We start from the raw sequence: 72,089 nt of genomic DNA, 5'->3' as shown, positions 1-72,089 counted from the left end.
TACTTATAAGGCCGGCCCGTCACATAGCATCCAAACCCACGCACACCATCTCACATGTCCTGACATCTGCGTGAGCGAGGGTGAGGCCTTCCAGGCCCAATTCGCAGATGTGTTCCAGAAGTACCGCTTACCGAAAGTAACCAACAATGCCATCGTTCAGACCTGGAATGCCAACCCTATGCAGTTTGTGCAGAACCAGCTGAACTTTGCAGTCTGGTGCACAACTACGCCACCGACCCCGTAATGAAGGTCCTGTTCTCATTACACGTCTAGTACCAGGTCTGGATCGTGGAACCCTACCCTTCGACAACGCTTGGGCCTATGAAAAACGGCGAGTTCTACGTCTTCCCACGTACGGACTGGAGGCGGGATGGCGTAAATCACGGTCTCGGGGTAGCTTATTATTACTTGACCAACATCAGAATACCACCCTGTTGGCGACGGAACCTTTGATCCGAGCAAGATGTCGTTTCTTAGAAAATACGGCGTTCTGCACGTAGACTACATAGAAAAGGACGGTGTGGACGCCTGGGCATCGTTCATTCTCGACACATTCTTGGTGTTCACTCAGCCGGGCGTAGAACGCCTAAACGATTACATCCGGACATACGTCTGGGCTATTTTAGCCCATTCGCAAACAAGGACGCGAATTCTTGGGACAGGGACGGCGTTCGACGCACAGAAGCAGTTTCTTGCCAACATCGAAGATGTTATTTCCACCCCGGTCGACCTACCGTCCGCTGTTAAACGCTACCAGGCCTTGCAACAGTACGCCGGTAGTGCCGTCGGCATAAACCTGTATAACAGCGACATGCTTCTGCGGGTCGGTCAGATGGCCAACGACAACAAAATCGTCGTGACCACGGCCGGTCAGAAGCTAGGCGGCAATGAGGGTGTGAACATCGAAGTGCCACCTTCTATGGCGGAAAACGCAGGATTGTAAAGCCGCAAGAAGCTGTCCCCCCGCCCAACGTGCCCACAGCACAAACACAACAGCTTAAAGGCCCGCTAGACGACTCATTCCCGTTAGCGCCGTACAACCACGATGCGGAGAAGACAACTCTCGTGGTAGCGGGGGTACTATTGGATTACTGCTTTTGTGGTCCCTACATTAGCCAGCCTTGTATGGCGACGAGAAACGGGCCAAACAGAGCCCAAACCAGAGCCCAAACATTCTCGGCTAGCCATCCAGCTGTTTTGCCGAGAAGGTTCAGCAGCCATGACAGAACACTGCCGATAATGCCAGGCAGCGCTGCAGCCCCTTTCCCAGCCAGCTTGCCAACGGCGCGCCCAAAGCCTGGAGATGCTTTTTCATCCACTCTTTGAGGCCGCCCTTGTCGGTTGGCTTAGGAGGTGGCGTTGGAGAAGGCCCACAGCCCCCGATGGGTCAAATTCTTCCCCAATGGCCTTCCTCTTCTTACCCCTCTTCTTGCGTGGTGGTGGTGTGTGTGTGTGTGTTTTGGTGGGGGGGGGGACATATATTACTATGAACGTCGAAGCGCGCCTGTGTACATAAGTTTTTGTAGCAATTAGTTATGCACGTCGGAGCCAGCGCTGCTCCAAAACACCCGTCATATATACTACTTATTTGACAGGGCAAAATCCTCCTATTCTGGGTGAAACAGGTATTGGTTTTTTTTTTATTTACCACGGGTCGGATTTTTGCAATGGTCAGGATTTCTTCTCGTAAAAAACAGAAAAAGTCTGCGTAAATCCAGCTATTGACAAACAGTGGTATGGGTGGCTGTTTATTTCTTGATATTATAGCAATTTCAGAATTTCCCTAAATTCAGACATTCCAAAGAATTTGTCTACCTCCCTAACTCAACCTACCCTCACCCCTCTACCCGTCCACAAATAAACAAATAAATATCTAAACAGAAAAAGAAAGTCAAATTATTAAAGAAACCAGACCGCTAGTACAATTATATACTTTTCATTAACTACCGTTCAAAATCATCATAAGGTTCCTAAATTTTATAATGCTTTATAACTCTAGAAACTGTAGAACTCTCAAACTCTGAAATCATTTTAACAGTATGAATAATAGAGGTACAAGTTTGATATTTTCCGAGAGGCAATAATTTGAGATATTCTTGGTAAATAGGAAAAGTCTAACATGATGAGCAAATATGGATCTTCGGCATTGCCTCATAAACTAAAATGGGTTGAATTCAAGGCTCACAAAGCATTGATACTTTGTCATAAGTCTCATTTATTGCATATCCTCATTTTATATAATGTTATACGTCATGTGGCTAGATTTACACATTATGTAGAACATTTATTTATATGGTTGATTGTTATTTAAAATTTAAAGGAAATCAATGTAAACTACCAGGGATGAATTCTTAATTTATCATGTCTAAAACGTAACTTATCATAGTCATACCTGTCGCGCCGGGGACACTGACAGCCAGACACATGGCCGCGATCAACAATCGTCTTGAGAAACGATCCATTCTTCTAGCAATGGAGGTCAGATCAGCAGCTTTAATTTAAGATCATTTACTTCTTTACGTAAGATTCTATCATAATTCACAATTATCGATTCTAATGCAGGGTAACAATTAATACAACCTGGCCTATATCTTTACTCAAACAAAAGTATGTTTCCAAATAAAAGGAAAAGGACAACTAGAATTCGGACTCTGTCTCAAAGTGTTATCTGTCCTCCACAGTGACTTCATTTGCGCACACATTTCGGTAGAAATACGGGTTTTAAGCTTGCCAAGAGGGAACTTTAGCAGGCCGCAAGAATACATACGTGAAAGTTTGAGTAAAAATATTTTTCTGTTTCTTCATACAATAAATTAAAAAGACAACACCTCGTTTCAACAAAAATAAAATGGCGTTTTTGATGGAAAGAGCATTTTGAGAATGTTATTAATCATCATTAATCATCTTTTTTATGACCACATAACTTTTATTGGCGTTTCGGTCAAGCTTTATACTTATGATTAGGAAATTTGCAGAATTGTGCTTGAAGTTTCAAATTTTCACTTTCTTTTCGGACCTCTCTAGGCCCGATTCTCTATCTTAACGTGCCAGGCCCTTTTTCAACTGTGGAATTTAATAACATACGGAAAATATACAATCTTCATAGAATAGAAAAAGACCTTCAAAGATGGAAAATCAGTAATGTATCAACATTAGGGAAAACACCAGTTATAAAATCCTTTGCTTTTTCAAAATTAATTGTTTTGTTTCTTTCCCTCCCAAACCCTCCAGTTACAGTGTAATACACTGAAAGAAATTTTTTCTTTCAATGGCACTTAAAAGCTGAGAGTTGGGCATGATGCTAGAAAACTGATGCTAGTATCGGCATCGAAACGTCGTGTGCTTAATAAACAAGAAGTTGTTATTCATAAGGAATCTATTTTGTCCTAGCACAACCTTTGTACATGACTTTTGAGGAGCCGCATAAGGCTCGTAAAAAAAAGTAAAGCTCACCTTAATAATAAACACAGCTTCTTTGGCGTCCAAATAGACTAATGGTGAAATATCGTAATGAGAGGAATTTTATACTTCACCTGATGTAATTAGAACTCAGTCTGTGTAATTCGAACTTTATTTAATAGTGACTATTTGCGGCAAGCTGGGGATATACCTCGAAGTCAGTCACCCAATTAGGTGAATACGGGTGATCGCGGTTAGCTTGTGTGATTCCATATGTTTTGGGTTTCCACACAGGTGTACATTGTTGAGACTAACACCCCTACCAACCATACAAGCCTCCTCCTCCCTCGCCCGCCTAATCACCATGTTATACGGTGTCTCACACAGCTGTGCATTGTTGTAGCAATCTCGATGTCATGTTTTACCGTACCACAGAGGTATAGGCTCTTGTGCCTATTCCCCATCCCCATGTTTTACGGTCTCACAGAGGTGTAATATACTTCATTTTAGTGATTTCTTCGCTACTGAGCATTTTCCTGCAATAGCCCATATCAACCCTCCATCGCCGTATCAGTCCTCGACCATCATGTCAGTCGCTAGTCCTTCGACCCTGTGACTGATGTGAGGGATGATATGAAACTGTCCATATTTGAACCGTTGTTATCGTATGTTTTTCACTGATATGCAATTTTCCGAAATCTTAATGAGATATAATTTTTAATATAATTTTTTCTGCTTTTCCCATCATTATTGAAAACTGTCTCTCTTTGCATGGCTCCGTCTTAATTTAGTACTGTATATACTAGTACTTTCTTAGTTTTTGGGCGGTTTGTATTAAAACGTTAGTTTAAAAGTAATTTTTTGTCTTGTGAATAAATAACCGCCCAAGATACCGGCTAATAAAGTCGGACATCATATGAACTTTATCAACCGCCATTATGAATACCGTGACTGTGTTACTGGACCTGGCTGCTGATTGTAGATTTCCTTGCCTCACGTTGCACGAGGTGATACTGTTTTCCAACTATGTCGAGAGCAGTCGACTCGATCAGATAATGGCAGCTAGAGAAGTTCGGATGCTTTCGATGTGCCAGTTACATTCTGATTAATTGTGGTGTTATGGTCTTCATTATTCACAATTATCTCGGTGATATCAAGTCAAAATGACCTCAGGATTAAAGGAAATTGTTTTTGCACTTGTAGCATACAGCTTTGACAAACTTGAGGACAGCAGGTTAAAAAAAAAGCCGTGACTCATTTTTGGAAGCGTAAACCATGAAACAGGAGCAGCATTCCAGTGATTATGCTAGAAGAGCAGCTTTCCAGTGCTTATACTAGCAGTAGCTAACGGAAAATTCACTTTGCTCTGTTGGTAGATCGCTGGACTTCGGCTGCAGAGACCCGAGCTTGAATCCATATGTGACCCACGTTGTGAAATCCTTTAACCTTTACGTGCACACATATCCGTAAAAGCTAATCGACTTGTCGGTGTCAGTTAAAGTACATACTGCCCTGATGTGTTTACGTAGTATCCCAGAGCAAATGCCTTAAAAAGATTTGTTTTGTGTTTACGTAGTATCCCAGATACGATAAGTAATACGATAAGATAGGATAAGTGCTTCAAAAGGTTTTGTCTCGGACACAATGGGGAGCTATGAACCGTGCATGCACAGAAATAACGCTATACTCAGATCATAACCGTACATGTATATGCAAGTTTACCACAGGCATCCATAATGGGACTATGTACTCCCAATGTCTTGTGCAAGAATAAAATAATGAGGTTCTACCAGAATTTTTTTTGACAATATAACATATTCGCTAGTCAAATCAATTGTTTCTGTATTTACCAAATATAGCTCAAAATTATTATTTATCTACTATTTATAGCATTAAAATGATCCTAAAGTAGAAAAATATTATTCGGTCTCGTATGTTTTGCATTTTAACCTATTAAATCAACAGAGTTTTCTCTGAATGGTGATAAATGTTAAACGTGTAGGTGGGAGGGTTGATGTAGAGTCGTACCTGCCTAATATAAGTGCCAAATGGCTACCAGTGAATGACAGGAATATGCGAAATAAAGATCAACCACCATCGTCTAAACTTAATCCATCGAAGAAGTCATGGATTAAAATTCAGACTTGAATGAAAAAATCTCTAGTGGTACATTTGCCGCTCTAGGGGTACATTTGCTCGTGGCTGCTGGGTAAGCTCATAGGACGTCATATTTCTTAAACTAAAAGTCTACATTTCCCTTCGTGACATTTACCTGATAATTTACCTGCAATTAAAATTGTCTTGTGGCTGAGCACACCGTAAACCGAGTCAACAAAGTCATACGTCTGAATTCATATTATCCTGACATTTTGAATATCAACGTTCCAAGTTATGCTGTCCAATAATTGGAATATGTCATTTGTAGTCAGGTGTGTACAACTTTTGCCGAAAATGAAGAATGTCTACAAAAACTTTATTTATAAATTTCTGCCCTTCTTAGTTTTGTAACTGAATACAGGAGAATCTTTCGCCCAGTTCCAAAACAATTGTTATGCAGCGTTCGTTGCATCATTTGAATAAAGTGAAATTACAGCTGACACACACGAGCACAAATATGCCTAATGTTATTGTGTGTATGTATGCGTGTGTGTATGTTTGGCATTAGGCTTGCGTACACAGGTATGTGGCAGGGCGAGTCCATGCCGTCAAGCTTCTGCCGCCACTGAAGTATATCCAATATCTGTCCGGCGACATGATGTTAACTGTAACCATCTAGGATTTCCCAAAGTTCGTGTTAGAATTAAATAAAATTAGAACTTGTGACGTAAATCCTCAACCATACATAAACATTTACCATGTTCACAGAGATAAATTTTAACTGAATGAAATTGAACATGCCTTACTTTATATATTAGCATTGTGAACTACCACAGTGGTGTTACGCCAAACAAAACATAGAAATATACAGTCACTGGGTATTGGTACTATTGTGATTATGTATATACAAAATTTAATTAATGGATGTTTTAACCTTATATGTTTGCTAGAAAGACTTGAGTGCACCGGCTGAAAAAAAAATCCAGGATATCATGGAATGACCCAAAATTGTCAAAAATGTGTTCGCAAATATACAACGTATATTTATTTGTTTGATTGGTGGTTTACGCCGAACACAAGAATATTTCATTTATACGACGGTGGCTAGCATTATGGTGGTAGAAAACTGGACAAAGACCGAGACACACCCACAACTGAAATATATATTCACTACTGATATTTTTTGACAATGTTCCGTATGGTGGGGTTATCAATAGTACTAATTAAGCATTTTGCACATATGGATGTGTAATAAATGCATGTGTACAAAATAAATTAGCATTTCAACATAAAAAAATAACTGTATCGCTTTTCCCGTTTTCCCGCGCTATAACATCTCAGGTTAGAGGCAGACTGGCCATTGCTTTATTGTTTTGTTTCTGATGGTTACACATGAATACTACTCAAACAAAAATAATCTGCTAAATTTGACTAAATCTGCTAAGTCTATTCTTTGAGTAATGGTAGAATATATTCTGTTATTCCAACTGATTATTTTGTTAAATGTAGCATATAGTTGTCTTCTTAATTCAACATGAAGACTGTGCTAGACTAACATGCTACAGAAAACAGAATACATACTAGCATCACTTGGACAACAGACTTTCTGTTAAGATTAACAGATTATTGTTTTGAGTGTACTTGACCAGTTTTTCAGCAAATAATCATCGCTGAAGTATTTCAATCCATTCAATATATAATGAAGCACATGCAGGCTGTCACCAATGTATCTTCCCTTTGCAAAACCTTTTTTGTGCTCGCTTATTTATTCAGTATGTGTGAATACGCCGTGCAATACAAAGAAACTGAGTGTAAGGCTTGGTTAGTTTGGATCAATCTCCAAATACCACGAACTCAATATCAGCATTCCCTGAGTATCGTTAGACAAAGTATGTCTTTTCGCTTCCAGGCCCTATTGATTTATTGACAGACCTTTTTTCTCTTTTTTTTAAAAGTGCACAAAAATACTTACTTGCTTTTCATCTGCACTAGATCAAACGATGACCTCTTTGAATTTTTTTGCTTTTAATGTTTTCTAATTTGCTCTGCAACCGGCCTGTTCAAATTCTTCGCTGTTCCGGTCTCTATTTCTCTGGCCCTGTTCTGCTTTCAATAAAAGTTTCTTTCATCTTGATGATTATTTATCATATCGCTTGTGAGGAGTGTAATTGTGAGTTTGTATTAATTTATTAATAGTTTCAGTGGTGAGTGAGTGAGTGCTTGCATGGGGTTTAACTTAACAATATTTCAGTTATATGACGACGAAGGAGTCCTTAGAGTGCATGTACGTGTAACAGTCTCCTTGTTGCTGGATAGATTTCTACCTTTCTGTGCTGCCTCACTGAGACGACTTACCGACGGCAAGTAAGCAGCCCCACCTGAGCCATTATACCGATACGAGTCAAAATACTTTTACATTTTTTGTGATATGTTCAAGAGTGTTAGTTGCTAGAAATTTAAGCTCAAAAGAACTTATATTTTATTGTTTGATCGATCCGACTTTCAATAAGATTTATTCTACCCTCTCCTGTTGCACAAAGCGACATGTGCATTCCTTAGTTAATGACCAGATCAGTTAGATATCCGCATAAGCCAAAGACTGCACACATGCATATAATCAGAAGCTCTCGATCTGTGAAAGCCCAGACATGTCCATTGCATTAAACTTTGTACCGAGTAGAAGTCACAAGGGATAGAGGTTTTGGACGGGGTTTAACAGCCAGTAGTCTCACTCTGAACACTGAATGAATCACTCGACACTCAAACATAAATTATATCGTTTTCCATACAATTTATATTTACGAGAAATAACCTCGTTTGTACAGCGCATTTTTCTTCACGTAAAACTTCTATGTGGCAGATAGGAACAACCGAACAGGTATGCGGCGCCTGAGTTTGCATGCACTTAGAAGAATACCGCGGCACATTAACACATGACTAACCATGATAAAAAAAATCTCACAGATGTTGCATTTCCTTTCTTTGAGGTACAGGAATTTAGGCTCCTTGCCTAAAGTCCATTTTGGTTGACGCCTGGTATACAAATGTTTTTTCGACTCGTACATTTATGATAGGTGAATTTTCCAATTTGATGCCTAATGAGAGGTTAATAAACACATTTTACCACGATTCCTACTAATCAAATAAAGGTTTATACCCGACTGTTATACCAAACAAACCGGAACAGAATTAAGCTCACGATTTCACCAGCATCGCGAAATCTCCAACCACCGGCACCATCGGCTCGTGGTTCCCTAACATAACCGATTACAAACGTCGTAGAAAAATGTAGTCTAAAAAATCTCTGCATCTCCCTAAGGGCCCAGACCAACCCAAACCAGCCTAGGCCGACAAAACACGTAAAACCTAAGCCAATTTAGAATTGCCCCCAAGCACAAGGAGAAATCTCCTGCACGTCTACCGTCATCATGTCCTCAAATGACAAATTTATTCAGTGGAATTTTCTAGGTATTCATGCTAATTTCATCGAAATAATACAGGAACAATATTCCAGTCTCTAAATCCATGTGCCTTTTGTGTTCTCTAGACTCTCCAGATGGGACATTTTGTCTGTTTCTCTATTTATGCAAGACCAAAACGGTTTCCTGTCTCTCATACTTCACGACCAGAGGGATAGTTTCAATTTTGACATTGCAGATAATCTTTACTCGAACAGCAATATACCGAAGGGTCCTGCATAAGACCTGTAGATATCTCGCCCTACAGGATTTAATGTAACCTGTGTGTCGTGTGACGATTTCAGCCGATGTCATAAGATATTATTGCAAACACTTTCTCAAGATTATTCCATCAAAAATATTTGATATAATTCTCATTTAAGTAAACATGAACAGAGCGCCCGGAATCTCTCGTATTCCACTTCATATAGTTTTGTCTAATTTCGCTTAATACCGGGATAGGGATACATATTTTGAGTATCGACAATTTGTACACGAGCATTGTATAGTACTAAATTTGGATACTGAATTCGTTCATTTTGACTAGAATGACCATTCCTCGCGTTTTTCCATCATTATTGAAAACTGTCTCTCTTTCATGATTTCGTCTTAATTTTGTACTTTATATACTTTCTTAGTTTTGGGGTGGTTTGTGTTAAACGTCGTTTTAAGAATTATTCTTGAAGATTGTCAACCCGAAACATCTATTTTGGTTGACGGCGTGTAAACGAATGTCCTGTTTCAACGCATAGATACATGAAACTGAGCTGAAGACATCTGGCAAAAACTTTAAAAAATCTTTAACACTTTACAGTACGTATTCTAAAGATGGCTCTGCTGTCTTCATCTGTAATAATGTTTTCCATAATCCCGTTGCTGTGGATCGAGTAGGGGCTTCAGGCTGTATAACCATTCGTGTTTCACTCTATAAAACAGGCATTCAATGTTTGATTAATATTCCCCAAACATGGAACTATTTGTTAAATATAATTAAAGACGTACAGCATACAGGGGAAAACCAGAGCAACGACGATAGTGTGATAGACATACAGCACAGAGAGTAAAACCAGAGCAGCGACGAGAGTGTGACAGGTGGCAAATGGTCACACCTAACCGGTGAAATACAGCCTCTTGTCAGTTTACCTCAGTTGGAGGTAAATGTTACTACAGCACAGCAATGGAGTAATTCTAGACGTCTAATAAATAAAAAAATAACAGCGCTGTATTTTCTAACCTAACTCTGGTTAATCTGATAAACCGCCAAAGTGTGTACTCGTTAAGTGCTTACATGAACAGGTAGATTTAATACCCTTACATGAAGGAGAAGAAAACAATAGTAAAAACCTTGCTTTGCTTGTACATCAACCATTCTAATTCGGTTCATTTACAATCTGGAACTTGGACATTTCGACTGCGCTGTCCTTCACGCGTTAAATTTGAGCAATACGAAAACTAATTTCCTTTAGTTTAGGAGTAATTTTTTTGTCTTAACTGCCCAAGATACCGGCAAATAAAGCCGGACATCATATTAACTTTATCAACCGCCATTATGAATAACCGTGACAGTGTTACTGGACCTGGCTGCTGATTCCAAGCTAAAAGCGTTTTTTTTTTCTGTCATTGTGGGAAACCGGGCAGAGCCAGGGGAAACCCACGACCATCCTCAGGTTGCTGACAGACCTTCCTACTTACGACCGGAGAGGAAGCCAGCATGAGACAAAGTTTAGGACAGCTCGTTAAAAAAAACTGAGACTCAGTTTTGTTATTGGAGGAGTATACGTGTAACGGGATTAGCATTCCAGTGCTTATACTAGCGGGAATTTCCGTTTAGCTCAATTGGTAGAGCGCTGGACTTCAGCTCAAATCCCTGTGACCCACGTTGTGAAATCGTTCAACCTTTACATGCACACATATCTGTAAAAGCTAATCCTGGAACGGTGAAATAGATCTCAGGTCGTGTCATTCGTGTGCACTGCACCATAAACGGACTGAAGAGAAATATACACCATCTTGTTAACAACAAAACAAAGCCGAACCCAAAAATCATGACAAACCTTACAACTGTTAGGTCTTGTTTGTGACAATTAAAGTGCATACTACCCTGTTGTGTTTACGTAGTATCCCAGATACGAAGGATAAGTGCCTCAGTGGGGAGCTATGAATCGTGCATTCACAGAGATAACACGATACTCAGGTCGTAACCGTATATATATATGCAAGTTTACCACAGGCAACAAGAATAAAAATAATGGGGCTATATCGAAAATTTTTTATCAGTGATACATATTCGCTAGTCAAATCAATTGTTTCTGTATTCACCAAATATAGCTCTAAATTATTTAGCGCCTTTCAGTAAATATCAGACTCATACCTCTACTATTTATAGCGTTAAAATCACTCTAAAGTAGGAAAAATATTCTTCGGTCTCGTATGTTTGGCATTTTAACCTATTAAATCAACAGAGTTTTCTCTGAATGGTGATAAATGTTAAACGTGTAGGTGGAAGGGTTGATGTAGAGTCGTACCTGCCTAATATAAATGCCAAATGGCTACCAGTGAATGACAGGAATATGCGAAATAAAGATCAACCACCATCGTCTAAACTTAATCCATGGAAGAAGTCATGGATTAAAATTCAGACTTGAATGAAATAATCTCTAGTGGTACATTTGCCGCTCTAAGGGTACATTTGCTCGTCGCAGCTGGGTAAGCTCATAGGACGTCATATTTCTTAAACTAAAAATCTACATTTCCCTTCGTGACATTTACCTGATAATTTACCTGCAATTAAAATTGTCTTGTGACTGAGCACACCGTAAACCGAGTCAACAAAGTCATACGTCTGAATTCATATTATCCTGACATTTTGAATGTCAACATTGCCAGCTATGCTGTCCAATAATTGGAATATGTCATTTGTAGTCAGGTGTGTACAATTTTTACCGAGAATGAGGAATGTCTACAAAAACTTTATTTATAAATTTCACAAACTTGGATTCTGACCTTCTTGGATTCTTGCGTACACAGGTATGTGGCAGGGCGAGTCCATGCCGTCAAGCTTCTGCCGCCACTGAAGTATATCCAATATCTGTCCGGCGACATGATGTTAACTGTAACCATCTAGGATTTCCCAAAGTTCGTGTTAGAATTAAATAAAATTAGAACTTGTGACGTAAATCCTCAACCATACATAAACATTTACCATGTTCACAGAGATAAATTTTAACTGAATGAAACTGAACATGCCTTACTTTATATATTAGCATTGTGAACCAGTAGAAAACTGGACAAAGACCGAGACACACCCACAACTGAAATATATATTCACTACTGATATTTTTTGACAATGTTCCGTATGGTGGGGTTATCAATAGTACTAATTAAGCATTTTGCACATATGGATGTGTAATAAATGCATGTGTACAAAATAAATTAGCATTTCAACTTAAAAAAATAACTGTATCGCTCTTCCCCTTTTCCCACGCTATACCATCTCAGGTTAGAGGCAGACTGGCCATTGCTTTATTGTTTTGTTTCTGATGGTTACACATGAATACTACTCAAAAAAAAAATGCTTTTAATGTTTTTTATTTGCTCTGCAACCGGCCTGTTCAAATTCTTCGTTGTTCCGGTCTCTATTTCTCTGACCCTGTTCTGCTTTCAATAAAAGTTTTTTTCGTCTTGATGATTTTTTATCATATCGCTTGTGAGGAGTGTAATTGTGAGTTTGTATTAATTTATTAATAGTTTCAGTGGTGAGTGAGTGAGTGCTTGCATGGGGTTTAACTTAACAATATTTCAGTTATATGACGACGAAGGAGTCCTTAGAGTGCATGTACGTGTAACAGTCTCCTTGTTGCTGGATAGATTTCTACCTTTCTGTGCTGCCTCACTGAGACGACTTACCGACGGCAAGTAAGCAGCCCCACCTGAGCCATTATACCGATACGAGTCAAAATACTTTTACATTTTTTGTGATATGTTCAAGGGTTTTAGTTGCTAGAAATTTAAGCTCAAAAGAACTTATATTTTATTGTTTGACCCGATCCAATTTTGAACAAGATTTATTCTACCCTCTCCTGTTGCACAAAGCGACATGTGCATTCCTTACTTAATGACCAGATCAGTTAGATATCCGCACAAGCCAAAGACTGCACACATGCATATAGTCAGAAGCTCTCGATCTGTGAAAGCCCAGACATGTCCATTGCATTAAACTTTGTACCGAGTAGAAGTCACAAGGGATAGAGGTTTTGGACGGGGTTTAACAGCCAGCAGTCTCACTTTGAACACTGACTGAATCACTCGACAATCAAACATAAATTATATCGTTTTCCAATACAATTTATATTTACGAGAAATAACCTCGTTTGTACAGCGTATTTTTTTTTTTGTTAATGTAGGCAATCTTTGGGGTGAAAACTTCTATCTGGCAGATGGGAACAACTGAACAGGTATGCTGCGAATTATAATGGTTGCACGCACATTGAAGTATACTGCACCATATTAACAAATGACTAACCATGAAGCGTCCGCAGGGTTGATTCTGGGTCTAGTCACACCTAAGACCTTAAAAGAGGAAGTTGCGGCTTGCTCACTTGGCGTTCAGCATGAAAGGGGGTAGTTCAACGACTGGTTGACCCGTATCAGTATAATGGCTTGGGCGGGACGCCTTACTTGCCTTCGGTAAGTCGTCTCAGTGAAGCAGCACTAGATAAAAGGGCGGTGGTAATCCGTCCTGTAACAAGTAGGCACATTACATGCACTTTAAGGATTCCTTCGTCGTCATATGACTGAAAAATTGCTAAGTACGACATTAGACCCCAAGCAATCACTAACACACTAACCATGATATAAAAAAAATCTCACAGATATTGGATTTCCTTTGAGGTACAGGAATTTAGGCTCCTTGCGATTAATGACCCGGAAAGCCCATTTTGGTTGACGCCTGGTATTCAAATCTCTCATACATTTATGACAGGCGGTATTGTAAGTGAACTTTCCAATTTGATGCCTAATGAGAAATCAATAAACACATTTTATCACGATTCCTACTGTAGCGGTTCAATTATTGTATTTGTCTTATGTGCTTTCATTTCTTTGAACGTCTTCTTCTCGAGCATACAGGTATCTATGAGTGCGACACGATTGACTCACTTTAACCCTGTTCGATATTTAACGTGCCCAGCGAAGCTTGTTAAATGAATAAACCAATCAGGATTCCCTCCCCTGAACTCGGAGACGCCGCTACTATTTGGATCCGATTTCATAACATCTCCTAAACTCGGGTTGTTATCCAGTATGACTTGTATATGAGATTCGGGATGCTTATACGAAATGAAAGTCTTCCAGCAACAGATTGTCGGTGAATCAGATAATGAATATTCATTATGACGAGGGAGGACCCAGCAGTTGACACAAGTACCAAACAGTTGAGTGTCATATGGGACAGAGTCCCAAATAAACACAATACATGGCACAGAAAGTCCCTTGTCTCAAATTATGGTACAAATTTCAGGTAATTTATTCTGGTATATAGTCTCTGTGGTCCACTTTTGATATTTCAGATAAGTTCTACTTGTACGAGACTGGAGCTGGATTCTCAGGTTTCGTGAGACTGGAGAGTCCCAGAATTTTGGGACTGGGAAAGATTTCCAGATTTTTTACAATGTATTCCCGGCTTCCTGGGACTGGTTCCCACCAAGTGTCAACTGTCTCTGAGTTCTTAAACTGGATCACAAATCACTATTCCAGACACTAGGACTGTTTCCCAATTCGCCGTACAAGAACTTTCCAGCTCTTAATAAAATATCTACTTACCCAGAATGCTTACCAACAATATGGTGTCTACTCCTGACAGATTCCAAGGCCATCTACAAACGCTGAAAAATCAACCTATTTATAGATTTTCACATGGTGTGAGCGCAGCAATGAACCAAATTAGGAGACTCTGGTTTGTCAGAAGGGTAATTTTTGACAGTTTGTAAACGCAGATGACACGATGAGGTCAATATTTGCCTGCATAGCGTTTATTTATTCTCGCATGAAAGTGTATAACATAATTTGTGAATGTGAAAAAGTATATCGGAGAAAGGGGTACACTTTTACCGTCCAGAATATAAGAACATCAGAAAGCTATTCAAATAGAGCATGCAACACTATCTGTTTGAACGTGCTTTAAGAGGTACAGTATTGCTCCATCCTAATAATATATCAAGCACAGATGTGGGCCGGAACATCCGCATAGGTAGATGTTCACATCATACGCCGATCACAATGCCGATCACACGGCCAAGATGAGTGCACTATCCGCGAATGATGGGCGTAGGATCCGACCAATATCCGCGTAGGTTTTAGGACATACACTAGCATAAACTTATCTAATTGACGACTAATGCCGCGGTGTTCGTCACTGACCTTGTTTGTACTTGCATTCGTGCAGTGTACTATATTAAATATATCGATTTCTGTGGATATCTTGTCCATTGTTTGCGATATGATTATGTGTTATTAGTTATTCCTGGTCTCCACAGAAGTCGCCCTCTGTTGTCATAATCTGATATTCGGACATTATGACAGTCCAGAACCAAAAGTATAAAGAAGGAATCAGTCTGGAATATACTACCAAGCATGTATCACATGGGGGAGAGGGACTTGGTCTTGTGGTTAGAGGGGCTTGCCTTTGAATCGTCAGAGTACACAAGGTGAGGGTTTACACCCGATTTTGCATGCGGAATTCGAGAAGTCCCTCCGCTCTCACTGACTGTGGAACCTTCGTTAGAAACGGTAGAGAGATCGCTCATGTGGGTGTTTGGGCTTTATAAAATTCTTGGAAGACAACTAGCCTTCTACAAATTCGATTTTTTTCCTGGAAAAAAGGGTATTTAAAAATATTTTATGTATGGTGGGTATTTGGGACCACCTTTTGGTATTTATCGTCGTTGCATAATAATGTTCTAAATTAGGAAGTGATGCATGTCTGATAAATAAATTAGAATGTAAATTTGTTGTTTATATCCAAACATATGCATTTAACCTGAATTAGGAAAATATTTATGAATGTATTAAATATATAAACAGGATCAAAATTCAGGTTTAACAAATTTGTTACCTGAAAAGACCAAATGGGGGCCCCAAATAAAAACCATACAAAAAATATTTTCTTGTGTCCTTTTCTCTTTAAATAAAAATCGGAACAAATATCGAAGACCACATTTGCAAATAACTTTTCGCACTCTTTCATCTGAACTTTATGTAATTTTTACGTTTTCTTCACCTTTAAACGTGACTCGGCGTTCTCTTACGTCTTTTATAACATTGGAAAGGGCAGTAACATGAAAAGTAACACACGAAAAGTAAGTGATTCGTTTATAAACATCTTTCTGTTACAGTTTACCTTCATAAAAACTACGTGAAGTGTATTTATTAATTTAAACATGTTGAATGTTGACAAATACTGGAAAGTTTCAGTTAACACAAAGAGTCCAGCAATCAAGGCGTTGTGTTATTAAATGTAAAAATTCGACAAACATGTAAAAGTGTTTATTATACTAAACATGTGACATGTAAATATGTGACATTTACTGTGTAATCATGTCACATGTCTACTATTATAAACACATCTTCCTGATCGCTAAACATAATATGTGGGAATAAACACCAGGCCCCGTCTATAAATGATACACTTAATTTTAGTGTGTACCGTACACATATGCATCCCTGTTGGTTTTGCGCTCTTTCCAAGACCACGTGCGGTCAGGACAGTGTGTGAAGCAATGATTTGCTTAACCTCCTGGAAAGTATACTTGATTTCTTTTATTAGTACCAGGTTCTTGTTGAAGAGCTTAATATCACTACAACAACTGCAGAAACAACAACGTATTCTAGAACAACCATTACTCTGGAGAAACATTTATAAAGCATCAATTCTTTCTCAAACAGAGAAGTATATCCGTACCTTCCCGACACATCGATGTACCCCAACTTTAATGGATTCTAAAAATGCATCAATCTCCATACAAAGCTCGCTTTATTGCAGAATTGCTGTACCACCAAACTTAACGTATTCTACTCTCTTAACGAAGATATTACAAAAAGTACAGTCATCATGAAAAAAAGTACTGTTTTGCGGTTGAAACAAATTCTGTCGTTAACAGTACACAGTACCGGGTGGTCAAGTCATAAGTGATTTACATGACGACCAATGCATATGACCAATGCATATATATGTTGGCAAATTGCTATAACACAGAGCAGCACTGCATCCCCAAACAGTGTTCGCATGCTGACAGCATAGTACTATGTTGTTGTTGCGCCGCTTACATGCACCACATGCGTCACTTCTGTTTAAGGGTTAATTAATTAATCGCTTATATTAAGACTGATTTTAGTTGGCGCTGGTGTTATCTTTATGAAAAAGCATCTAGAAACAACTGAAATCCAGTCGCAATTCATCAGTCTTGTCTTTTAATATAGAAGCCGACAGAAAACCAAACAAAGCACAGGCAACACAGGCAACACAGGCAACACAGGCAACCAAACGTTCAAACCCATTTCTTCAGTCCTCTCTATACTAGCACTATATGCCATAAGAAAATAAGCTGATGTGTTGGTTTACTCTTGTTAACTGTAATGGCATACATGTAGCCGTTTAGACATAACGTAACTTTTTAGACAATCATTTTATGTCTTTGCTAGTTCAAAGAACTCAAACCCTGTATAGTGTTCGTTTTGAATAGTTTGGTGTCAAGTATTTTCTGTCATTTATGTAGTCGATTATTTTTGTCCAGATTAATTGACCATGTAATATTCAACAAATTACAAAAATTTTGGCGATATTGCAGCCATATTGTGGCAAGACACCAAATCTATAGGTGTCAATAGTATATTGGGGTTCAAAACATGTACAATTGTGGAGTAGGAGGGAGGAGGAATCCCCTAGGTATACTATACTATACTATATTATTCTATTAGAGCGCGGACTGAACGACACATGGGCTGGTGAATGGGTGAAACAGGTCGGCTTGCAGATTGTGAGGTGACTGTTCAACGAGGAAGATACGTGATAGAGGGCATTATTTGTAGTGAATGTTCTATGCACCATACCGGCATAAAATTTTTTTATCAATATCTGCAAGCACCAATATTCCAACGGCTACCGACCTATACATATAGGTTTCTTTGCCCGTTCGGCAAAACCATTAGCTCTTTATTCTTCACAAGGGATACACAAAGATGACGATAGAGTGTTTATCACAACAAGGGAAAAGGAATCCGTTTAAGACAATGAACTCTCCGTACGAACAAAATGCCTTGGCAAATGAGTACAAAGAACCTGGTTGGGTGAGGCGGGGATCGGTCGAAGTGCAAGAAACAGCGCACCTCAAGCAGCGAAACTGAAGAGAGTTGTGACTGACAGCTGCTGACACTTCCATAAGGCCACTTCATTTCCCAGTTCTGTTTTACTCCTCTTTTCCGTGTTAGCGATGTATGCACGTTGGTCATAAAGTCGACATGGATAGCATTCTCCACTCACATTGAAATATCTTTGTTTGTATTAGACACTGCCTGACTGAGGTGTGTTTCCCCCCGGCACTGCCTGGTTTCCTAATACCATAGTGCTGACCGCCGTCGTTTCAGTGAAATATACTTGTGTACGACGTAAAACACCAACAAGATAAATAAACATATTACACATACATGTAGCATGGCAAGTTAATGATACACGACCACATATATCCTTAAGCAGGATTCATGTATAATTTGGCTACAGTTGCGACATGTCTCTTAGTAGTTTATCTTTACAATTATCGATTCTAATGCATAGTTCTACTTAATTAATAGAGCTTGGCCTATATCTTTATTCATACAAAAGTATGTTTTCAAATAAAAGGAAGCGGACTACTATAATTCAAACTCTTTCTCAAAGTGGTACCTGTCCTCCACAGTGACTTTGTTACCGCACACATTTCGGCAGAAATACGAATTTTAAACTTTGGCAGAGCGCAGAAATACATACGTGAAAGTTTCAGTAAAAATATTTTTCTGTTTTTCGTCGATCTTCATACAATAAATTAAAAATACAACACATCGTTTGAACAAAAATAAAATGGCGTTTTTGATCGAAAGAGTGTTTTTGTAGGGTTATTACTATTATATTACCGTTGACCTCCCATGTCTTAAAACATAACTTTCGCACAAGACTTCTAAGGAGGCAAAAAAGGCTCGTTAAAAAAATAAAGCTCACCTTAATATTCAACACTCCGCTTCTTTGGCGTCCAGATAGAGTAATAGTGAAATATCAGGACAGAGTCCGTTAGGCAGAGTGGGTCCAAACAGAAAGTAATGAAACTACAGAATTCCACGAAACCTCTATTTCGTGTTAGAGGAAAACCCTACTTCAACGATTGGTCTATATGTATCCCCCCCACCCCCCAACCCCCCACCCCGTGTGCCAACATCATGACAACCTTGAGTTTCTGTACAGGTGTATCGTGACAACACGAACAATCATTTAAAAGTAGATCAATAGCTCAACGCATTTTCCAACACTTTGTTCTCCATATAAGGCAAGATTTTGACATCAGCTGATAGAACAGGTGATGCAGGTCTACAATTTTCGGTTTGTGAACACAAGAGTGTGATCCTAATTGTTTGTTACGAGTGTACGGTTTATCATATACGATCCAGGCGCTAAGATAGCTGTACAAACCAAACATCGCATGCAAATGGGATTTCAAACCTGCCTAAGGCGATATTTGGTTACTCATTTCGTTGGCGTTTCTCGGGCTACTTATGTGTACATGTAATTTATGTGTACGATAACGAAGTGAGGTTTGTGGATTTGGAAAACTGAACGAACACAATCCCCGCGTCCTTTTCTTTCTGAATAAACACTATCTAAATGGCACAGGCATTCAATAGTTTCCCTGTAGTCAAATGTTTTAATATGTGTATATTTACCGAGGTGATTATTTAGTTTACCGTCAGGACTGTCTTTGAACTGTTAAACTGCTGCCCCTCTTCATATTATTTTTATAATTCTACCGATGTGGTATAATATGCATATAGATTTGCATATTATTAACATTGTTTATGACTTCAATAAACAAATACCATTTCATGAGACTACAAGCATGAAAATCCATTGCGGAAAAGATAGCACCAAGAGAGTGTGCGTGTATGATAAATAGGGAACCTGCTTCACCTGAAGAATCTGAGCCTGCGCAATTCGATCCTTATTTGGTAATGACCATTTGCGGCAAACTGGGGACGTATTTCAAAGTCAACGTCACCCCGTTAGGTGTAAGTTTAAGGCGGGCGATCGCTGTAAGCTTGTGTGATTGATGTATTTTCCAATGTTCAATATGTTTCGGGTTGCCTTATACGTGTACACTGTTGAGACGACTTACGATAGTCGGCTGTATGACACTTAGCCGACTAACAGACCTTACACGGCAGAAGAAATGTGTCAAACGGGCCCTTGCTCATCATCTATGTATGACTAACAAATTGTAATTTATTTATTGATTTGATTGGTGTTTTACGTCGTACTCAAGAATATTTCACTTATTGGACGACGGTCAGCATCATGGTGGGAGGAAACCGGGGAGAGCCTGGGGGAAACCCCACGACCGTTCGCAGTTAGCCGACAAACTTTCCCAGGTACAACAAATTGTTAAGTACGACGTTAATCCGTAAAGGAATACAGTACAATTAATTACAGGGGGATTAAATAGTAGGCATACCTAGTGTATGGTCAATCCTATTAGGTTTAACCGGCATCACTGGACGGGGATAATTATCTGCCTTGAGAACACCTTACACAATTCAGCCTGTGTAAACATCTCATGGCTGTTGTGCGAGTGTTTCTGATTTCTCTATATCTGAACTGAGCAAACATCTACTCGTACGCAGAAGAAATAAAACAGGAAAAGACCCGTGTCGCTGTGTCCATGGTTACGCAGGAGTAGTACATTGGCCTACAAATCAATAACAAGGTTGTAGAGCGATGCGTTTGTCGCTTCGTATGAACTTATTAATAAATGAAAACCACTTGTACAATAATGTTTCACGGCTGAAATGTGTCTATAAATAACTCAAAAGGTTAGCTGAATAGAGCCATCCGCAATGTTTACTATTGGTATTCGATATTTTTGCCTCGGTAATCTCTTTTTCAGTATTGCATCGTAAATAAACTATAACTTTTACTCCTTATTACGAAACAGACAGTGAAAACTGTTTTTCACGTGGCGGTCGAAGAAACACACTCGGACACTAAATTAACTGTTCTGTCCAACACACGTAAGACAAATGGGTCAAAATTTCAACTTCCATTACCAAAAACTAGACACTGTGACAAAAATGTTGACTTTAGTCAGGAAGGTATTTGTAGGAATCTGCTCCTGTTGATTCTCCATCCTGGTAAGCAGCTGACAAGTCGATATATGCCTGTTGTCGTCGTTAGGTGCTTGTGACGGCCTACACAAAGAGAACGAGTAGAGGACTTTAACGCATGAAATGTCAAGGTTTATGGAAAAGTACACTTCGAATATTTAAATTAAAACACTCCCATTGGACAAAAGTTTGCATGTCCTGTTGATTTTACATCAGAATCGCCCGTTTTCTTGAGTATTCCGAAGTGTGTAGCAATTAAACTTGGTGGTTCTGGAAGGGGTTTTCTGAAATATGACATTTCGCTGCAAAAATCAAAGCTTTATTCCTTAATTATTAATTTCATTACCAGTTTTAAACACCATTTGTTGTTTTTCCTTCCACCCATGATTTCAGGAACTTTATTGAAATTACTTCGCCTTTCCATTTTCTCCACAGCAGGACCCTCTAACATGTCATTTGAGGGAAACAAAACGTTCAAATACGGAAAGTTACTTCTGACTGGTCATGATCAGTCAGAAGACCGAAGGCCCGAGGACTAACATGATGGTCGAGGACTGACATGGTGGTCGAGGCTGATATGTTGGTCGAAAACTGACATGATGGTCGAGGGCTGATATGGTGGTCGAGAACTGACATGGTTATTGGTATGAAAATTACCATTTTACAACATATAAGTCACGTTTGTCTTAATGACTGTGGTGCTTTTACAGGACTACATATCTTGCTGTTATTGTTGTAATAGCCAAGTATTTATAATCTGCTCGCTGAACTTTAATACACTATTATGTTTTTGAAGTGATGACAAAAATAGATAATGTTAATGCAACCCTATGCTGTGTATAGCACCGATACTCCATTGTTATTTTTCTATTTTTTTTGATTGGAGTTTTACGCCGTACTCAAGAATATTTCTCTTAGCAGAACCAGGCGGAAACCCACGACCATCAGCCGGTAGCTGGCAGACCTTCCCACGTACGGCCGCAGAGGAAGCCAGCATGAGCGGGACTTGAACTCACAGCGATCGCATTGATACGATACTCCACAGTACAAACAAAAGTATTCTGTTGCAATAACAAAGTCCACAATGTGTAGCATAACGGATGTATAACATATTCTATTCCGCGAACACTCAGAACACAAGTTTACAGAGTAGCTTCCCGTGAGTTATTCCCGGTTCCCGTCTACCATAAAGCTGGCCGCCGTCGTATAAATCAAGTATGTCTTAAGTACACCAATCAAATAAATAAATAAATAAATAAATAAATAAATGAAACACTATTTCTCGAAAGTTATCACATTATCGTTTGAATGACACTACAACCTCAGTGAGAAATAAGTGACATTATCGGTAAAAACTTACTACATAATCGGTAAAACCTTACTATTTTATGTGCTTTCTACATTATCTGTAAAAAAGATAAAATTCTCTGTAAGAAAAAGTTAAAAAATTGTCGTGCATTGATCCATGAAATTAACTGCTTTTGGAAGATGTATCCATGATAGGTAAAGTCTCCACAAAAAAACCTTTCTAATACAAGGCGAGGTAACGAGTTCGATACCGCGCTGCCTCGCGTCGCTACTTCGCTACCCTGACCTTTGCACACACTCTGTGTGCAAGTTTCGTTTTTGAAACACCTGGTCGGATGTGATGCCGGTTGAAATCAACATTGTCTAATTGCTTATTAATCTATAGTTCCAGCTTGGTCAGTACTTCTGTTTAGCTCAAATATGAAGGAAAGCTATGGGATTTTGGTTGCAAAAGGGTGCTGGGGTTAATTTATTAATATTAATTACGCCGTGAGGTTCCACAAACCGCGGTAGTAGTGATAGTGGTATAGTCACAATAGTTTACACCAGTTTACACCAGTGTGACATCGTGAAAACATGGCGATGGGGAAGAATCACAACAGTTTACACCAGTGTGACATCGTGAAAACATGGCGATGGGGGAGAGTCACAACAATTTACACCAGTCTGACATCGTGAAAACGTGGCGATGGGAGATGGTGACAACAATTTACACCAGTGTGACATCGTGAAAACATGGCAATGGGGGAGACTCACAACAGTCTACACCAGTGTGACATCGTGAAAACATGGCGATGAGGGAGAGTCACAAGAATTTACACCAGTGTGACATCGTGAAAACATGGCGATATGGAAGAATCAGAACAATTTACACCAGTGTGACATCGTGAAAACATGGCGATGGGGAAGAGTCACAACAATTTACACCAGTGTGACATCATGAAAACATGGCGATGGGAGATAGTCACCACAATTTACATCTGTGTGACATCGTGAAAACATGGCGATGAGGAATAGTCACAACAATTTACACCAGTCTGACATCGTGAAAACATGGCGATGAGGGAGAGTCACAACAGTTTACACAAGTGTGACATCATGAAAGCATGGCGATGGGGGATAGTGACGACAATTTACACCTGAGTGACATCGTGAAAATATGGCGATGGGGAAGAGTCACAACAGTCTACACCAGTGTGACATCGTGAAAACATGGCAATGGGGAATAGTCACAACAGTTTACACCAGTGTGACATCGTGAAAACATGGCGATGGGGAAGAGTCACAACAATTTACATTTGTGTGACATCTTGAAAACATGGCGATGGGGAAGAGTCACAACAGTTTACACCAGTGTGACATCATGAAAACATGGCGATGGGAGATAGTCACAAGAATTTACACCAGTGTGACATCATGAAAACATGGCAATGGGGGATAGTCACCACAATTTATACCTGAGTGACATCGTGAAAACATGGCGATGAGGAATAGTCGCAACAATTTACACCTGTGTGACACCATATAGCATGGGCAAAATAGTCTTAACATTGCAGGGGGGTAGTCTTAATAGTTTACACCTGTGTGTCACGATAAAAAATGGCAGTGGGATAGTCCTAACAGATTACGGCAGTGGACCACGTTAAAACATGGCAAAGGACAGTCACAAAAGTTTACTGCGACACAGTAAAACATGACGATAGGATGATAGTCACAAGAGTTTACACCTATGTAATACGGTTTAAGATAGCTGGGGGGGCAATCGTCACAGTTTACACCTGTGTGACATGGTAAAAAATTTTAGGGGAATAGTCTTCACAGTTTACACCCGTGTATCACGGTAAAACATAACAAGGGGCACTCACAGCAGTTTACACCTATGTAACACCGTAAAACATGGAGATGGGAAAAGGGGTAGTCACAACAGCGTACACCTGCATACGAGAACTTTATAAAGTATATCAATCACACAACCTTACGTGATCACCCTCCTGGCTGAGCGAAGCAGGGGGAAAATAGCCACTTCAACTTACACCTAACGAGGCAACGTTCTTTGGGGTACGTCCCCAGTTTCCCGCTGATGGTCATTACAAAGGCAGGGTCTGAATTACTTCAGGCTCAACAGGTTTCGTATTTGTCATTTTGCTGCACGCACACTCTCTTAATGCTATCTTTTCCGCAATGGATTTTCATGCTTGCAGTCTCATGAAATGGTGTTTCATTTTTCATTTAAGTAAAAAAGAATGTTAAACCACCAAATCTATATGTATATTATACCACATCGGTAGAATTATAATAATAATAATATGAAGTGGAGCAACAGTTTAACAGTTCAAAGACAGTCCTGGCGATAAATTAAATAATCATCTCGGTAAATATACACATATTAAAACATTTGACTACAGGGAAACTATTGAATGCCTGTGCCATTTAGATAGTGTTTATTCAGAAAGAAAAGGACGCGGGGATTGTGTTCGTTCACTTTTGCCTATCACTTTGTTATCGTACGCAAAAATTACATGTACACGTAAGTAGCCCAAGAAACGCCAACGAAATGAGTAACCAAAAACCTCGCCTTAGGCAGATTTGAAATCCCATTTGCATGCGATGTTTGGTTTGCACAGGTATCTTAGCGCCTGGATCGTATATGATGAACCGTACACTCGTAACGAACAGTTAGGATCACACTCTTGTGTTCACAAACCGAAAATGGTAGACGTACATCACCTGTTCTATCGGCTCATGTCAAAATCTTGCCATATATGGAGAACAAAATGTTGGAAAAAGCGTTGAGCTATTGATCTAGTTTTGGGTATTGCCACGATACACCTGCACAGTAACACAAGTTTGCCACGATGTTTGCACACGGAGGTCCGTATATTGTGAAAGAAACATGTCCTTTTAAGGACAACACGTGAATAAGATCCGTCTAACTACGTATCGGGGGGGTATTTGCACCCACATTTGCCTACCACACTCTCTCCTGATATATCGTTATTAGTCTATCTGGACGACACAGCAGCTGAGTTGAATATTAAGGTGAGCATTATTTTTAATGAGCCTTACTTACCTCCTGCAAAGTCATATACAAAGGTTATGTTTCAGGACATGGCGTATCAACAAGCGTTCCTGTGCAGGAAACTAAGGGGACAGTCCACTGAAAATCCACCATCATCTTTAATTGTATTATATTCCTGCAGAAACAGGGGTTCTGCTGGTGGACTATGCATCCCTGAGGCTTGGTCCATGTGCATTATTCTAATGTTATTGTATATATTAAATGTGATGACAACTCTAAGCACCACACTAAATGTTGGAATAACTCTTTTTACCTATGACTAAAAGAATACTGAAATAATGTTCCCTAAAATTACTTCCTTTTGATCAACATCAGAAAAAAAGATGATGCGAGTTCCTAGATACCGTCAGTATGGACCATAAAGCCTACCATAGTATCCAAATATTTCAATGCCTTTCAACACTCTTTAAACAATCTGAAAAGAAAAATGATAGTATTTTTGAGTTTTCAGTTGTCTGTATGATCAACCTTACTTCATATTTTAGCTTTCTTTTGCTTTGATTACATTGTTTATGGTGGATTTTTGTACTCAAGAATATTTCACTTATACGACGGCGGCCACAATTATGGTAGGAGGAAACCGGGCAGAGCCCGGGGGAAACCCACGACCATCCGCAGGTTTATAAAATAAAGCATTTATTTCTTTCAGTGTACTATTTGGCGGGTTTTGGATGAAATCCATTGGTTTTATAACTGCATAAGATTTAATAACTGCTATTTCTCCTAATGATGATAAATTTCTGATTTTCCCTCTTTGAGAGTCTTTCTTCAAGACTTCTTTTCTGGCAAGATTATATATTTTCCGTACATAATTAAATTCCACACTTGAAATAGGACCTGATATATGCGATAAGGCTGGGAAATGACCCCTGATATGTGCTAATTTCAGAATACCAGTAAAATTCTGTAAATTTCCCAAAGTATAAAAGTTGGTCAAAGCGCCCATAAAATTTACATGGCCATCAAAAAGATGGTTGCTTAATATATAACCCTGCAAAAGTACACTCTCAGTCAAAAACACCATTTTCTTCTGGCCGAAATTAGACACTGTGTTTTTAGTTTAAGTATGAAGATCGACGTTAACCAGAAAACGTATGTGCTTCTTTGATAAGTTCCGTTTTGGTCAATGTTTGATTTCATATGCAAAACAGAAACCATATTCCTTGTTCAGTTTTGTCATGTTTTTGCATGTTTACAATCTTTATTTCTGTCGAAGTCGGAATCAGAATCGATAATTGTGAAGGTATTGTTAGGGTTTAATTATAAGAGAATGGACGGTAAAACACTACAAAGTGAATGCCAAACTGTATCAAAATCTAAACACCTGGCTAACTGACTCGAACAGTGTCCTAAATTCAGCTTCAATTCAAATCCTGGTTCCGGTACAAGGATGCAGGGTGTACTCCAGTTGCTCTGACACGGTTCAATAAAGTTGTTTTCCTGTGAGTACTTGATTTACTGTTGAAATTACTTGCTTTTCACGTTCTACAGCATTCTATGTCATTCATAGACTTCAGAGACATTTTCAAGTTGTCTTGAGCTAAGTGACACACAGCAGCTAACTTAGTACGGAAATTAGATACATATTTTAACAGATTCAAATTTTCATCAGTATCTCACGAGAACTTCCCTCTAATTTATGTAATGGTCCATGGACTTTGTGACCAAACATTAATTCAAAGGGACTGAATCCTAAGGATTCTTGTACTGATTCTCTAATGGCAAACAAAAGATATGCAACCCCTTCGTCCCAGTCTTTTTCAGTATCAAAGCAATATGTCCGAATCATATTTTTCAATGTCTGGTGGAACCTCACCAATGCTCCTTGGGATTAGGGGTGATACGCTGAAGACTTAAATTAAGGTCCGACTGCACTGCTTTGATCAGGCCAAACAAAGTAGAGAAATTAACCAAGGTCTTTAATACAGCCTTAGTAGTATAATTCCGTAAAGGTGCAGCCTCAGGAAAACGTTTATCAGAACACATAATGTTTAGCATATACTGGTTTCCTGAATTAATCTTAGGCAGGGGACCAGCACAATCTAACATTACATGACTAAATGGCTGTTTAAATGCCGGTATAGGCTGTAATGGAGCTTTGAGATATAAACTGATTGGGCTTGCCAACCAATTGACATGTATGATGAGATTTGCAATACTGTGATACATGTTTTCTCAAACCTGGAATGAAACCAAAAGAAATGATTCAGTATGTTATGGTAAGCCTTGTTATTACCCAAGTGACCAGCCATTGATGTTTCATGTGCTACACACAATATTTCATTACGATAAGGCTTAGGAATAACAATCTTAACTATCCAATTGTCATCTGAAGAAACATTCGGTGGTCTCCACTTTCTTATAAGAACGCCAGACTTAACATAATAACAAACAGGTTCTCGTGAAATTTCAGTATCACGCACAGCCTTATCAAATAATGTTAAAATCTCCGAATTATTATGTTGTTCTGTAATAAGCTGAGATCTAGACAATGTCTGCGGGTCATCAGATGCATCATTACTGGACCGTTCATATTTAATTGAATCAACAGTAATATCCTGATACCTTAGTGATGAAAGTGTCCTGTAAGTCTATGCTAGGTATTTCCTTATTACACCCTTTAAACGTACTTTGGTCTTTAGCCACTTTCCTAGCCATAGCACGAGTAACAGCACAAGATGGAAATATATCTAGAATTTCCCTTTCAATTATGACTGGCTTACTGTCCAAGCTTAGCTTATCAGTAAAAATAGGATTTAAAATGACCTTATCGCCTGCAAGATCATTACCTAATAACAACTGTATCCCTTCAAAGGGCAAAGAATGCCTAATACCTATCAAGGAGGTCCAGACACCAAATCTGAATACAAACATTATGTACAGGGACAACGACAAAATCCACACCTTTAATAAGCACTCTACTACCAGAGTATGTCTTATCAGAAAAAGACAAAGTGTCAACAACAGAGACTCTTAATATCTTAACAGGTGTGGCATTACTCAAATCATGTGACAGTGATACAAAACCATGGTGAATAAATGGTTCAAAAATCTCTATAACAGAACCCTGATAACTATCTTCAGTTTCAGAACTAGATGAAATAGGGGACTTAACACCCGGACTGCCGTCTTCAGCTTAATGTTCTGCACTACTAAGTGTAGGCTTCATTGGAGTGACACACAATCCAGTAGGCCATTGACCTTCCTATTTTCTCTTTAACTTCCAACATTCCGACATAACATGACCTTGTTTCTTATAGTAGTTACATACTACACCACTAGTCTGTTTATCAGAAAATGAACGCAGTTGAGCACTTACATTTGACTAAGCTTCCTTACTGTGACTCACTATACCCACTTGTTGTTTGGGAGTGATTCCCCTTCTAGTTAAATGACTGAGTTGTTTTGACATTGAATGTAACCCTATGAATTAATGAATAATTGTCCGCCAAAGTTGCCACCTTGCCAATTGTATCAGCCTTCTGTTCATCGATGAATGTTCTGATCTCACTAACAACACATCGCTTGAAGTCTTCAACTGATATGAGCTGTCTTAACTTCCACCACAGATCAAACAAGTGCTCCTTAGCTCTGAAAAACTCCACATAAGTCTGATCTTTAGATTTCTCATAATTACGGAACTCCTGACGATAATCCTCAGGCACTAACTCATAAGCTTTCAGTGTTAACTGTTTAACACAATCATAATTAGTAGCCTGCTCTACAGACAACTGAGGATAAATCTCCCTCGCCTTACCAACTAATACGCTCTGTAAAAGCATAACCCAACTTTCCTTAGGCCATTTCAAATTTTCTGCTGTTCTCTAAAAATGGAGAAAATATTTATCTTGCTCTTGAAAAGCGGGCACTAACCGGATATGCTCAGTAACATCCAATGCTGACTCTTGTGTACTTGAATGACCTGATCTCTCACGTCTCTCAGGCTTAAATGCCATTGCGAAGAAAGTTTAAAATGGCTTGGGTAAACAACAAAATCTCTGAGAAGAGAATACCAAGCTTCTTTTGTAATAGGAAACCCGTATAAACTCCGGACACTTAACGAAATATCCGCTCAAATTCCGGATAAAATTAGCTTGAATAGAAATGTCCTTTCAGCTCCCGGACAAGCCCCCATTACTCTGTTACGGTTTAATTATAACAGAACTGACAAACTCAGCGATTTTAAACATTACATAAACAATACATACATTTATTTAACCAGTGAAGGTAAAACACCACAAAGAGAGTGGCAAACTGTAACAAAATCTGAACACCTGGCTTACTGACTCGAACAGTGTCCTAAGTTTAGCTTCAATCCAAAGTAAGACGTAACATGTGGCTACTATATGGAAACATGTACATGATACAACTTATATATTAGTATAGTACACAATTTGAATAATAATTACACTGCGCCTTTTCAACATCATTGAAAACGGTTGTCAGCGTCTTTTTGCAAGATTTCGTTGTTTTTGGAATTAGCCTTGCGATTACTTACTTGAAAGGTCCATATTGGTTGACTGCTGAGGAAGGTTCCACGCATATATACTTTACTACTGCTTGAGAGGTCCTGTGGTTGACCATCATTAGGGTGTCACACCAAGTGTTATATGTATCGGAATTATAAGGCTGAAAGTTACATTTGCTGTATATTCATTTATCTGATTAGTGATAAGAATAAGAATTATCTTAAAAATGACCTTTGCCGTAGAGTGAATTTCGACACTCTGCAGTGTCTAAAAGGAAGATATTTCAGGGTAATGAGACGGCTAACGTTTCTCGATTTGTTGACCTATTTGTCGATGTAGACCCGCTTCAGTGCACGTCCGGAGCTTGAAGTCGCTCGTACAGCAGGAAAAGGGGAGTGTAAAACAGAACTGAAAAGAAGGAGCGCTTTTGTAAAGGCGTCAAAAGCTGTCAATCATAGTCAATTTCGCTTTGTGAGATGCAGAGATTTTTGAACAGGCACCGGTTCCCCGCCTTGCCATACTAGGTCCGTTATACCCAACATCTTTAGTTTCTCAACCAGACATCTCAGCCCACCAGTGGACATAATTTTACCTCTCGAAGCAGGCGTTGTTTTCTCTACATTTTATTTACTGATTTTTTAAAAATTGATTGGTGTTTTACGAGGTACTAACAATATTTTACTTATACGACGGTGGCCAGCATTATGGTGGAAGGAAACCGAGCCGATTCCGGATGAAACCCACGACCATTCGCAGGTCGTTGGCAGACAGATCTTCCCATGTACGATCAAGGAGTAAGCCAGAATGAACTGGACGAACTCACAGCGAAGACAATGGCGGCTTTGCTCCTCCAGTGCTAACATCTGTGCTAACATCTGGTGGACGACCTCAACAGTGGGGAATTTGGTAATTCATCAACAGATTTGGTGGAAACAGATATATAGTTGGAAACAGAATTGAAGGAAACAGCCATAGATGAAATCAGATTTGAATGGAAACAGAGAAGGTTAGGAGAAGCGATAGGCGGAAACAGACAGGACAATTGCACCGAGTAAACCCGCGTTAAAGGGAGACAAATCAGTCTAACTCTTTCCGCTTGCTAGATATGAACGAAGATCACCACTAGCTCTAAAAAGTTTGAAGAGGACATTACGATCCGTTAAAAGAAAATTTAAATGATCGCTGCTGGTTGAACATATGGCATATGAAAATATTTTGAATTTTGTCATAACTTTGATATATTCCACTGTATTTCTGGCTGGTGATTCCGAATGTGCTTTTGTTTTTGCCAATGTTTGTGACTTTTTGAAATATACATGTAGTAAGAAAAAGCACTTTTAGGGCTTTAAAGTTGCATAATTTCAAAGACTTGTAAATCGAAAATTATGAGAGCCAGAAATATGACTGAATTGAGGTTGAGCCAATTTAAGCTACCATACATGTAAATAGTTTTCTCGCTACAACTGTTTAATGAAATCAACATATTTGAGAAATAGAAAATAAAGCCTTTTCACTAAACCTAGACTTAGAAGGTTACTAGACAATCATATGCTCTTTAACTGTTTAGTTAACTGCCCGTGATTTCCCAAAACAGAAGGTGTTATTATACCAGTTTTGTTGTGTTGCTGATCGACTATTAAAAAATTGTCATGTCGCAAACTGCTCTGTCCTGAATGTGCATACTGATTCTTACGTACGCCTCTCTGTTTGGCCCTGCTTACTTCGCATCAGGTATGATATAAAATTAGTTTTGATATACATACATTTTATTTTTTTATTTTTTCATCATATAGGAGACCACATTTTAACTGAGATTCAAAAGTATCTTCCTGAATAATCAACTAGCCATTTTCTAAATGACATCAAATACAATGATACAAACTGAATCTCATATCGTCTTTGAACTCTCCTGTTTACAGTTTGAAATTACCAACCGCTCAGTTTACACTGTTCTGTTCACAACCTGAAATGATCAACTCCTTGGTTTACACACATCTGTTCAAAACCTGAAAACATGAACTCCTCAGTTTACATTCCTCTGTTCACAACCTGAAATGATCAACTCCTTAGTTTACACTACTCTGTTCACAACCTGAAATGATGAACCCCTTAGTTTACATTGCTTTCTTCACAATTTGAAATAATCAATTCCGTGATTTACACTCCTCTGTTAACAACCTGAAATCATGAACTTCTTAGTTTACATTTCTCTGTTCACAGCGTGAAATGATCAACTCCTTAGTTTACACTGCTCTGTTCACAACCTGATATGATCCACCCTTTAGTTTACACTAAAAAGCTGACCTCTAAAACTGAATCCCTTCACCAGACTCAAATGCCTTTGTGCGCAAATATACAAATTAAGAGTCTGCCTTCTTAAATATTGTTGCTCTTATGTATCCTGTCTACAAGTTTAATTTATTTCTACATATTTCCAGTTGTCAGCTCTGAAATGATACTTTTGCAACTACATTGCTACATTCTCATCCGAAAGCAGTGTTGCTAACCTGTTCAAGACATACGCCGATAACGAACCATAGTGCTCTATCGGTGAGGATTCCAGAGAGTTGCAGCCGGTAATTTGCCCTCCTGTCAGCAACGGCATGACGTCCATGTGCTCGAAATTCGACGGCTCTGGCATATGAAACTATCAGTCAGATGAGAGATTTTGAAAATAGTAGGTTCTTATAGATGACCGTCCCTTTCTATTCCAGTTGTTGTTTTCTTAAGTATTAATTCAATAATTCTAGTCGCTCACTGGCATATTGGCTTAGTAATTTGTGCTGATGGCTGTTTTCTAAACGTATCTGAAAACAGAACTAAAAGAAGGTGCGCTTTTGTAAAGGCGTCAACAGCTGGCAGTCATAGCTATAGTCAGTTTCGTTTCGTGAGATGCATAGTTTTTTGAACAGGCACCGGTTCCCCGCCTTGCCATACTAGGCCCGTTATACCCAGCATCTTTAGTTTCTCAACCCGACATTTTACTTATTGATATTTTTTTATTTGATTGGTGTTTTACGCGATACTAACAATATTTCACTTATACGTATATCTTCATGTATACTCCTTACAGCGTTCCCTACGCTCGCTTTATATCACCGCCACCAGTAGACAAACTTGAGCGTGGTAATACAAGTCTCAGATTGACTTTCAGAGTCTGTTTGACGAGCGTATTGTTTTTGTCCTAGTCTCACCACAACTGTCCCTCGGAGCCTGGTAACACTTCTCAAGATTGACTTTCAGAGCCTGTGCGACCAGCATAGGCTTGTTTTTGACTTAGCCTCACCACAGCTGTTCTTACGCAGAGCTACTTAATCATTAGTCATCAATGAATTCGTTTCAAGTGTTGGTTAGAATGATATTGGGCTTACTATAGATAAAAAGAATGCTTTTGTATAAAAAAACTTATTAGAAACAATGGCTTAGGTAGAGTAGGTAGAGATTGTCTATTTCTGAGATAACGTTCTGTCTCATGATCGCAACCTTGGTGCTGTTCAAGATTTTTTGTACAAAATTTGCTAGTGGTGGCCCAAGCTAAAGACGGTCGTAAGTCCCCTTTGCGAAACAAATAAGGCCACCGGTTCGAATCCAGCCTCTGCTACATCGACAATAGCTTTTAGTCAGAGTGGCTTGCCACGTGGAGCAGTGGCTCATGTGGGTTTTATCTACAACCGTGCATGGGGAGGTTTGACAGCAACCTGTGGGTTGTCTTGGGTTTCCCGGGTTTCCTCCCACTATAATGTTAGCCGCAGTCGTATGAGTGAAATAATATAAACCACTTTTCAAATAGACAAATAGTCAGGAGGTTTGCTCAGTTCACCGTTTTATTAGGTTTAGATGTTGTGATATTTAAATTTAAATGTTTAATTTAAAGAGTTCGATTCCTATATATGCATATTTGTTTTCTGATACGTAACAAACTGAGGAGATTGCGGGTGGAAAGAAAATCTTTGAGGTATATATTTTTTCATATATTGTCAAGCTATATGTTAGATAAATTTAAAAATGTTATTGCAAATCTATACAGATTATACAGTACTGTGCCAATGAAAGTTCAGCGCTATTTAGTTCAGCTAACAGCACATCGTACAATTACGTCGCAACCCTTTTTTCAGTTTAGCTTCGTAATAAATGTCTATTGTAGACTCTGCCACAGATCCACAGTATAATTCGTAGATAACAGATAGATTTGTTTCAAACATCAAATATTACACGGAAATGGATGTTATCCTATGCATTTTACCGTATACAGTAGGCTGATGGTTAACAACAAATTTTTAAGCTTCTTCCCCCCTCAATTGGTTACAAAGCTTAAAGCCCACCCAGCACATTCTGCCTATAACAGTGATTTTGACCCAATGCATTTAGATAAATTTAATTAACATGTTTGTATTTGCCGTTAGGTCTTAGTGTTCTGGATCATATCCTGGACCTTAAGATCAAGGTATAGATAAGGTAGCTCCGGTGTCAACCTATGCCTGTTCTCATATGAGTACGATTATATGCAGAAACGAGTAATCCTCACCAGGCATGATCTTTCTCAACCACGAAACGGTATAATGATGAACTGCTGACTTTAAACAACCCATATATATAGCTAAGGCTGTGAATGATATTTACCCACACTAGATTTAAATGAAACCACAGACTCTCCGGATGGTACATCTTATCTGGACCTAGATTTGTACAAGGACCAAAAACGGTTCCTCTCTCGCAGACTGCACGACAATAGGGATAGTTTCAATTTTGACATAGTAAATTATCCTTACTTGAACAGCAATGTGACGATTTTATTCAATGACACAAGTTATTACAGCAAAAACTAGTGTGTCAAGATTATTCCATCGAACGCCTACACGCCAAGTTTGTTAAGTTTTACAATGAGTATAATACTTTTGTAGGTAAATATGGACAGAGCGTGCAGAATCTCTGGCGCTCTGCGTCATGATTGTGTCTAATTCCACTAAACCCGAGCCTAGGGACAGTACATTCATCGTGTTGAACTAGCATGGTACACGATTTAAAGACTGATTTCCCTCAGTCGTCGAGTACATACCTTGCACCTTACATCATTTAATACTGCTGACGTCTTCTCTTTGTATGACTCCATCCTTTTTTGGTACTTTATATACTTTCTTAGTTTTCTGGTGGTTTGTGTTAGACGTCTTTTCTGCAATTGGCCTTGTGATTATTGACCCGGAACGTCCTTATTGGTTGACGGCTGGTATATGAATGCCTGTTTCGACGCATAGAATAAGAATAAGGATAACACTCAAATGTTAGAAATCTTGAACGCATTGGCATGGTCATCAGAATAATCTAAACGCTCAAAGGAACTTTTTCCTTATTCTGGTGATCACGGTATTACGTTTAGGATTTCTTGTATTGGACTTTTTCCTTATTCTGATGATCGCGGTTTGCGTTTAGGTTTTCTGGCATTGGACTTTACGTATTCTGAAGACCATGACATTGCGGAATCCTAAACACAGTTCCGTGGTCATCAGAACGACGAAAATGCACAAATGCCAGAAATCCTGAGAGCAATGGCGTGGTCCTCAAAATCACGAGAGGCTCAAATGCCTAAACGCATCGTCACAGGCATCAGAATAATTAACAAGTCCCATGCTTGAAAACCTAAACGCATCGTCGCGGGCATCAGAATAATTAAAAAGTCCCATGCTAGAAAACCTAAACGCATCCTCGCAGTCATCAGAATAATTAAAAAGTCCCATGCTAGAAAACCTAAACGCATCGTTGTGGTCATCAGAAATATTAAAAAATCCCATGCTAGAAACCCTAAACGCATCGTTGTGGTCATCAGAATAAAACAGATCAAAAGCCAGAAAAACCTTAAGGCATCATGGTCGTCAGAACAAGGAAAAAATCCAATGCCAGAAACGTACACGTAGTACCGTGGTCATTAGAACAAGGATAAAGTTCACATGCAATGAACTTAGACGCAATGCCGGGGTCACCAAACTTGTTGGAGTACCCATTCCAATACACCTGATGGCAATGCCTTGGTCACGAAGGGATGAACTCAAATTTCAGAACACTTAACTGCAATGCCATGGCTGCTAGATTTAGTGAACATCTCAGCTATCAGCAGACCTTGGCACAATGCTGTTATTCCATACGTAAGGAAGAATTTAAATATCACAACACCTAACCCTACAGAAACAGTGAAACTGAGCGAAGCGCGAGCTGGACAGATAACTGGCCGATCCTCATCTGGCCGATCCAGAATGCCAGTCCTCCAGGCTCCTAGCCTATCTACTTTGTGACAGAATACAAGTGTGGAATCGACCACTATCTACACTGTTGCCTTATGATCAAATCTGGGTCCATTCACGTGAATCGCCATTGGTTTGTGTAGTCAGGCTCCTACACTATCCTGTTTGGGTCTAGGGGTGGAAGAAGACATTCGTACTCCAGTCGTCAGTCCATAATGGATAGCCCTGGTCAATTTATTTATTTATTTCATTGGTGTTTTACGCCGTTCGCAAGAATATTTTACTTCGCATGATGGTGGGAGGAAACCGGGCACAGCCCAGGGGAAACCCACGACCACCCGCAGGTTGCTGGAAGACCTTCCGACTTATGGCCGGAGAGGAAGCCAGCATGAGTTGGACTTGAACTGACAGCGACCGCATTGGTGAGAGTCTCCTGGGTCATTACGGTGAGCTATCGCGCTAACCGACTGGGCCACAGAGGATTCCACGAATTTTACTAACGTAAAAGCGTAACGTAAGGATTTTGATTCATCTGAATGCTCTTCTGGTAGATATAGCTGTGACTGCTAGTCCTCTGTATTTGTTTCCCGATATCCATTGTAAACATGTCATGATATGATATAGCTGTGACTGCTAGTCCTCTGTATTTGTTTCCCAATATCCATTGTAAACATGTCATGATATGATATAGCTGTGACTGCTGGTCCTCTGAATTTGTTTCCGGATATGCATTGTAAACATGTCATGATATGATATAACTGTGACTGCTAGTCCTCTGAGTTTGTTTCCCGATATCCATTGTAAACATGTCATGATATGATATAGCTGTGACTGCTAGTCCTCTGTATTTGTTTCCCGATATACATTGTAAACATGTCATGATATGATATAAATGAGACTGCTAATCCTCTGAATTTGTTTCCAGAAATGCATTGTAAAAATGCCATGATATGATATTGCTGTGACTGCTAGTCCTCTGAATTTGTTTCCCGATATCCATTGTAAACATGTCATGATATGATATAGCTGTGACTGCTAGTCCTCTGAATTTGTTTCCGGATATGCGTTGTAAACATGCCATAATATGATATAGGTGTGACAGCTAGTCCTCTGAATGTGTTTCCCGATATGCATTGTAAACATGTCATGATATGATGTTGCTGTGACTGCTAGTCCTCTGAATTTGTTTCCCGATATCCATTGTAAACATGTCATGATATGATATAAATGAGACTGCTAATGCTCTGAATTTGTTTCCCGAAATGCATTGTAAACATGTCATGATATGATATAGCTGTGACTGCTAGTCCTCTGAATTTGTTTCCCGATATCCATTGTAAACATGTCATGATATGATATAAATGAGACTGCTAATGCTCTGAATTTGTTTCCCGAAATGCATTGTAAACATGTCATGATATGATATTGCTATGACTGCTAGTCCTCTGAATTTGTTTCCCGATATCCATTGTAAACATGTCATGATATGATATTGCCGTGACTGCTAGTCCTCTGAGTTTGTTTCCCGATATGCATTGTAAACATGTCATGATATGATATAGCTGTGACTGCCAGTCCTCTGTATTTGTTTCCCAATATCCATTGTAAACATGTCATGATATGATATACCTGTGACTGCTAGTCCTCTGTATTTGTTTCCCGATATCCATTGTAAACATGTCATGATATGAAATAGCTGTGACTGCTATTCCTCTGAATTTGTTTCCCGATATGCATTGTAAACATGTCATGATATGATATAGCTGTGACTGCTAGTCCTCTGAATTTTTTCCCGATATCCATAGTAAACATGTCTCGATATATAGCTGTGATTGCTGTACCTTCGCATCGCACCAATATTTCACAATTGTAATGCATTACTCTCCATGCAAAACTCGCTATATTGCTGAGTTAAAAAGCTACACCACCAAATCTGCATCTACTCTTTCAAAGTAAAACCTAAAATATGAAGTAAAATTCATCATATAGACAACTGAAAACTATGCCTAAAATACTTTCATTTATTTTTTCAGATTTTTATGAAGAATCTTGAAAGGCATTATATTATATTCAATTATTTGAATATTATGGTGGGGCTTTATGAGGCATACTGACGGTATCTATGAACTTTGATGTCGCATCACCTTTTTTTTTCCTGTTGTTCCCCAGAAGGATGGAATTTTGGGGAACATTATTTCAGTTTTTTACTCGTGGGTATAAAGAGTTATTGCAAAATTCATTGCCGAGATTAGAGTTTGAAATACCTCCAGAGTTCCCAAACTCCATGTAGACATATGGTCCATAAAGCTTAGAATTCAAATGTTTAAACATTAGGTAATGGCGAGTTACAGGTGATTATTGGTACCCGATGAAAGATAGTGGAGGTGTAAAGAAGGTAACATGTAATAAACTGGTTAGAATCAGTTAATGAGGGTGTCAATTTGGTAATGGCGAGTTACACGTGGTTATAGGTACCCCGTGAAAGTTAGTAAAGGTATAAATAAGGTAATGTGAATTTCAGGTAAAAAGCTGTCAAAGTTGTCTCCCTTGTACCGGATATCGGTCCTCACGTCTTCTTCCAGGCCTTCACTTAAGCACACAGTGGTCTTCCCTGTACACTTGTCGTGGTTACTTCCACAGTATTTTGTTTTATCCCTTTTGTTTAGTTCGTGAGTAACTTAAATTTCAGAGTTATGTAACATGTGCTTTGTTATGAGTATTATAGGTATCTTCCAAAATATTATTTAAATGTTGTCAAATGTGAATGTGCAAAACTGTGAGCTATGATATTTCTTCTTCTTTGTATTTCTGTACAACGAACAGCAACATGCAACCAGCATGAAAAACAATTATTTCAGGGGTTATCAATTTAAAAAGAAACGTTTAACGCACATTAGATCATTAAAACTTCGGGAACCATACATTACCCTTAGAAACTCTAAACCTGGCTGAGGCAATAACAAGCATGCGCACAGCCTTCTGAAAACGGCGTGGCGTCAGAAATCGGGATTATAACACGAGACATAATAAACCCGTCTTTAGAAAACATGAGACCGATCAAAGAGGAGGTGTCGAGTATAAGTGGCCATTCACGCGAAGCTTTTGCATCAGGTGTAGGAACAAGGTATCGTTGTCTTAAAAAATACACAGACTGAAATCTGAGCGAAAAGCCATCCATAGCTGTTTTCATTACTTATTCATGGGTTTACAATAAATGTCAGGTTTGGAGTTCCGATCACCATTCGACCACCCACATAACAAGCAGGTTGAAAACCTCTTTTGCATTTGGCCCAGTTTAACCATGTACGTATGTATATGAACCATGAAGAGTCTACATACCATCTAAACCAACCATTATTTCTTTTATTTAATGAAGTGATCCACTGTATGCAAATACCAATATTTGCTAAAATGCATGATAATTAATATTACTTGGTCTCGTTAAAAGAAAAAGGAGATGCAGCTGTTCTACATCACACTGAAGTGGTCTTGTTGTGAATGATCAACAGATCAACCAACCCGTGACCTTGACACGTCAAAGATTTAACCAGAGACCATCTTGATGTTTGAAAATAAACTGATTCAATCAATTTAATCATTATATCAGAGAATTTTAGAGAATAGAAAGAATCATTGAAATGTGCTCACATTTAAAATAACAACAATTACACAGTATGCCATATTAAACAGCTTAAAAACACGATGTGTTGAAATGTGCCTCTGTACTAAATGTCGCTTTCCATCCATGCAGATGGGAGCTCAGCACAAGAAAGCAAAAACCTCTCACCAACGCTGTTGCGCAGAGTTCAAGTCCATCCTATACTGGTTTCCTATCTGGTCGCACATGGTGCCCGACATCCCCGATCCAACTGAGAAGGGGTATGTCCATAAGTAAGAAAGCATCTGAATCGAACCACGTTTCGCTCTGATCTTCGAACTACCACTGATTCTATTAGATTATAATATCCTCGCATGTGCTTAAAACTTGTTCAAGTTATGTTTTCTTGAATGCTGGATAATTTCTCGTTAATAACAAGTGTGTGAAATACAACTTCAATGTCTAATTTGGTTTTCCTATGTGGGTAGTATCTGCACTCCCTTTGGGTATAATTTGTTGACGTATCATGGCAACTACAAAAAACAATGAATAACAAAAAAATGAGAGATTCCGTAAAGAGAATGTTTCTTAAGAAGTACGACATATTTTATACATGGGGGGCCCAGATGGTTAGCGCGCTACGCAGCGTAATGACCCAGATGTCCCTCACCAAAGCGGTTGCTCTGAGCTCTTGCAGCTTTCCTCTCCGGCCGTACGTAGGAAGGTCTACCAGCAACCTGCGGATGTGTAGTAGGTTTCCGCCGTGCTCTGCTCGGTTTAAAATGAAAATAAATTCTATTCATGATTTAGAAAAAGTACAGAATAAAGATTCAGGAATCAGAGATGTTGCTAGCCCATATCATTACCTATACAACAATCACAAGTAAGAGCTCAGGGTAAACTGACCTATTCCCTGAATGGAATTAGTAAGATAAAACCACTGGTCAAACAAAATTACAACAACAACTCATGGTTCAGTTCAAACATCGTCTTGAAAAAACTTTAAATCGAATTAGATTGATTACCGGAACATGCAGTAACTGTTAAAAATAGAATGATTCATACGAGCAGTAATAAATAATACTTTGGTTCCATAAGTCTATTGGCATAAATATATGTAACGCAACAGCCTTACTGTAAACGACATTTGATATTCTAATTTCTTAAAACCGAAAAAGGCGCCAGTGCAAAATGTTTTAATTTTAGAAATGCTGAAAATAAACTTCTAGTTGGTAATAATATGTTTAACTGTGCGTTATCCATGGTTCAAAACGAAGACGGATTAATGCGGATTTTTTTGTACTTTTCTGCTCCAATGCTATAGATACAATCCGTCCTGCAGACACCTACATTTGGAAAGAATTTTTCAAAAATATAGTTCTTGCTTTATTATCGTGGTTGTAACTTTTCACTTTCGGAGTTCATCAAATGGAATATATAGTTCATCAAGTGAAATATATAGTTCATCAAACGGAATATATAATTCATCAAACGGAATATATAATTCATCAAATGGAATATATTATTCGTCAACTGGAATATATAATTCATCAAACGGAATATATAATTCATCAACTGGAATATATAGTTCATCAACTGGAATATATTTTTCATCAACTGGAATATATAATTCATCAACTGGAATATATAATTCATCAACTGGAATATATAGTTCATCAAACGGAATATATAATTCATCAAACGGAATATATAATTCATCAAATGGAATATATAATTCATCAACTGGAATATATAGTTCATCAAACGGAATATATAATTCATCAAATGGAATATATTCGCACCTGACTGTGGAATGTGGAGGTAGTTCTTCCTTGTCCGCGATGCGGGGGAGGGGCATGCAGAACCGGAATGGGGTCAACACGGCGAACGCAGCATTTCCGGGCTTTCAGGGCATTACGCAAACTCTCATTAAACCACACATAGACGAGAACATTTAGCCAGCTGTTGGAGTAGGACAGGAGCTTCAGAATATCATACATGAGCAAAGACCCCGGGAAAGAGCCTTCTCCGACGAAAACGTACATCTCCCATATATACACGGGTACCTCGCAAAACATGGACAGTGACATAACAGCGATCACCATTTTCAGGACGTGTTTGTTTCTCCTGATCAACTGTGAATGTATATGCATGCCAAGTGCCAGTGCTACCTTACGCTGCTTTCTAAAGAGCTTGAATAAAATGTGAACGTAGGAGCCAACGATGATGGCGAACGGCAAGAGACACATCACGATAGAATCCAGAATTATTAATCCTCTTCTCGTCGACTGGTCGGTCGTCGTGACGCACACGTGGTAGTAACGATACTGACCTTGTTCCATGTGACGTATGACAGTGACGTCATACGTTGTGGGAGCCCGAATAGCATAAAGTGCCCCGATCAGCCACACTGAGGCGATTCGTCGAAGGCATCCAGCGGAAGACACCCTGGCATGGAAAGGGTGGACAACGGCACGATGACGATCCATCGCTATGACAACGACGCAGTAGGCGTTTGACGTGGTGGCAAAGAAGTTAAAATATTCCAAAGATCTACACACTCCAGAAGTGACCTGCCAGCTGGTGAATGTTGTGATTACGTGAAGAGGGACGGGTAAAACGGCCACGGTTATATCTGGGGAAAGAAATGATGCAATCGGTGAATAAAATGAAATGACAAGAGTGCTTATAAATGACTGGCATAGCCTCCCAAAGAACAGCTCTTGATCAATGATTGACACATTTTGTGAATACAGTTAACCTTCCCAATAACTGCGCTTGATCAGTGACTTGCTAGGAGGTTTCGTCCAAAAGGCTTTGTGTGAGACTTTCTATGTTTTAGCAACATTGTATTGATATCGTACTAGGTAAACTCTTGAGCCCATCTCTTTTTAAAAAGTGATAATTTCTGGACTCTAACCATTCAAAACCATTCAACATTAAAAACCTTTGATACAACTTGTATAAAATGAGGTTGTGAAAGGTAACCACATTCTCGGGCCGTGTGGCGAACGAATATTGGATTCAAGCCTCGAAGGACCCCTTGCAACTAGATCCGAAATCGCCCCCACTGTCCTTCAAGTCAGTTGCCAACCTGCTTACAGTGACAGATCGTCTGCGAAACGACGCAAGTGCTTCCCCGATATGCGGTTGAAGTTGTTATGTAGCAGGTGAAGACGATGAAATAGGCCAAGCTAAAAAATTCGTTGTTAACCATCAGCCTACTTTATGCCGTAAAATGCATAGGATAATATACTTTTCCTTGTAATATTTGATGTTTGAAACAAGTTTTATCTTGTACTTGTCCATTATACTGTGGACATGTGACAGTGTCTATAATAGACATTTATTACTCGTGAGCGAGTGCTTGGGGTTTAACGTCGTATATTTATTACGAAGCTAAACTGATAAACAGGTGTCCCCTTTCTCAACGTAATTGTACGATGTGCTGTTAGCTGAACTCAGTAGCGTTGAACTTTTCTTTCCACACTTTGTTAAGTATCAAAAAATCAAAAATATGCAATTATAGGAATCGAACTCTTTATCCTATTCGATACAAGTGTTTCAAGGCACTCATGTCATCACTGAACGAATGTGGGCAATGCATTAAAATACGTGAAATATTTTGTTGAATCTCGAGTTCCTCTGAACTTCCAAATTATTCCTTTTCTTTTTCCATTTGTGATAATATGATTGAGGGAACCAACACGATACTGCCTTATAGCGTACTACTGCCTAACTAGACACAGAATATGTGGACATGATTTTGGTTTACGTAATGATATTTTTATCGTGAAGGATATTCCCGCAGAAAAAGGCCTTAAAATAGCAAACTCTGCTGCTAACCCTACGTTTGTCTTTTGATAAAAAAAAGTATAAATCGCATCACTCCAGTTTTTGACACACGTGTTCTTCAGTAATTGTACTTCACATCCAAGGAAGTTTTTACATCTTTCTTTAGCATGAACCAAATTACACCCCACTGATACACCGAAGATACACTGACGATTTCATGTCTAGTTCCAAGGGTCTACTTTGATCTTGGTACATTTTAAGCCTACATAATAACATTACACACGCCAATAGTCGACTCAACAAGCCATAGTCCTGTACGATTGTGATTATACCGTGTATACCGTGTATGTCACTTCGGCCACCTACCATAGCATGACTTTAACTCCAATATGAGCAGGTATATCAGCCATACTTACCTGCCACACAAAGAGACATGATACACAGGTGAGTTGGTGTCCGTAATTCCTTTGTTGTTGCCGTAAGCAAAATCACGGTCGAGTTTCCGACCAAAATCAGTCCCATAATGATAGCCTCTACAACAATCAGTGCAAGAGCATGGTTTTCGTCCCTTTCGAACTCCAGTTCTTCTAATTCAGATTCCACGAGTTCTTGGTCACTGAAATAGGACACGTTGCTGTCCAATATAGCATAACCATTTTGGATCATTGTCAATGATCGGTTTTCAGAACGAACGTGGTTAATTCGCTCAAACGACAGTTACTTTTAAATTGAAAGCAAACCAAGAAGACGAATAGCAAGATGTAAAAGACAGCCAGACCAGTGCCAGGCTTATTGGATACTTAAGCAAAGCCTTCTTCAAGCAAAGGGCATAAATTCATATGGAAATAAACGTACCAAACGCTTCACCTTTCATTTCCTGTGGTATGGGAACAATAAATTTTCTTCCCAAGAAGCTATCAACACATCAGATCACTGAAAAGCTATGTCAATTTCGTGGAAATTTCTCTCGGACTAATAACCTCCACGAAAGGTCCCACCGTAAATGAATTCTGAAAGTTAGCATCAGTGTTTTAATTGGTGGAGGTATGACGTGCTGTGGGAGTCCGCAGACATCGTTATGTGATAATACATGTTATAGGACCCTTGTATCGCTCTTATGCCCGCCTAATCACTAACAGTAGGAAGCAAGTTTGACAGATTTATCATTCTGTTTCAATATCACAAAGATTTTTACTCACCGCAAGACTTCATGTCTCCATGACTACAGGCTTATCTGCTCGACTTATCTCATACCACGTGACATAAGTAGTACAGATATGTCAGTCACTTGACTGTCAAGAACGAGAATCAGCGTGATTTCGTTTTAGATAAATATGTTCACAAGTAACCGATGTGTGTACACAACGCAGGTGCTATCACTCGCCATATTGACCGACTGCAATGTATATAAAACTTATATAAGTGCTGTTTGTTGCACCAGTTTTATAATGTGCTGTAGGGTCTACGTTGCATACGAGTACCTCTCTAAGTGAACAGCTTTTATGTTGGCTATTCTCAAAAACACAATATTAGTCATGAAGAAGGCCTTGTTAAATGTGTATATTAGATTATCAAAAATAATAAATTATTTATTTGTTTGTTTATTTGGTTGTTTATTTATTTATTATACTTTTTTGTTGACTGGCGTTTCACGCCGTACTCAAGAATATTTCACTATACGACGTCAGCCAGCATTATGGTGGGAGGAAACCGGGAAACATGGAATTAAAACACTGAAGCGATTAAACCCTTATGTGAAATGGTGGTTTGAAATATATTAAGTGGATACTTCTTTCCATGTAAGGTTTTGACTTCTGAGATGTTTCAAGCGTATTACATGTGTTTTAACCAGCTTATGCTTGAAGTACTGTTACAATAACAAAGGTACTCTTTTTTTTCTACTGAGGGGCCTCAGTGGCTCAGTTGGTTAGCGCGCTAGCGAAGCGTAATGACCCAGCGAGTCTCTCACCAATGCGGTCCCTGTGAGTTCATGTCCAGCTCATGATGGCCTCCTCTCTGGCCGTACGTGGGAAGGTCTGTCAGCAAACTGCAGACGGTCGTGGGTTTCCCCCTGGGCTCTGCCCGGTTTCCACCCACCATAATGCTGGCCGCCGTCGTATAAGTGAAATATTCTTGAGTACGGCGTAAAACACTAATCAAATAAATAAATAAATTTTTTTCTACTGAGATCCCGGTTGAATTAGAGGACTTACTCAAGGCCATATTCCAGTCTTACTAAGATTCTACCATCCGTTGTAATTGTTTACCTGTCTCAATTGCACTATTTTCTCGAACATATATTCAGGTTTCTTTCCTGTTAAAGATTAGTCAGTTTTAATCAGACTTTTCATGGTATGGCCGGATACAGTGATCGTTACAGTCCATACTCATGTTCGCGCTCTCTAAGCTGACGACATGACTCAAAGCTATGTGTACGTGCTAGTGAACATCCGATCAAACAATTACACCACTATTGGAATATATATAGAAGTAATTACCCGACAAGTGTGACGCATATGATCGGTGTAGTAAATAGAAGGCATATAAGCGTTTCCGTTTGGATTCTCCGTTTAGATGCGCTTTCTCTAGAATTAAGTAGAGCAGTTTAAGACATTGTACCACTCTCGATCGTAAACAGTCTATAAGCCCTACAGCTGCTTGATGGTGGGAATCACAAGATGGGAAGGGGACACTCGGAGCATTATTCAAAGCAAACTGAACACATGTCTGTGAACGGCTTTTGTATGAATTCACTTATATAGCCCCAGTGAGAATTAACCGTCTTATTCTCCGTCATGCCATCCAGCACCATGTCTCGCCATCATTTCTTTTGTGCATTTTCTCTTTGATGATACAAGGTGGGCCTTCTTAATAAGTCTTTTGTGGTTTCACCTGTCTGGGTGTTTTCTTTTCCTTTCTTTCTGCCAAGATATATTCTATTTATTACAAACAACAACGTCTGTGAATAATGAATAATGGTCACTTTGCCCCATCTCTGGTCATCTTATTAGAATTAGGCCGTGACCAAATCTCAAACGCTGACTGACAAAGCATACCTGTGGCCGCTGCTCTAGATATAGGCGTATCTGATCCTGATGGAATTGCCATCAGGACATCAGACCGGACACGGGGGATTTGATGGTTTTTTTTGTTTTATTGGCGTTTTACACAAGGATATTCCACTTATACGACGACGGCCAGCCTTATGGTGGGAGGAGACCGGGTAGATCCAAGTGAAACCCATGACCACTCGCAGCTTTGTGACAGACCATCCCACGTACGATCTGTGAAGAAGACAGCATGCGGTGGACGAATTCACAAAGGCCGCACTGGAAAGATTCTCACGAGGCCAAGGATATTTGAGACTTGAGAAGTTCACCACAGATTACCATTTGCGTAATAATTCTACAAATCAAGATGTAATGAATATATTTGTACCATAGAATTTGGCATTTTCAACTAGTAAATGTGTTCAGAATGGATTTTGATCATATTTATATATTTAGTACGTTTATAAATTCATCATAATTACTGTTAAATGATTATGTTTGGATATAAACAACAAATTTACATTTAAATGTATTAGACATGCATCACATCTTATTTAAATCACTACTATGCAAATACGATATTTACCAAGAGTTAATCCCAAATGAGCACCATCCAAATATATTTTCGCATTCACTTTTCTTTTGAAAGAAAAAATATTTTTTAAAAAACATATATCATATTTACAAAGATATATATCCTTTTTTCACGCTCTTTCATCTGATTTTTGCACCACTTTTTTATGTTTTGTTATGCTCTATTTACGAAATTCCCAAGCATACAAGTATGCATACGCTTCTAGACATTAACTAAATCAGTGATTTATTAACTGATGTCTCTATGAAACAGTTGCATTTCAAGCCAGATGACATATTGAGTATTAGCGTTCACCCATATGGATCACCCATTTACTAAGCACATGTCAGAAATAGCCACAGGCACACTACGTATTCTCTGACAAATGGCCGACTGATATCTTCAAAGCATACCTCGATAAAACACGTTTCAACTTCTTAGACTGATTATTCAATTCCAGTGTATTTGATTCTGTCCGTGAACCGAATCCAATTCCTTTGATTAGACAATAAGGCTTTAGATCTAGGGTGGTTTTTATTTTCACAAAGACTAACAAGCGTGCAGTTTTTCTATATGGATGGCCATGGCATATTTTGAACACCAAAAAATCACGTAATTAAACCATCGAGGTTTCATTCTCTCTTTGTTAACAGCGTGGTATCCAATAATCACATTTGGATAATCTATCTTCCTGATTGTAGAAATGAAAAATGTATTTTGACCCATGAAAGATTGGACCTTTTCGCATTCCCAGCTTATTAACCATTGGATACAGCTAACATGTCTCTTATTCTTATCTCCATGATGTTAGGGTACCAGTGTCGGAGAGAAACGTATATTCACGAGTTGATTACAAGCCATGTAACAAATGACAACAAATAAGTAGCGGTTGTGAAATGACGGTCGCATATATTCTTTCGAAATAAAATGTTTTTGTACATTTCTTAAAATACCTACAAGAGTGATAAATAGCAATGGTTAGATTGCCAATTTATTACAAAGGGCTTTGTGTTCTCTGAAAGTATTTTACTTACGTTCAATCGACACCGTGGGAGATTAAATACGTTATGAGACCTCAGATGAATTGAAGGATAATTAAAAGAAAGCTGCTAAACTAATTATACTAAACCGATTTTGGCCTTAACAGAGTTATGTTAAAACTTAAATTGCAGCCTTGTAGCAAACCATGGTTGTTTGGTCCAGGTATACATAGTTTGCACAGATAAAAAAAAACTGCCGTCCTATACAGGAAGTGGCTTGAAGGCAGGTGTAAACTACCGACAAAGGAATAGCAATCATCTATTTGTTGGTTGGTTGGCGGTTGGTTGTTGGTAGGTTGGTGGTTGGTTGAAGTGACTGGTGTTTGCATTCAGCTGAATGGTGTGTTCCACAAGCAATCACGGGAATTGATGAAACACTAACAGTGCATGGGAAATATGAGCAGTAAATCAGACCACGTTACTCGCAAATTCTCGTTTACTGTTTATGCTCCAGTATTACAGATCTCGCGTGATAATGCATGAAATCATGACCATTAAACCTGTTAGTGGACATTTTATATCAGAAACAACAACACTGTGGTAAATGATCTATTTATTGTATGCTGTGAACTGTAAGAGGTTGATGTATATACATAAGGGAATCGACACCGCCTTCGCCGTATACATGGGCACCTGTAAGTTGAACGCTTCGATCGATATCGTGTAACTTCAGCAAAGACCAGTTATGTCCTAAACTCGGAGGAGAGGCAATTGTCCCAAATGGTGACGCTTACCCGAGCAACTGTTTCCATTCCACTTGGCTTGTTCTAACCGGAGGGTCGTTTTCTCTGATGGCTTTGGGAATTACTCCTGAGGCAGCGGCCAATTAACTCTCTTTTGAAGTGTATTGCGCCAGAAGGCAGGTAAACAATAACCTGTATTGATCTCCTTTGACAGCCGCTATCGAGTTTAGCTTACGTAACGGGCTGCTCAGAGCCATGTCAACAGTAGCACAATAGAACTGAATATGGAGTGTGTTTGTGGGGATGTAAACATAAAAACTGTTGTGTGCGGCGGTTATTAAAGCTAGAGGGTGGGTGTCACCCTGTTATTTGTTTTCCATGATTGTGATATTTGGTTTTTTAGCGTAGGTTTGATGATATGTATTTTTCAGGTTATGGGTACGAAACTGGCACCATTTGTCGATTGTTTTACGAAGTAACGTTAACTCATATTCCAATAAAGAAAACCAATCAAGAAATTATCGGTTAATCATCATGAAACACTTATCCCTTATAAATCAGAAAGATGAGGACCTGGCTGTAATTTCAAAGACTAACTAGCTGTCATTTGTTAGTTATACTACCTGTCTCTGTTCAAGTATTACACCGTAGGTCTATAACCATTTGATATTTGTTCTTTTGGTCATAGGAGGGCTTGGTTTCCTTTTACCATAATGCTGGCCGACGTCGATTAAGTGAAATATTCTAGTGGAATATCTTTCATTTTTTTAATTTTTACATATTTTTTACTTTTATGTAAGCCTACACTTTAATGGAGAATGTAAGCAGATTCAGATTTGTGATTTTTTTTACCGCTCCATAATTCATTTGGGAGGTAAGGGAATATGACTCGTACTTCAGATACCTGAGCTAAACAAACAGGATATACGCTTATTTATGAAAGGTTTTCAGTGAGGGTTTGAGCACGAAGGCCGACATTAATTTGGTAATTGTGCGAGATATGGGAAAACGGAAAAAGAGTCCAATATTCTCTAAATAGTAAGTACTTTGTAATTGTTGTATTTTAATTTTATCTCCATACATACCTGTGTATGATTCCGCTGATCTCGGGGCCAGATGTATATACAAGGCGTGAAAGAATATCGCCACGTTGGATATAGAAACAGTTACAACGACAACGCAAGTGAGATACTTGTTTAGAATCACCGCTTTCATATCTCAGAGAGTAGCGGCATTTTCACAAGTAGCATATCATTTATTCAATGATCTCAAACAAGAAATTCTCTGTGATTGTTTGGGATGTACTTGCATATCTTTCTGAGAAAATTTATTATCAACTATTCACCTAATCTTTCTTCATCTTTGGAAATCACAGTTTTTGGATTTCTTGCAAACAAAACTATATGGGTATGGATGATAAGTATTTCATGGATTGGTGACAATGAACTTGTTGGAATCGACCTGCATGCTTAAAATACGTCTAACATAGTTATATGAAAAATGCTGTCAGGTGCCAAGAATCGGGCCTGTCTCTTAAAGCCTAAAACCTGAGAACCACGTTGTACAAAAGTGATTTCATTTTCGGCTTACGGGATAGTTAGCGGATTCCATGGTGGCGCTGTAGATGTTGAACCGACCCCGATAGCACAGTTGAGAGAGGTCTGCTTCGGGAGCGGTAGATCCAGGGTCAATCCTGGGTCCAGTCACACCTAAGACCTTAAAGAGGAAATTGCAAATTCCTCGCTTGGCGTTAGTAGTATAGAACGGGCAATCGATGTTGTAAGGGGAGGAGCAGTTAGGGAGGAGCAGATGAGAGTGTGTCGTTGAGTCCGCGCTCAGAGCGTGATGTCACACGCGTGAGGCACGCAAAGAGCTGAATTTCGTTAACGTCCGCGCTGCGCAACCCATGAGCGAGGAGCATGATGCGGACCAATGAGCGACAGGGCAGCGAAAACGTCGGCATGTAAACTTGGGTTGAGCAGCTCCTTCAGCTCCATTTCGCGCCAAAACTGACCAATGGGTGACCTACATTCGCGCCAAACTGACCAATGGGTGACCAATGGTTTTGGCGCCAAGACTGGCCCATGGGTGCCGCGCGGATTTGGCGCCTGAATATTGTTGACGCCCGCCCTGGCGGGATAAAATGCATCACGGATCACTGAGCGATTCAGGTGTGTCGTTGAGTCCGCGCTCAGAGCAAGGCATGTGACGGACCAATGAGTGCAGCTCCTTCAGTTCCTTATCGCCCAAACGGACCCATGGGTGACATCGCGGTCTTGTGGCGCGGGACGTCACGCGGGAGGCACGTTCAGAGCTGAATTTCTTTGACGTCCGCGATCCGCAACCCATGAGCAAGGAGCGCGAGGGACCCATGAGCGAACGCACCAATGGGTGACCACGTGGTCTTGGCGCCTGAATTTCATTGATGTTCACACTGACGGGACAAACAGAAGGTTGAGAGTGAGAGAGGAATATGTCACTATAGGACGGCTTGACAAGTACATCTCTCGTCAAAACCCATCATGGCATACTGAGAATTAGAAGGAGGGGGGATGAGGAGGAGGAGGAGGAGGAGGAGGAGGAGGAGGAGATGCTTCGGCGAAGGGGGAGTTTACTTGCCAAACGTCCTCCAGACGGAGCAATTGCCTGCGGCACGAGCAAACGCAGCACACCGAGAAGGGAGGATCGGTTGGGGGGGGGGGGGGGGGGAATTTACTTGCAGCACGTGTGCCAGGCACTTTTCTAGGCGGGACAACTGGCTGCGGCATGAGCGGACGTGCCACGCGGAGGAGAGAAGAGCGAGGTTGATGTGCCCGACCTGCGCCCGGACGTTTCCCCGGCAGACACAATAACCACATGGCCCTCAGCACACCGCGGCTGAAATTTCTGGACATTCGAAATTACCTGGTTCCTAATTACAGTTACGACCAGTGGGTGAAAGCTATCGACTGACGCGTTACCAAAGGCAAGTTTTCTTACAACTACAAACTCCCTCGCCCGGCTGGAGGAAACGGCATACCCCCAACCCCGCCACGCTTTCGATAACGATCTCTCCAACCAGCCGTGCACGGGCGCCGAGTACAAGATCCCGTCTACTTAATCATACGGAGAATCAGGACGGTGATAGGCAACTCCCCGTAGACGGGTTCGCCAACATTGACGGACGTCCCACTGTCTTCCAGTTCCACGGTTGCTATTACCACTATCATGGCTGTCACCTGAATCACCCACGCCGGGATGAGCTGCGCTACAACGACCGGCGAGGGTTGACACCTCAAGACTTGCGCCGGGAAGTGTACGTCCAGTCCCATGGGTACGAGCTAAAATCCATATGGGATTGCCAGTTTCTTCTCCTGTGGAAAACGAACCCGGCCTTGCACGCGTTCCTGCAGCAGTACGTCTTACCCCCGTCACAGCGACAGCCCAAGACACAGGGTCAGCGGGAGGGGGCTGTCGTACAAGGTCTGTTGTTTGGCTTCGTCAAATGCGACATCCTCGTGCCTGACCATCTGAAATCAGACTTTACGGAATGTCCACCCATATTTAAAAACACCAATGTGAGCAGGGAGGACATAGGCCCCACCATGACGGAGTTCGCACGGGTGAATGACATCATGCCCGGTTGCAGGCGAATGCTGATCGGAAGTATGTTCGGCACGGAAATTCTGCTGGCCACCCCGTTACTGCAATGGTACCTCGCTCACGGGTCGGTAGTGACCCGCGTCTACCAAGTGATGGAGTACACGCCCGAGCGAGCCTTCCAAACATTTGCGGACGCCGTCACCCAAGTCCGGCGAGAGGGGGACGCCGACCCTTCCAAGGCTCTCATCGGGGAAACGATTAAGTTGTTGGGAAATTCCGGCTATGGCAAAACCGTGACAAACCAAGAACGGCATGTGGATGTGAAAATCGGTGACCCGACGAAGACGCACAAGTTAACGGTGCTGAAACGTCGACCAAATCGATGACGACACCTTCGATGTGGTGGGCAGCAAGAGGACCATTCCTTACAACCTACCATTGCAAATAGGATGAATGGTGTAAGTCTGACTGGCAGTACTGCGAGATGGACACGGACTCCGCCTACATGGCCTGGTGTGACCGAGACTGGGAATCACTGGTTAAACCTGTGACATACTATTGCTAAGGCGGGGAGTCGAACAATAAAGACAAGCTCTCCTGCACAGACGTTAGCGCTCGGGGGGTGGGGGGTGGAGAAGGACGTTTACTTCTCTGTGTTGCGCAACCACCAAAGCACCAGTGGTGCGAACCGAGGTATGCGTATGCGGTGAAATAGCATGCATTCGTACACACACCACAAAGACGCTTACACTTATTTTTACGTGAGGCGCAAAGTACTGTCGGACGGTGTGAGCAACACCTAACTGGATACTTGACCTGACGATCCCCGGCGGTTATATACCATGCCCTTCTAATGTGTTGAAGTGAAGGTCAATAAACCACTGTATGCGAATGTCATTTTCTCTTTATTCATTTTTATTTTTTAACATGTCGAACAGGGAAAAAACAGAAAAAAACATGGAAAGAACGTTATTACAGCCCACTGACTGGTGGAGTGAAAAAAACCGGGGGCTGGACCCCAAACTGGCGGTCCACCCAATCGAACAGCATTAAGTCGTTATTGTATGTTGCGCAGGATGTGTCCAACGTATGTGCAATAGCGTCCATGGGACGACCGCTGGGTTAAGTAATATTGTCCACACACGGCCTTGTCCAGATTCTGCAGCCGCCGATCATTCCACGTCCAGTGGTGTGTCCTCCGATTGAGACAAGCGATGATATCGTGGTGGAGGGGTAGGAGTCCGTACGAATCAAAGTATTCTTCCCGGAGATTGGGTGGGTCTGAGCACACGTCTATGATGACGGCTGCCCAATGTTGTCCGGGGCGGAGTCACGTGTCTGTGTTCATATAAGCGTCATGTCCGACATTCGTATATCATTCGTAGCCCGTAAAGGCCGTTCCAAGTCGATAATCGCAAGATCCATCTCCAAAACAACGTTTAACACTAACTCCCAAAGACAAAGGTATGTAAGAAATTAGACAAATAGGAAATAAAGCCGGTAACACACAAGAGAGAAGCGGTCATCAGTTTTCAATGATGCCGGGCAGACAGTGGATATTCCAGGCTTGAATTCCATATCAATGTTTAAATTCGTAGTCCATGAATGAATTCCAGGTCAAAAAACAATTCAACAAGGTATCTCAGTCGCGCTTTGATTGCAACTGCTCATAAAGGCATCATGCATATGTAATGAGCATGGCTGCCGTTACAGCCCATAGCCTCAGGCTAAGCGGTATTAGATACAATGCGAAAATGACGACCAGTACAGACCTTAACCGAACAGACTGTGATTCAAGGGTAACGGACGATTAGGTCTTTCCCGTTCATATGTAAGGATCTTATACTACAAGAGGCGCCATCTATGATGTTACACATGACATGCTGTTCTGTATAAAAGCTGGTCTGTGTAAAAGCTGCCACACACTCGGCAATCAGCGCCATCTATGTTGTTAAAAAACAAATAACGCTATAGATAGGTACATAAGAATAACAGCGCCGTCTTTGTGGTTGATCACAATGCAGATCGCCAGAGGTTCTGAAAGCTCTGTCCATAACTGCCAACGAGAGTGTTATACTCATTGTAAAATTTGAAAATTTTAGAATGAAGGCGCTTGATGGAGTATCCTTGACAAACTAGTTTTTGAACTAACAACTTGTGACCCAGATTAAAGTCATCACAATTTAAGTCAAATGAGGATAATTTACAATATCAAAATTGAAATTATCCCTTTTGTCGTAAAGGCGGCGTGAAAGGGGACCTTGTTCGTCTTTGTACAGATATAGATGCAAATAAGATGTACCAGCCAGGCTATCTGTTGTCTCCTTTAAATCCAATGAAGGCGGATAGATTTCCTTCACCGCTTCAGCAATATGGGGGTTATTTAACGCCAGTAGATCATCTTCTATACCACTTGGTAAATGAAAAGGATCGAGCTTTAAAGATATTACTCTTAAGTAATTTCTACATATAGTCGTATTCATATGAAAACAGGTATAGGTCTGCCAAAAGAGGGGCGCACAATTGGTACGCATTGGAATACCTATGCACTTTTGGTAAATGGTATCCCCGAATTTCACATAGATGTTATTAATGAAAAATTCAAGTAATTCAATAAATAATGTAACATCCTTTGATTGATAACCTTTATGAATAGTAGAACTAAATAAAGCCTTATTGCTTCTGACGTTAATGTAACGGTGACCTGTTTTAGTAAATACCGAGACAATTATTGACGATATTTTTTCAATAAGATTTTTGTGAGGAATTGTAGTATAGAGAGTAGAGAAATCCCATGTGGATGACGCAGGCCCAGGGTGTGATGGTCACTTGGTGAGGTGGTCTCGAGCGTAGACATCCCCAGTACGACGCGGGTAAACACGTCCGCCTGTAACGCACGTCGCAATTGCACCGTGTCCATGTTGTTTTGTTTTTCAACTGGCGAAGTCACAGAGCACGTTTCGACTTTTGTCTATTTCTATGATATTGTTGAATTTGGCGTAGCACACCACGTAAACGGTTTCCGGCAGTGGCCTGGTAAACCGCAACTCCAGGCGCAAATCGCCTTTCTGGACCACGTTCAGATGGTGATCGTCGTGGAGGTTGGGGGTCAAGTCGAAACAAAACAGCGTCTTGCCTTTGGGGATCGTGGTGCAAAGGATGGAGTTCCCCTCGTCGGGGAAAGACTTTTCTCGTGTTGGTAAAGAGGTTCATATATGTTCTGACGAAATACCCGGTCTTGAAGTCGGGTGTAAGGGGCTTGGCAGGAATTCCCGCCGACATTCAAGGCGACGAAGTTTGTGTGCACGTCAAAAGCCGTGTTGCTCACACATCCCACCACTAAACGTGTTGACAAGCTGCCCAGAAATACGTTTTGTTCGTTGATGAGGATGTGGCATTTGGGCATGGAGAAATACTTGCTCAGCACGCGGCGGATAGCGTACTTGGCAGGGGCTTTGGCCAAAGCTTTCATTGATCCGTTGGCGCGTCTCGCGCGTGTGACGTCACGCGCATGCACCTTGCTCTGAGCGCGGACTCAACGACACACCGCCACCTGCTCCTCCCCAACTGCTCCTCACCAATACGACATCGATTGCCCCTTCTATACTACGTCTGGTTGACCAGTATCGGCATAATGGCTCGGGATGGGCAGATTACTTGCCTTAGGTCCCAGTGAAGCAGCTCAAGAAAAAGAGCGGTAATATTCCGTCCTGCAACAAGGAGGCACACTACATACACTCTAAGGATTCCTAAGTCGGCATATGACTGAAAAATTGTTAAGTACGACGTTAAACCCGAAGCACTCACTCACTCACTCACTGTAGATGTTGACGACGCAGTTATCCTTTCCCAGAAGAACAAAGTCCACCCAAAGCCATGTCAAGATGTACCGCAGCAAGTTCAAAACATATGTCAGTAAGTTTGCGTAAGACGATGCCATGACGTACCGCAGTGAGCTCTCCCAAAATAAGGCCAAAATGTACCTGACTTTGTAAGTTCACGTAAGGCGACGCCAGGGTGCAAAGCACTCAGGCGATGCCAAGTTGTACTGCAGCAAGTTCGCGTAAGGGAAACCAAGATGTACCGCAGTAAAACTGCGTAAGGCGACGCCATGATGTACTGCTGTAAGTTCACGTATGGCGACATTAATTTGTGCCGCTGTATGTTCACGTATGGCCTCATTAAGATGTGCCGCTGTATCTTAACGTATGGCTACATTAAGATGTGCCGTTGTATGTTAACGTATGGCGACATTAAGATGTGCCGCTCTATGTTCACGCATGGCGACATTAAGATGTGCCGCTGTATGTTCACATATGGCCACATTAAGTTGTGCCGCTGTATGTTAACGTACGGCCACATTAAGATGTGCCGCTGTATGTTCACGTATGGCAACATTAATTTGTAGCGCTGTAAGTTCACGTATGGCCACATTAAGATGTGCCGCTGTATGTTCACATATGGCCACATTAAGATGTGCCGCTGTATGTTCACGTATGGCGACATTAAGATGCGCCCCTGTATGTTCACGTATGGCGACATTAATTTGTGCCCCTGTATGTTCACATATGGCCATATTAAGATGTGTTCTGTAACTGGAGATTCGGACCAGCTGCACAGAGGTCCAGTTTTCAGTTTAAAAAAAACAGCATTTTTTTCTGTTTTTTTTAACAATACTAAACTGCGTATCTTTCTTGCGTAAGGATCTTTTGATATTAAGATTCAGGTACTTGCTTAAGGCATACAAATCATTCTTATTTAACATATCAAAAATGTCCTGATCTGGCGCTTCCATAAACTCGTCGGGCTTAAACTCCGACATGATGAATAAAATCTGCTGGCAAAATGTACTACAAAGTCAAAGACTAGACAAATGACACAACTTACACAAAATCCTTTCAATTTCAATTCAAATTCGTTTCCCGGACATGCCGCCAATTTCTTACGACCCAAACTGTCTGTATTATGAAGACATGGCTTGTTCAAAAGACACGACAGTTTAGCCGCACCAAAAAGTAACCAAAACCAGCAGATTTTATTTTTCAACAATTTATTAGGTTTAACAAGAAAGGATGGCAATATTTATACAAATACTAAAGTACTTACATGTACAACGCTGTTAAGTCCAAACGGGCGCATATACTCCACAATGATGAAAACCACATAGGCATAAATGCACAAATAAGAGGGAAAATCCACAGTATAACTGAGTGTATGACGAAATATACACAAAATTCCACAGACAGTGTCCGTGTACTAATACACACTGTGTACACAAGAGCACAAATTAAATATACAAGTTCAAACTGAAACAAGGGCTCGCTGGAGATATGATATAACAAAGCCAGAGGCTATAAAGACACCAAAACTCAGCATAAAAGGCATACTAAGGTAACACACAGCGAAAGCATCCAAAACTCTCAATAATTCTCCTTTCTCCCCCTTTGACCTGCTTCATTCACGGACTACGAATTTGAACTTTTGCCTGGAATATTCATTGTCTGCCCGACATCATTGAAAACTGATGACCGCTTCTCTCTTGTGTGTTACCGGCTTTATTTCCTATTTGTATAATTTCTTACATACCTTTGTCTTTGGGAGTTAGTATTTAACGTTGTTTTGGAGATGGATCTTGCGATTATCGACTTGGAACGCCCTTTATGGACTACGAATGGTATAGGAATGTCGGACTTGACGCTTATTTTTATATAGACTGGTGGAATTTTCTAGAATAAGAAAATTCTTGAACACTTGTAAACAAACAGGCCCCGGACTGAGCGTATTCTGGAACATTCTAAGGCAGAGGTAGACAGCAGGCCCTGAACTCAGCACATGTAAACAGTGGCAAGCTAAATTTAGAAGGTAACGGCAGTTGTTCGCATAACACACTGCTGTTTTGTGTACTACGTAGGTTTACGATTACATTGTATGTTGCTTTTTTGTGTGTGTGTTTTGTTATCTAGGCCTCTCTGGACTACATTCATATATAATTGGTGGTTATTGTGTGACACAGCTATCACCGTCTTTGCCGTGTGAATGTACAATTGATGGTTATTGTGTGACATAGCTATCACCGTCCTTGCTGTGTGAATATATAATAGTTCAGCGATTAATACAATTGAGGGAGACCAATGCATGGATTACATCCCGCACTGAACGTTTCATTTCCGTCCCTGCAGACGTCATTTACAAACAACAGAAGCCTCGGTAATGGCGTTCTGATGGATGTTGGCATTGAGGTGTCAGTATCGGCCGTATTTGGCTAATTACATGTAATAGATGTTATATAGCAGTCCATGAGGCTCCCAGATAGCTGAGACGCCTTTTGCTCTTTGCGAAGGAAAGAATAATTGTCACGAGAGTGTCCCGCACTTAGCGAAGAGCCGCAGAATAATTAAACGCGCATGCGACTTGATAATTATCACAAATTTCTGTCCAGTGATATTAGGTGTCAATTTGTAAAATACGGTTGCTATTTCGGATGTTGCCATATATATTTAGGTATTCTAAAGGTAGAAAGCATCTGTGATAATAAGGCATGACCAAAAATGAAACGGTCGATAAGAAATATCACAGTATGTGACTCCAAGGATATCCAGAAATCTACACATCAGAGGCCCAATGACACGAACAATTTATAGTTTCAAACTATCCAGGCGGTTTTAACGGGATTGCCATTCTTAACATTCCGTCCTACGATTAGTTCATTTCGGCATGTGATTAGTTCGTAGGTAGTCTTTACAACGTTCAGGACTGAAATAATAGCGACCTCAGCAGGAATTATAGCAAATTATAATTTGTCTTTAGGTTTGTTGCAATGTCATACACACTGGTAGAAGTTATTTTGACAACTAAATGTGGCCGTTCTGGTTTCATTTTATCAATGACAACCATTTCATGAAACCTTTGAGGCTTCCTAAAGCACATGAAAAATAAAAAGTAACTGAATAATACGCTTATTATGGAATATCTGGAGATGCCAGAAGTGTTTCCGCAATAGTGGCTAATTTAATTGCTGTCAGCCAATATTTAATAAGAAAGAACAAACACTGCATTGTTTTTCAACAAATTTCCAGTATTACATTTCCGATAATACTGCAATTGCTATCATTTTGGTTTTCAAATTTCTGTCATTGTCAGCAGGAAAGTCATTCACTGAACCGGTCAGAAAGTGGGTCGGTCAGCTAGTGCCTCAGTCAGTGACAGTCAGCCAGTTAGTCAGTCTGCCTGTGACTCAGCTAGTGAATCAGTTAGTGAGTCAGTTGGCCAGTTAGTCAGTCTGCCTGTGACTCAGCTAGTGCCTCAGTCAGTGACAGTCAGCCAGTTAGTGAGTCAGTTGGCCAGGAAGTTAGTCAGAAAAGCGACCGTCAGTAAATAATTTAGTCAGTCAGTCATTCACCAATCGAAACAGTCAACAAAAGAGGGAACCATCCCGTTAATCTCTCAGTGAACCAGTTAGCCAGTGAGTTAGTCAGTGATGTTAACTTCGGCCAACATCAAAGATAAGGCAGTTAAACACTACCGTTTGTTGCTGTTTTAAACAAAGAAAAACAGACCCACGTATCCGCCCGTTTGGTAGGCCAACAGAAATCAGGAAAAGTGTGGAGATTACAGCGTGGCACTGTGGGATACAGAAATTGTATTGTTGTAGAAACATGAAGGTAACGGCGTGGAAATGTCATTGTTGTATAAACAGGATAGGGATGGTGTACATGTATATGGTATCACTAGGTGGATCTGGACGAACTAATTAAAGCAGTCTTTCTGGACTGGTTATCCACTTTTATGACATGAATAATTAGCACTGAAGCGGAACATTTACCTGAGATACACAGGATCTGCAGTCTGTACTGATTACGACTACGCTTTTGTCCCAAATTCCAGGAAACACGGCATGTAACAAAACTTAAACCAAAGTGAAAATATCTTCTCGGCAAAATAATTAAAGACCAATTCCATCCGGTTTTTGAGCGGGTGTGCGTTTCGAGATATCAATCAACAAAAATTACATTCACGCAAGTCAGAAATAGTAGACTCAACCAAATCAAGTTTCTATTGATCAGATATTTACCTACGTAACGATCAAATCAGGACTTCAAGTATACGACAAGTCAACATGACACGAGGGCCGAAAATAGAAGGAGAAGAAAACATAAACATGATGTCAAAATCACACGAAAGACTCTTTCTTTCCTTAATTTTTTTCATTTTTTCCCCATTTTTTCTTTCAGGAGAAAATGTATTCGAAAATATATTTAATTGGTGGGTGTTTGGGACTACAATTTAGTATATATCGTCTCAATAATGTTCTAATTAAGGATGTGATGCATGTATAATAAATTTACTTCAAAGTAAATTTGTTGTTTAAGTGCAAACACATACCTTTAATCTGAATTATGATAATATTTATGATTATATTAAAAATATAACTATGATTAAAATCCAGGTTGAACACATTTCTTAGCTGAAAAGATCAAACTGTAGTGCAAATATATTTATTAAACATATACTACATCATTATTAATGACTTCATTAAACAATAATTTACCAGGAGCTCGTTTCCAAATACCCACCATGCAAACATTATTTTTAAGTGTCTTTTTCTCTTTAAAAAATTCGAAAAAAATATAGGAGACCATACATGCTACTAACTTTTCGATCTTTTTCAAATGAACTTGAATCCATACTGGCCACGTAAATTGTAGATAGTTACAACAAGAATTACTCACTGCTAAAGGCGTCTGTTAAACAGAATATTGCGCCATATATTAACGAAGTTGTAATAGATCATAGGATGTTTCTGTAAAAAAGATCCCTCGTGCTTCAAGCCGTTGATCTCCCACCAATCGATGAAGTTGTTTTGATCAAGCCCATAAGTTAACTCTCACTCAAGCGTGAGAGATGATAAGCACAAAGCGCAACATGTGTTCTAACATTCTCTTTTATTGTGTGCAAAAGATTACATGCAGAAAAACAATTAGTTTATCCCCTAGGACTCTATTGTTATCTCAAAAACGATAACAGAAATTTTCGTTCTCAATTACGTCCATTACAGTCAACGTTTTTCCATAAAGAATGCCTCGTGTGATAGACGACCAAACCATACTGAACCCAATGACAAAGTGGCACGTTCGTTGTTGATGGAAAGCCTTGTACTTTAGTGATTTGCAAACCTTAACTCATTTTCCACATCGTTCAAGTTGATGCCCTATGCGATGGAAAAACATAATTTGATCTGTTAGGGGTATTTTAAAGTTTGTAACAATACATAGATATATTTGTTCGCCATAAATCATAAATCTGTTTAAAAGGGTCCTTCCTAGGCAAAATACTGTAAACAGTCACGGCTTCAGGCGAAAAGTATAACATGAAGGCAAGAAAAACCTACAAAAACCAGGATTCCACCCCATGATTCCCGTCCTTTGAAAACGTGACTAAATGTGTGTGCGTTTGTGCGTGTGCGTGTGTGTCTCCATTTTCTCAGTCTAAGAGCTAGAGGATAACACTCCACCTCCCCTTGATAACACTCCACCTCCCGTAGATAACACTACACCTCCCTTAGATAACACTCCACATCCCCTTGATAAGGAAATACCCGGTTATCCCTAATCTGTGTTCTACTGTGACTGTATAATACAAGAGTGACACTAAATGCGCTCCTGGGCCCTGTATGGTATACGAAGACTTTAGCCTGTGTTTTGTTGTAATACAAAGCTGTCACTGGAGATGCTTTATAGTCCTGCTGGTACATCTTATTTGGACCGATATCTGCACAACGGTGACCAAGCCCCCTTGCCACACTACATTTATGACATAAGAGATATCTCATTATCCTTATTTGGATAATAATGCACTAAAGGATCCTGCATATATCCCTCTGTAGATTAATTAGACCCTATCAGATTTCAGTCCCTGTCACATGTTTTAATTAAAACCTAGTGTATCAAGGATCTCCCATCAAACGCCTTCACAGTTCTATAATGAGTATAATCATCTCGTTGGTAAATATGGAAAGAGGTGTCCAAGTCCTCTGACAATCTGTTTCACAGTTGTCACAGATGTATCTAATTGCGCTTATTATGGTGGTTTATGAACAAATAAAGTCAAATTCAATTTTCAACTATTCATATGTTGTGGCTGACATACTCATTTTGGAAGTGTTGTCTTGGGTTCTTTGATGGTTTGTGTTGAACGTTGTTATGGGAATTAGTCTTGCCATTATTGACCTGGAACGTCCATCTTGGTTGACGGCTGGTATACGAATGTCCATTTTGTTGTGGCGATTTACAGTTTTCCTGTGGAGATGTGATTACCTGAACAGGCCTTAACAAAACAAGTGGGAAACAAAATGCGTTGTGTAATATATAGCAAAAGTGCACAATAATGAGAGAGTTGTATTTGGCAATGAGACCTAGAGAGTCATGAGTTCACATGATACACTTTGTCAAGGTGAGTTAATTGTTAGGCAACATAAGCTTTATTAAAGTTTCATAAAGCCGACGGTATGGTAAACAAAACGAAGATCTCTATGTTTGCCGGTTTAATTGGACCTGTATCTATGGCAAGGGTGTTGCAGATAGATATCCAGCTAACTATGCAAGATTGGTCGTTTTTCACTCAAAATTGGGGCAGGCCATTACATGTTCATCTACAGCCTAAGCTATTCCAGGCACATTGCACTCTTCGAATATCTTTGACATCTTTTTCAGTTGATAAGTTGACTGATTAGTATTTAGCTTATTACAATTATGTATTTTTTGTTTTTTCTTATCGGGTGTATTTTTGTTATCTCGGTGAAATCCCGTAAGCAATTTTCACAAGATACTGGGCAAATTAAAGTAAATTTTTAAAAATAAAATAACTCATGGTTTTATCAATATGAAAGAATTAAACGAAGCATAATTTAAAAAAGTAAAAGTTAAATCAAAAGTGTGTAATCATTTAAATCAGTAAAAGATTTCCCAGTTGCCATGTAATATTTGGCTTATTGAAGTAGTGCTAGATTGATGTTTGAAAAAACAGATCCTATGGAGCAATTATTTTGAGACAGTCAGAAATACGCGCGGATAGCCTTTGGGGAAATATATTATATAAGAGAGACAGGGTCTATGCTTTTTAAACAAATTGATCGGAATTCGAATTTCTGACTGAAGCCTTTTTGAACACACTTAATATTTAACGTATAATTTGGTTAAAAAGTCATATGATGTTTTCTATTCATAGCCAGACAAAAGGCATGACAAGCTAACGATTAATGCATTGTCGTTACATTAATTTGGTGGTTGAAGTACCTTAGGTTGAGCAGATACACAGACTGACAGATAAACCCGGGCTTCTGAAATGACACTTGACTCGAACGTAAAATTGTCCACGTACGGAATGTGTAGGTGTGAAGGCACAAAGCTGTGCTGTCCATATGGGTTGGTCTACGAGGCACAAAACTCTCCACATGCGGATATGTGTAGGTGTGAAGATACAAAATTGTCTACTTGCGGGTATGTGTAGGTCTGAAGGTGTTGGTCGAAAGTTACAAAACTTTCCACCCGCGAATATTTGTTGGGCTGAAGATACAAAACTATTCTCCTGCAGGGCATCAAAACTGCCCACCTGTGGTCATATGTGTTGGTAAGGTGGTACAAAACTGTCCACTTGCTGATAGGTGTAGAACTAAAGGTACAAAACTGTCCACCTGCTGATAGGTGTAGAACTAAAGGTACAAAACTGTCCGCCTGCTGATAGGTGTAAAACTGAAGGTACAAAACTTTATCTATCGCAAATCTGTCTTATGGAGTTTTACAGGTTCCACAACATTTTGTATGCAATCCTACATATCGCTATCACGTATTTACCTATATCCCAGCTATAGGCTGTGAAAATACCTACCAGTCGCTACTTCAGCATAAAGTTCATTGCTGACCGTTCGGTGTATAAGTTATACAGTCCAATCCATAGAACCAATCTGCTGTCTTAAGGCCTACATATATTTATCCCTAATTCCATGTGTTAAGATCTACTTATCCCCATTAGTTGGGTAAAGTAATGAACTGATTATAGCCCCATTTCGCTGTATAAATGCCCACAACCCCTCCCCCCCTCCCCCCACCAGTTGACTGTGTTAAATCCTACTTATCCCCCATTTCGCTGTATAAAAGCCCACAAACCCCCAATTGACTGTGTTAAATCCTACTTATCCCCCATTCGCTGTGTAAAGTAGTGAAGCAATTATATCCCCATTTCGCTGTATAAAAAGCATACCAACCCCCATTCGCTGTGATAAGGCTTATGTAGTATTGGTTTAAAAAATGCGGTGATGTTGATTGCAATTTATAACATGTCACTGGTGTAGAATCATTCTTAATTGTGTGTGGTCATCACATTAAATATACAATAACATTACAGCAATGTATTGCAATGTTTTTACCAGACCTCGGGGATGCTTACATAGTGCAATAGCAGAAGCATGTACTTATATCCCTAAATCGCTGTGTAACTTCCTACATATCGTACCATTTGCTGTATAAAGTCGTGCTATGCATGTAATTTTATATCCCCAATTTCATGTGCAAAGTTCTACCTATCAATTCATTTGCTAAGCAACGTCATACAGTTTACTGTGTAAAAAGCAAACAGTTTCTGTTTATACCTGACGTTTAGATTGGTATTAAAGATAAAACAATTTTTAGGCCACATTACTTTTACACGTCGTCGTAAAATGAAATTCACACGTTTGATCTAGTTATTTTATCTTCAAGCGCACTTTATACTTTTTGCCAAATGGTAATCACGGTTAGGTTGGATTGAATGCAGTCCTTTTTTCCAATTCTGTGTTGTTTGTTTTAACAATTATCAGGTTATGGCAAACCCGGTACTCACAAGAGAACACGTATGCTTCAGCGGCAATACCTACTTGGCAAATAGAGATTTGCTTGTATTGATTAGTATTATATATGACACTGAAATGCTTCTTGGACTCACTTTGTAAATACATTAAATCAAGAGTTATGGTGAAAAGCCAAGTTTATTAACTTGACATCCTGTTCCCAGCCATAATGCATGTTATACTTGCTGAGAATTGGGAAAATGGACTTTGCTAGCCAATTATTTATTTAATAATTTGATTGTTGTTTAACGTCAAACTTAAGACTCTTTTACTTTAATAGCAAGTTTTGTTGGTGGAGGAAACTCCAGTGGCTAAGGCACGTGAAGACAAGTGGTTTTATTACACTTCACAAAGGCAACACGATCGTCGTCAAGGTGAAGGTAAGGAATCTTGGTTTGAACCCGTACCTAGTGAGTCCTAGCCATTGGAGGCAAGCCTATTGGCCGAGTATTCAAAAGTGCTGAGTACCACACTACATAGCAGTGTTGGAGCTCAGTTGTCTAAAAACCGTCTAAAACCAGGTTAAGTGGGTTGACGAAAAGCACTTTGACGACTCGGCCAGCAATGGCGACCTTCCCAGTGGTATCTGTAGGATACATATCAAGTTTCCAGATGAGACAAGCGCGTCGCTCTTTTCTGCCAAAGCATGTGTGTTGTTTTAAGCATTATTCCAAGGTTCCCTTGCCATCTGTTAAATCCGTCTCTAAACCATACTCTTTAATTTTTTCCGGTAACCACATGCTGAACTGTCAAATCCCCATAAAAACAAGGCTCTCTGGATTTCCTGTCCTGAATGGAAAACATTACTCAGCCTTACCTGGCAAATACTACTGATAGTTATACCTAGGTTAAACCTCTTACCTGATCACATTTCACTGCACGCATACAAGGCTTTCCATATGTACATATCAAACATCCACAGTTCCGCAGTCATGTCCTCACATGCAGCCTCCACGTGGGGTCGATTTTGCTTCCGCTAGCCAACGGGTCATCCATACATTACAAGCGAATAAAGCCGGAAAATTGCATGTCATAAAACATTGTTCTTGGCATATCGTTACATTCCAGAAAATCAGTAATCTGCCGCTAGAATTGTAGTAGGCATCTTCAGTTCCTGCATGTTCATTATCTCCACAATAAGGGGAAAGTGAGAAAAGTAGTCGGTCTTTTGCCAGTAGAGAAGGCTATTGTAGATGACAGGGTTTTCGTGTCTGTTGCTCTAAAGTGTATCGGCAGTAGTGATGGTATTTCGAGTGTCTTTTATTACACATAGTCATCAGAAGCCACTTCTGAGGAACAAGACCCTTTAGCCTCAACGAAGAATCATTTCCGGTGCATTGAAGACTCTGGTCCAAGCTGGACTGACCATTGCTGTCGTGAATACTTCGTTGCCAGTTTTCCCAAAATATTCATTGCAAGGTTCAGAATAAACAATACGCAATACAAATTACAGCGGGCGGGAAACAATAACTGTTAGACAAATTAGCTGGGGGGGGGGGCGATTATTTTCAGATAACCTAGCTGAGAGGCGATGAATGTTACTCTCTAGCTTGGGGGCAATGACTTTGAGACAATCTAGCTGAGGAGCAATGACAATGAGACAATCTAGCTGAGGGGCAATGACTATAAGACAATCTAGCTGAGGGACAATGACTATTAGACAATCTAGCTGAGGGACAATGACTATTAGACAATCTAGCTGAGGGGCAATGACTATGAGACAATCTAGCTGAGGGGCAATGACTATAAGACAATCTAGCTGAGGGGCAATGACTGTTAAACAATCTAGCTGAGGGACAGTGACTGTTAAACAATCTAGCTGAGAGGAGAAGGATGTTAGACAAAGCATCTGAGAGGCAATGACTGTTAGACAATCTAGCTGAGAGACGATTACTGTTAGACAATCTAGCTGAGAGACGATTACTGTTAGACAAACCATTTGAGAGGCGATGACTGTTACACAAACTAAGTGGGAAGTGGCATGGCAGACAAATTTAAGCGAAATTTAGCTGTTGTGGGTTTGGCCCAGGATCCATCCTTGAGGACTTTCTCGCTCACTACAGTCTTAGTCCAGATGCACATGCTACATAGCCGTAGGTACATATGAAGGTAGTAATGATTTGTCTTTCTCATAGTAAATGAGTCCCAGGTGTAGCCTCATATAGGCCCACAGTTAACAATTATCTTCAACAGTCAACAGTTCTCTAATAGTTATTATGTATCATGATCTTCTCGCGCTGAATAGATTTTAACCTTTTGCTTCCCATGGTTAATAAAACCCAAATGGGTACAACTCCACCCTTATTGACATTACTCAGCGTCCAATCCTTTACTCCCTACCCCGCTGAATCTTTCAATCAACAAATCAAGATGAAAAAAAATGAAGACATTCCTTAACAATAAATGTGACTTAATGTGATTTATTCACCAGTTTGTGGATAAAATGAGAAGGAACACAACGAATGACACTGATATTATACATAAAAGTCTCTTTGTATACTGTGATTTCTGCTGAATAGTTTAACATATCAGATCCCAGTCAGACCTCAGAGAAACCACAAACACTACATAGTACTTCTATATCTGCTGAACCATCTTCAGCAAATCGGTGTGTTCGTGTCAGCAAAATTTGAGCGATCGACTAATTACTCTGTGCTAATTTCAGTTACATGTATAACAGACATAGGCCTACTTCTACAAGTTCAAGTACCCGGAGTTTACGTTTGTTAATAATTTTACTAATTTTCACACGCCTATCATGTTTCTTTTATTTTGCTAGATGTTTGTCTTTATTACAAAACGTCAGACGGATTTAATAGAGTCGTAGCTTTAAACATATATGAAATACTAATGAGATAAATACTAGCACAGTGAGGAATACCGAGTGAGCCGTTCTTAATCCTCCATGTACAGAGGATTATAAGAGCTTATTATATCAGGTTTCCTCACATTTGTTAAGCCTTTTGTGTCTCTTATATCAGGTTTTATACCGTTTGGATAGAGTTGAATTACATTTCTGCACAATCCTTGTTTTCAGGAAAATTATCATATCAATGTTAAGCTAAATTCGCTTACAATGCAGGTAATCCCCAGTCGTTGCAAACAACCAATCCTGCGGAGAATTTCAATTTGCGGTTTTTATTTTTAGTCCTTTAAAATACCCTCTTTTGGGCTATGTAAATATGGACGTCATAGTAGTCCAACTGAAATCGCTTTCCGTGATCCCAAAAGCATAGAAATATCAGTTTTCTTCGTTGTTTCGATATCTTCGTTGTTTCGATATCTGTATCACACACTGATCGAGCTTCGTCAATCAATCACCGTCCACCACGTGTATTGTAAGTTACGCCCGGCCCTGCAATGTAGGCGAATTTATTTTAACATGCATCGTCAGTTAAACATGGTCAGGCACCTTCACAGTAAGTTAGGCACGTCCCCCCGCGTGTAGCCTACAGTAAGTTAATCACAACCAGGCACGTGTTCCGTAAGTTTAGTACAGCCACACAAATGTACCGTAAGCTAAGCACAGCAAGGTAAGAGTACACCTTAAGATATTCACACTAAAAATAAGTGTTTCGTTTTTAAACACATTTTTATTACAGTTTGGAAAAGCGCCAGTGCTTCCTGAGCTAGGCGCGGTCCGGCATGTCTATTGTGAGTTACACACTGTAACGCAGTGTAAGATGCGCACGGCTTGGCATATGCACCTCAGGCTAGGCACAACTGGGCAAGTGCACCTTAACATGGGCAAGGACAGGTAAGTGTATGGTCAGATAGGCACGGCCTAGTACGGCACAGCGCATTGCGCACGACCCGTTAATGTGCACTGTAATCCAGAAGCATGCACCGTAAGTGAGGTATGGCCTAGCAAGCGCACCGTAACTTAGTCACAACCAGGCCAGTACAGCGCAAGTTACACACAACCAACAACAAGTTCTCCGTACGTTAGGCACAACCAGGCAAGTGCACAGTAAGTTAGGCTCAACTTTGGTGGAATTTGGAGAAAAAATTATTATTCTTTAGACAAATAGCAGTACAATAGGCTAAATCTTATAAATACTTTCTTTGAGACCTGCATGGTAATAATTATTATACACATGCATTTTGTCACCATTTATATGAACGTAATTAATTATTACTTTGACTAATAATTAAAACGCACCATTTATAAGCGTGCCGAAAAGAGCAAAGTGCTGAAAAGTTCTTTTTTCTAATTGAATATCATAACATTATGTCTGTACATGTATGTAAACAGAGAACAGTCACACTTCAATTTTTCTAACTATGTCTGTTATTCCAATGCATATATACCGTAACCAAACCAAACGCTCCACTCGCCGTCTGTAGTTATTGATTGTCCACCATTGAGTGAAAAGGTTTCCTTATTGAAGGCATTCCCTCTGAGATTTGTAAATTTTGCAATGACTGCATATAACATTCATGTAAAAAAGTACTCGGAAACATTCAAGACCCTATTGCAGTCTCTCACATCCCATGGTCGGGGGCCGAATGTATAGATAGTGTTCAACGCCGCAAAGTATTTCCGATTCAAACATTGACAGCTGAAGCGTCATCAAAATACATTTTTTCAGTTTCAGTATGATCTGACACGCAGAATCTGTCATTCGTTTTCTAATAAACAATATCTTTTTATTCTTTGAGAAGAACACTTGCCCATACTTTCTTACTTTAAAAGGTTTATCATGTATTTGGATCCTTTGTTTGGACATTGTATTGATACTAACGCCTGGAGGTTGTAAATCCATGTTATATGTTTTTGTATATCTCAAGTTTTTTCTTTACGATACAATACTTCCGTCTATGGTTACAATTTGTCTCGGACCAACGCGACTGGAACGTTTACAAGGTATTAAAAGACCGGAGAAGCTTTCGTTAAACAAAATATAGGCTATAACGTTTAACCATCCGTTTGAAATGGACATGAGGTGGAAAAAGTCTTTGATAATAAGATAGGAGGAGAATGGTCCTGAACCCCAGTACACATGTAGTTCCCAGACATGAACCGGAAGTTGACATACGGCGAACACTAAGACCACCATCAACAACATCTTCACCACTTTCTTCCTCCGTTTTTGTGCCATATGAGGCGCTTGGACTTTCGAGGCACTGCGGTGCATTGCCACCCAAATTTTCGCATAGAGTACGAGAATTACACATAAAGGAATTGAATACATAACCAAGAAGTCCAGAAGGAAGAAATATTTGTTCATCGCCATGTTGCTTTTCGGAACTGCGCACCGGTAGAAGCTTTGCCATGTAGAGTCTGTAAAGCGCTGTTCCTCTGTGACGTCAAACACAATGGCGGCCCTGATACCGTACAGCCCCGCACAAAACCAGACGAAAGCCACGTTACGAATACACTGGCGAAAAGTCAGCTTTTTCTCGAGTGGATGAACCACAGCTCGATGGCGATCACAGGCTATAGCGACGACACAGAAAATGTTCGATGATTGCGCCATGTAGTCAATGAACTCTATCGCCTTGCATAACGAGGTAGTCAAGTCTCCTGCAGAAAAATGACTAAGGATTTCAAGGGGCACGGTAATAACTGCCAGAGATATATCTGTAAAGAGAAAAAAGTTAAAGTATATATTTAGTATTGTGTACGCAGTACTCAAGAATATTACACTTAATGACGCTTATATTTCACTTATACCTGTGGTGGGAGGAAACCTGCCCGAGCTCGGCAAAAACCCACGACCGAGTGGCGGACAAACCTTTTCGCGTATGACCAGAGAGGAAGCCAGTAGGAGCTTTTCTTGAACTCACTGGTGAGAAGGTCCTGAGTCATTTCGCTGTTAGTATAAATGAAGACAAAATGCAGACAATACCTAAAGAAATCAATTATCCGTTATAATATTATATTTGGTAGAAACTGAAAATTAAAAAAAATTATGTGTAAAGAATAATGAAATTTATTTTCTTTATTTATTTCTTTTTTTAGGGCTATACTAAACAACTTTCACTTGTATATACGATGACGGTAAGTTTATTGGTGGAGAACCCACAGAGCACGTCGTAAAGCGGTGGTCTTTGGCAAGTTACTGGCGGACTTTCCGAGATGTAACGTTCACAGCCGTAGGTCATATTCGTGGGAAACAGGTGGTCTGTCGATCGTTCCAAGCACTGTGAATGAGAAGAATCCTGAGATTCAGTGCCCAAGGTCGGCAATAAATCCCCACCTCGTGTGTCAACGGTTGAGGCTTGAGCATCTGATCGAGTCACATCCCGCTTTGAGTTATGCAAATAGATGAAATAATCATTTGGTTTATTGCTATTTTTATTTTAGTTAAGTCCGATGATTTATGCACCGAAATCTAACTGTAGCATTGCCAAAAACGGTAATGTTAAAGCCAAATGTTTTCAGTATGTGAGATGGTCGCGTATAACTTGGCACGCATGTAAAACGCTATTTTCATCTAAATAA

The 72,089-nt window shown here is 39.8% G+C and overlaps 1 protein-coding gene and 1 long non-coding RNA gene across 2 annotated transcripts in view; both read right to left on the bottom strand.

Annotated features, from left to right (window-relative positions):
- Positions 1–3,501, bottom strand: part of LOC135475960 (uncharacterized) — a 6,385-nt gene extending 2,884 nt beyond the window's left edge. The window contains exons 1-2 of the long non-coding RNA XR_010445080.1: positions 3,454–3,501; positions 2,393–2,491 (exon numbers count right to left, since the gene is read on the bottom strand). This is a non-coding gene — a long non-coding RNA (uncharacterized LOC135475960). The remainder of the gene's footprint in view (positions 1–2,392; positions 2,492–3,453) is intronic.
- Positions 3,502–41,818: 38,317 nt separating this feature from the next.
- On the bottom strand, positions 41,819–44,498 carry LOC135475734 (pyroglutamylated RF-amide peptide receptor-like). Its single transcript, XM_064755669.1, has 2 exons — positions 44,249–44,498; positions 41,819–42,672 (listed from the first exon to the last, which is right to left on the bottom strand). The coding sequence occupies exons 1-2, from the start codon at positions 44,496–44,498 to the stop codon at positions 41,819–41,821; spliced, it is 1,104 nt and encodes a 367-aa protein (XP_064611739.1).
- Positions 44,499–72,089: the final 27,591 nt, after the last annotated feature.

This window comes from Liolophura sinensis, chromosome 9 (genome assembly GCF_032854445.1).
Source record: "Liolophura sinensis isolate JHLJ2023 chromosome 9, CUHK_Ljap_v2, whole genome shotgun sequence".
In the NCBI taxonomy this organism is placed as follows: Eukaryota; Metazoa; Mollusca; class Polyplacophora; order Chitonida; family Chitonidae; genus Liolophura; species Liolophura sinensis.
The sequence above is the reverse complement of the archived record's forward strand: the minus strand, read 5'-3'. Positions and strand labels throughout refer to the sequence as shown.

What these genes read in the sequence shown, in the direction of transcription:
- LOC135475734 (XM_064755669.1), bottom strand. Translation starts at nt 44,498, where the DNA reads ATGATCCAAAATGGTTATGCTATATTGGACAGCAACGTGTCCTATTTC. An exon ending in CATGTCTCTTTGTGTGGCAG is followed by an intron (nt 42,673 to 44,248) that starts GTAAGTATGGCT and finishes TTCTTTCCCCAG; the next exon opens with ATATAACCGTGGCCGTTTTA.